The following is a 60,948-nucleotide window of genomic DNA, read 5'->3' as shown; positions in this document are numbered from 1 at the left end:
AGGAGTTTAATGAACAGGTTTTAATACAGTATTTAAAAAATAGAAATCTTTAGTGGTAATCCAAGCAAAAAGAGTTTTAAGTGTTAATGTTGTACACATGAGGTTAATTTTGTAATATGTGTATGCAACACTGTAAAATGATGATGATGAAGATCATGATCATGATGACAATGACAAAACATGCTTTTCTTCCAGGGTGTAGTTTCATTAGATTGTAACTATTCTAAAAAAAAAAAACATTTAGGATCATTCTACTCTTAGCACAACGAGACAAAATATTGACATTACAGACACTGTCAAACTTGCAAAACTAATTTTATTTTGATATTTGAAACATAGTTCAAACAGAATCATTGATTATTGACTGAGATACATTTTAATTTTTTTAGAAAGTAAATACAGATTAAAATTATTTGAGCTGAATTTTCATTTATGACTTGCATTTATTTTTAAATCTGTAAAAGCAATTAAAACCTTTCAATCCTCCATGAGATCTTTTTAACAATCTGATTCACTAACAATCTTTTTGGAGAAACCAAAATTATTCTGATTATATTCAAAGAGACCTTTCCCCCATTTTTCCAATATTATCATAAAATTTGAAGACTGTTACATTTTAAAACTAAATTAGCTGTTGTATTTGTAAAAAGTCTGAAATATTGTAATAATTTTAAAGATAGCAATATGAACAAACATGAACAATTCCTATTTGTAATAAATGTAGTACCTCCACCAGTCTATTAAGAAAACAGTTTAAAAATAGAGGTATCACCTAGATTAATTGACACAGGCATGACATTCTAGTTATGGTGTGATGCCTCAGTCACACACATGACATCTACAGCTAGTGATGTATGTGTAATTATATTTTTTAGAAATATCACCATTACAGGTCAAACTTATTTCTCTATTTTCAGATTTTTCTGCTTGACAGCATCGACACTTCTGCTTCATTGTAAAGATCCCTCCAGATAGTTCCCACCTAAAATAAAAAAACAACATTTTTTTCATTTAACTATAACTTTGATGTCAAAAGAAATATGTATACGATTATATTTTCCATCAATATGTATTACTTATTATCATTAATAAATACCATGCACTTGACAATATTTTGGTCTTCATTATGTCATTCATATTACCTAATGTATGCAAGTGCTGCTTAACTCTTAATTCACTGTTTATTCATGTTTGTAAAGTTTAAGTTACTGAGTTTTTTAAAGGCAAGCATTTGACATTTATTTATACTAATGTATACCAGCAAGATCAAAGTGATTAAAAAATTACTAATGGCTTAAAAACAAATATTTGAACACAGACATTTGTATCTCTCAAGCAGAAAAAAAGATAATAATTTATATATGTTTATGCCAGCAATAGTAAACTTTAGATTGCATTATTTGCTGAAGTTTGTTCCTTCAATAGGAAGCCACCCTAGATCTGTACTCCTGTTGGTCTCCTGATGGTCTACCTAAAATTGATATTTTTTAAATCCTTGTTTAACCGATCAGAAGAATATCAGTATAGCACTGCTGTACAGAAAGGAAGAGAGCTTTGCCCCAAAACAAAGTACTATAGCATATATATTCAGATTCTCCTCTAGGGGGCAATGTTGTCTACGGCTTTCTCCAAGTATGTATTTTTATTGCAAGCCTCTTACAAACCTTTAGCAATTAACGTTTTGGAACAAGTTCTTTAATGTCACAGATAGACTCATTTCCTGGGAGAAATTCTGTTTTCAAAAATACTAAGCACCCAATGATCCACTTAAATGTCCATCAACGTATATAACTAACTCATAGACACTATGTGATCCCTCAAAGGCCTTAGGGAATCTAGTTTCTAGTCTGCATTTAAAGACTAGTTCTAGTCAAAGATGTTTGTAGACCATTTCTGCCACTAAATAAAGCTTTGCGGTTCTTGACTGAACATAAGCCACTCAGCTACTAAAAAGTATGTGCTCTGCAATTTAATAAATGTATTCAGTAAAAATGAAGAAAAAGTTAAAGAGCTTACCGATGCTGAGATTCACACTGGCCTACACATACTGAAGTTTCCATCTTTCCAAAACAGTTACTATCATTTACATTCACAGAGTAATTCTTTGGAGAACATGTTTCCTTGCCTATAACAACAAATGTATAATTATTAATATATAATGTAACATATTTTTATTTGTGGTACAAAGCATTAGGGTGATGACAAAGTGGTTAGCATTGTTACTTCTCAGCACCTGAGCCCTGGATTCAATTCTGAACCTGGGTTGCTACTGTATCTATGTGGAGTTTAAAAGTTTGCCTTGTCGTTGTATGGGTTTCCTCCAGGTGCTCTGGTTTCCTTTCACAGTCCAAAAATATACTGGTACTGTAGGTTAAATAGCTTCTGGTAAAATTAGCCCTGCTGTGAGTGTTTGGGTGTTTATGTCTATGTCTGCCCTGAGAAGGACTGGTGTCCCGTCCAGGATGTGCCCGTTACATGCCGGGATAGACTCCCTCAACCCTGAATTAGATGAAGCAGTTAGATAATAGACAGATGGATGGTATATAAAATTGAACTTACATGTATAGCAACAGTGGTCATTATCCCAGATTCTTTGTTCCTGTAAATAAATAGATGGAAGTGAGAAAATGTCCAGTATTTTAACAATTAAAGATTTTAACTAAAGGATGTCAAAGTGAAATACCTCAGGGCAATTCAGTTCAGGGCACATTTTCTTTTCCAGAATGATGCCAGACTTTTCACAGCTGTAGAAATGGCATGGCTGTGAGGGATCGGTCCAATTATGTCCAACCTATATGTAGGAATTGAAATAACAATTTGTAGCAGTTTTATTTAGAAATACTTGTATTTTTGCAGCTTACAATGACACCTTTATAAAAGTAAGTCTTTGATAGCAGGTATGAAATTAGAAACCCAGTAAGTAGCCACGATGTCTGTAAATCTCATATTGTCATCACCGAGCAATTCCCTTTGATTTAATAAATATGTTATTTCTCATTTTAATCTAGTAAACACACAATTAATTTGGATTGTACAAAATGGTAAAGAATGGAAGATGACACAAGTGTTAATCCTGTGTAATACTGAGTTATACTGTGTAAGAGTTATACTGTGTAAAGTAAATAGCATGCCCCTAAATTTAACTTCATGCTTTTCTGTATCCCGACAACAGGAAGTATGGAGCAGCATTTACCCATGAATAAAACATAATTGTAATATAAAAATGGAATATACCTTATATATTTGTCCTTTGTATTCACAGGTCTTCTCAACTGGGAGAGAATGAAGAAACATTGCAAGGAAATTGGTACTGAGTTTATTGTCAGTATGTTACTGTACATAGTCTTTATTGCAGGGCCAGTATTGTAATAAACTATTATGTAATTTAAGATCACTTTATTAGCCATAAATAAGTTCTGGCATCAGGAATCTGTCTTTTTGCATCCCCCAGCTTTCTCTCTATAAGACACACAGGGAGAGAGAAGCTTGGGGTCAGAGCTCAGGGTCAGCCATTTATACAGCACCCCTAGAGCAGCTGGGGTTAAGGACCTTGCTCAGGGGCCCAACGGAGTAAGACTCCTCTACCGCGGGATTTGAACTGGCAACCTACCAGCCACCGGTGCAGATCCTTAGCCACAGTGCCACCGCTCCACCCTTAATTAATGTCTTATGAGGTTTATTCAAAAAGCAAAGAAAATTCATAAATAAAACTGACTGAATCCCCCCCACACATACTTCCCATGTTTTACAAGATGTGCACAGCAGTGATTAAAGTTTCTTGATGCCATCTTAATAGACTTTTTGGATTAGACTATAGTTAAGCTGTCCTTTGGACCTTGTGATCATGGACATGTTCTCACCCTTAGAGCCATCTTTTAGAGGCTCAGTGAGCTGAGTATGAAATACAGCAAGACCATAGGTAAAATGAAAAGAAGTTCAAAGGGTCAAGGTGCATGAGTTACACAGTGGCCAATGTTTAGACCTGAATGGTATTTAAATTATTTGAGTTGTAGGAGTTGATGGAATGCAAGTGTTAAAAAACAGGAAGACTATGCAGAGAAGTGATGCAATTCATAATCTGGTCACTCGCGACCTGTTCATACATTTAAATACTCAAAGCATTTCTTTAACTTTCCAGGTGAAACTGAATGGTTGGGTGTTTAGTTAAAGCAACACACCTTTGTAAAGACTAGTAAGTGCATGAGGCACAGAAGCCTTATTTGTGCTATGTACAAATAAACTAAAAAATAAAGGACTTTGTAACTCTTTAATCATCAAACAGTATATTTGCACTTGTCCAATCATCAATAAATGTGTGTAACAATATACTGTATATATGAGTATTTACTGAAATAATGTTAATTTAAACAGCTATAAGTGAAGAAACACTGCACAGAAGTAGCAATTAATTCAATTACCCATCATGTTATGAACTACTTACCACAATAATGTGTCTGGCAACAGTCAGTTTTATTAATTGTCACCAAGATTTCATTGTCCTTGCAGGTGGTTGTAGATGTAACATTTTTGGGTTTGCACTCCACTGAATTTGTGATATTGCAGGTACACGTATGGCATTTGGATTCCCAAGTGTCATTAATCTAAAAAGCAAGAATGTGACACAAAATTATTAAAGTACCTAAAATTTCTGAACAGAAAAAAGATTAAATAACTGGTTGGCATGGTGGCATGGCATTTAACTCTGCTGCCTCGCAGCTCTTAGGTTTGATTTTAGCTTGGGGAACCTTCTGGGTGGAGTTTACATGTTTTCACTGTGTATATGTTTATGATCTTATGCATAAATAGTCTTCTTCTTATAACAATAGACCAAGCCTTGTACTCCTGGCAAACTTAAATAGCAGAAAATACATAATGATTTCTGACTTTAGTGAGTCTATAGGTTTTCGTAAGACTTTAAGTTGCGCAATACTTAAGAGTTTTGACTGTAATTTTACAGATATCTCACAGATACCTGTACATATCATTAGCATTATTTATCAAATGTTGTCACTGATTAGATATCCCAGACAATAACCCAAACAGCTAAGATCTCAGTGTAAAGCACTTGGAATACAGCTGAAAGGGGACTCTCTGATAAGGAGCCTATCCTGAGTCTTTAACACAGAGCAGGACATCATAAACGGGGTCTATTCTCAACCTCTTTAATGATAAATTGTTCAACATCAGCATCTTTGAGTCTATACCACCAAGGGAGAACATCTTTAAGAATATAGATTAGAGGTCACAGTCAATCACCCAAACTATGACCAACCAATGAACAGCCTGCAGAGAGGAGAAAGACATTATCAAAAAATCATATAAAATAATCTCACCGCCTTGATCTCTCCCAGAGGTCCCCGGCAAACTACAAAATGGAAATACGATAATATTGTCTCACACAGCACCAAAATGTACAGTTCTCATTTTCTTTAAAATGTATTATCTGTCACTACACATGTTGCACTGTTCCTAGTCCTTTCTTTCATATTTCAGAAAATGAAAACATAAGCTAATCTACATAATACTATCATTTGTAGCTCTGAATACTATTTTTTCTGAAAACACATTAGCCATAATTAAGTACAGACATAATTTTAAACAGTGTTATTTTACTGTGCATTTTTGTAAATATATATTTAAGTTAATGAATGTTTTAAGCATTAAATCTATTTATTTTTACAATCTGGATAAAAAAATCATTATTGTGTTTTGGGGGGCAGAGAAAATAACCACATTTTACATAAGCTAAACCTGACAACACAACAAAGGTTCATTTTAAAATAAAGCTAATATGACCAGGTAGACCTCTGAATTTGAAGACAGTACGGTTATTTAAGAGAGCAAGGCTAGAAAGATAGAATATTTTGTTAAAGGGGAACTTTATCAATTGAGTATTGATATTTTAATATATTCTCAGGAAAACCATTGATTACTTTATTTAGTTTTAGAGTGTGGAATTCTATGTAAAACAATAAAACTAAGAATTGCCCTTTAAATAGTAATAAAAAAAAATTCTTAGGGAAAATTATTTTTCATTGCTTCAAGTCTATGCAACAGTTTTGTAGATCTAATGTTCATATTATTATGAGCTGCAGTAGAATATTTATTTAATAAATGTATAAATTAAATGGAGGAGTATTTCTATCAATGGATTCTATACTAAACAATATTATTAGTCAACCTCAAAACTGAAATAAAAAAGTAGCATGTCATTCCACTGAGCAAAGACTAGGCAGGGAGTAAGCAACTTATATTACCTGGTGGTTCTGGTGTTCTACATATGGTAGTGTGAGTAGCTGTACTTACTAAGAAGAAAAAACATGCATACATTTTAAATATCAATCAAGTATCAATCAAGATAGGCAAAATTATAATAGAGGAAAACAAGTATTATAATAAATGTAAAGTTAACGTTATTTTCAACAACATTATTATGTTGAATTATGATGGTTAGGAGAATCACATACAAGACCATACACACTTATGGTATAGAAATCATTTTTAATTTTTAAGATTTAAAAAATAAATGATTAACTGGTATTATATTGATCATGTTCTCATAACACTGACATTTGTTACATTGTGACACTGACATCATCACTGAAAAACATACTTTCATTTGAGAGAGTGATAGATGCAAAATTATTAAAACCACACACTTTCTACTGTAAAACAATTATTTCCTAATGACTTCATATGTCTTTTCCATACAGCCAAAGATAACAATTCTTTTTCAGAAGCTCCTGATTTTTTTTAACAGTAGGGTGCTGTGAAATAGTTATTGGTTCTGATTCATTTGGTTAGGTTGCTCTGATAAGCAATACAACGATTGGATATTATCTGGAATCATTCAATTAGTTCTCCTCTAAAACTCTACAAACTACAATTTTTCAGGTGAGATTTAATAATCTTTGTGTTCTGTTACTGTTTTAAATCCCACAGAGTGCATGAGATAACATAGGTTTTCCAGTGTTCTAAGTATCTAGATATCCCAGAAGATCATAAAACGCCAGGATTCATGACACCTGAATGAAGAGAACAAATCATCAGAGAGCATGTCTGAAAGACACATACTGTAAGTCTGAAAACTGTCATTGTGAAAATGATTCAAGTGGAGCACCAATTTCAGGCTCCGATAAAGTTTGTCTGGATAACATTCCTACTTAGATCAGTATTAATTCAGAATTACTTGCACACTATGACAACCGCCTAGAATAACAGATGTTGCACTGAGACCTTGAAAAGTCATATTTGAAGATACAATTTCTCCTCTTTATTAACGTTATGAAAAAATCTTTGTAACACTTAATAGCCATCCATTTTCAAAGCACTTTATCCTGTACTCAACACCGAACACCCAAATTCATTTCTTGAATTCCTGTAACTTGTATCATGCTTTACATGCTATCACTGAAGTTTCAGCGCTGTGGCGAATGAGAAGCCAAGGTCCAAGTGCAGGTTTTCAGAGGAGCTTTGGGAGTTTTTGGAATGACACAATGGGAATGAGGTTATTATGAGGGATGGAGCCATTATTGACGCAGGGTGACAAGAAAAGGGAGAGGAGCTGAACTGATAATGAGTAGGGAAAAAAAGCTGCCTTAACTGCAGCGGAGAGCTGTCCAAATTATGCCTGGACAACACTGGCACCACTCCCAGCCTGGGCATCACAACTTGTAGTTAAAAAAGAATATTCTACTTAAGTATTATTTTGAATTTAAATTAGAGAATGACAGGTCTCAGCACAAGTGAAGTTGGACTACTTTACATTAGATAATATAGATTCCTTCAAAAATCAGTCAAGTCAAGGCTAACAGTCTTGTTAAAGTTTTCATGAAATAAAAACAGGGTATCATTCCCCACCACTTACTAAGATATTCCAGAAAATACTATTAATAATTAATGAATCCATCACATAAACAAAAAATATATTTTATATATTCATTTATACAGTATGTTGCTTGACTTATTAGTTTCACCCAGAAAAGACATACAATGTAAAGAAGATAAGATTACCTTGAGATTCAGCAGTGAAGCCTAAATAATAGAAAATAGTATTTCAAATTATTGCACTGTACCTGTATGAAACTCATTTTATCCTTGATTATCTCCTATTATAAGAACAATCGACGTTTGTTAATGAACATTTTAGTTGTGAAGGATGACATTATTAGGTAAATAAAAATTAAAAAATTGGCTTGCTTTAGACTACAGTTTGCAAAGAAGCTAAAGGTGGGATTGTAAGGTAAGATCATATGTATTTTAAGGATATTGTTTAAAAGCAACCATAAAGAAAGAATCATTCATTTTTAATTTATTATTTTTTATGCTTCTGGTTTCAACATGCCTTTCTGGCATGAAGGTTAGTCTCTATATTCCTAACATAATTGGTTCTGATTTGGGCTGTGTCTTGTGAAACACAGTTGATCAAACCCTCCTTGTGGGTAGGGGTGATACACAATCTTTAGCTGGAAACACAGCAGACTTCCCAGGTGCCTGTAGGATGTGCTACAGGACAATTGAGAAGAGCTGCACCACTCCCAGTGATGATAGGGCTCTCTTTTTGAAGACCATTAGTCTTCTTCGGTGCTGTTCAACTATGAGGGCAGCTTTAATTAACACAGTTAATTTAACTTTGCTGACTACACATTGGGATGATAACTCATACTTTTTATTATTTACTTTATCTTGCGTCCATATTAATAATATTTAAGAAGGCTTCTTCAGATATGTAAGACTGAATGATCATGACCCCAGGCTAGTCCCATGCGTATGCAAAATTAGCTAAAATAAAACAAACATATAATATACAAATGTAAATGTATATACAGTAGTAATATAAAAAACGAAAGTCAGTATATAACCAGCAACCTCAATGGTTTCATATGACTAGAAAAATAACTTTAAACCACAGTGTTTTCTGTTCACAATGTGCAACACTAAATTTGATTTTTTTTTGTTTATGCAATGTAACGGCAATTTCAATGTTTAACAGAAATATGCCAATGGAAATCTGAATGGATCTGGAAGACTGATTCATGCTGCATCAAAGTTTTTCATACAGTTGCAAGAATGAGTAAATAAATACTCTTACATACCTGTAGATTTTGTGGTACCTGTCAATAAAAAAATGTATTAAATAAAAATAATAACAACAACATTTTTTCTTGTTTAAGAATGATTTATTTATCATTTAACAACTTTTTGTTGGGAAACTGCCAATTTCTCAAATATCCACCCAGTTTGGAGTTGCAAACCTCCTTTGATAACCATTTTTAACCTTTGATTCCCAAGCACTATTCCAATTGAGAAAGAAAATGTAACACTTACATTTCATTAAAATGGTGCATATAAGCAATGCATTGTTTCCCACTGATAAGAAACTGAATATATACTGTATATATTAAATATACAAGTTTTTAAATTTCTTCAGAATGATCATATTATATGATTTCATTATGTGATTGCATCATGTCATTTTGATATGAAGGATAAAAGATCCAGTTAATCAACTTATTTCTCTTAATTTATTATGAAAAATACAAAAAAAAAAATTCTAACAGGAAGTACAATACTTAAAGTAACCTTTCACATTTGTGAACAATTTAAACTGAATAGAATGATTAAATTAAATAAAGAATGTTAATTTATTCTTATTTGTGGCTGCTAAGAAAATAAATTCTATCTCAAAGTATGCTTTATTTAATATTCCTTACAAGATTTAGCACCTCGAATTTTTTGTCAGAGTATTTAAAAATTATTAATTTAAAATGGTTTAAGGGTAAAATAATATGTATTGAATACAATTACCTGTAATAACTGTAAATGTTGTATGTCCTATAGAAAGAAGGGAAAAAAGTTAAATACAAGTCTAAAGGTTTACAGGTTTACAGCAAATGTAGCATCGAAAGGCAAACATGTATATTTTGATAAATCCTCATAAAATATCATTTAATCCTCATAAAATATCATTTAATCCTCATAAAATATCCTTGAGAAAATCCAATGTCCAAATTGATTATAAGAAGCATTTATTCATTGTATTTATTCATTGTGTAAAGTATAAGAGGAGTACTTCCATCAAAGGATTCTAAACAAAATTCAAATTAAAAAATTGGCTTGCTTTAGACTACAGTTTGCAAAGAAGCTAAAGGTGGGATTGAAAATCCTTGAGAAAACCCAATGTCCAAATTGATTATAAGAAGCATTCGCATATGTATTTATTCATTGTGTAAATATAAGAGGAGTACTTCCATCAAAGGATTCTAAAAGAAACTGATATTAAATATATATATTAAATATACAAGTTTTTAAATTTCTTCAGAATGATCATATTATATGATTTCATTATGTGATTACATCACGTCATTTTGATATGAAAAGATACAAGATCCAGTTAATCAACTTATTTCTCTTAATGTATTATGAAAAATACAAAAAAAATAATTCTTACAGGAAGTACAATACTTAAAGTAACCTTTCACATTTGTGGACCATTTAAAACTGAATAGAATGATTCAATTAAATTAAAACAATGTTAATTGTAAATTGATTATAAGAAGCATTCGCATATGTATTTATTCATTGTGTAAATATAAGAGGAGTACTTCCATCAACGGATTCTAAACAAAATTAAGGTAATAGACTCAGATCAGAAATGATTTTAAAAATAAAATGATATGATATTTTAAAGAGCAATCACTAGGCACGGGACAAAATTTTGAAATTACCTGTAGTATGTGACGTTCCAGTTGTGGTAGTTGTGGTAGTTCCAGTTGTGGTAGTCACAGTAGTCGTTGATGTTGGAGATGTAGAAGTTTTGGGAGGTGACACTGTTGTTGTGGGAGCTGTTGTTGATTTTGGAGTAACAGTTGGTGTCGTTGTTTCTGTTATGATTGTAGTTGTTTGTAAAGAAATAACAAAGAAATGCATTTTAAATCATTCGTTGGATAAAAAGCAAAATATCGATCAAGACTCACCCAACAATAATAGCTGAAAACACGTTTCACAACAAAAAGTAAGTTTTCTCCTTGCACTAAAAACTTAAAACTACTGATGATGAAAAAATATTTTTTGGGGGAGATCAACCGTGAAGATAAAGTACTCTGCTAGAAATACTTACATGCAGCAAAAGACCATACACACGTTTGCCTTGGAACGCATCTAGTTTTCTCATGGTGTATTCAGCTTTCCTTTTGATTCAATTATCACTTTCTCAAAGCATTTCCGTTGGTGACACTCAACAAATAAAGAAATTACCAAAACAAACTTCCACTGCTGTATCAGCACTGAAGGCCATGTTTTCTTTCAACAGTGTAATTTGTACTAAAATATTACATTGTTCATCTTCCTACTACAGAAATACTTTTCTGCTGAATTCACATCTTGTTTTCATAGAAACAGATATTATTTCTTCTTTTTTTTAAACCCACTGAACGTGTAGATTATTGAAGTCCAGGACAGTGTTGTTCTTGAAGAGAGTGGGGTTATTAAACCAGAATATTGGTAATTTGAGGAAATTATAAATTGAGTATTGATTTTGTCATTCGTCGTTAGGAAAACCATTGATTACCTGTAGTTTGTGGCGTTCCAGTAGTGGTAGTCACAGGAGTCGATGGTGTTGGAGGTGTAGAAGTTGTGGGAGGTGACACTGTTGGTGTGGAAGCAATACTTAAAGTAACCTTTCACATTTGTGGACCATTTAAAACTGAATAGAATGATTAAAATAAATTAAAACAATGTTAATTGTAAATTGATTATAAGAAGCATTCGCATATGTATTTATTCATTGTGTAAATATAAGAGGAGTACTTCCATCAACGGATTCTAAACAAAATTAAGGTAATAGACTCAGATCAGAAATGATTTTAAAAATAAAATGATATGATATTTTAAAGAGCAATCACTAGGCACGGGACAAAATTTTGAAATTACCTGTAGTATGTGACGTTCCAGTTGTGGTAGTTGTGGTAGTTCCAGTTGTGGTAGTCACAGTAGTCGTTGATGTTGGAGATGTAGAAGTTTTGGGAGGTGACACTGTTGTTGTGGGAGCTGTTGTTGATTTTGGAGTAACAGTTGGTGTCGTTGTTTCTGTTATGATTGTAGTTGTTTGTAAAGAAATAACAAAGAAATGCATTTTAAATCATTCGTTGGATGAAAAGCAAAATAGCGATCAAGACTCACCCAACAATAATAGCTGAAAACACGTTTCACAACAAAAAGTAAGTTTTCTCCTTAAAGTAAAGACATAAAACCCCCGATGATGAAAAATTATTTTTTGGGGGAGATCAACCGTGAAGATAAAGTACTCTGCTAGAAATAATAACATACAGCAAAAGTCCATAAACACGTTTGCCTTGGAACGCATCTTGTTTTCTCATTGTGTATTCAGCTTTCCTTTTGATTTACAATAGCACTAAATATTGAAGTGGTAATCTGTGCTATTTTCAATGATCACTTTCTCAAAGCATTTCCGTTGATGACACTCAACAAATAAAGAAATTACCAAAACAAACTTCCACTGCTGTATCAGCACTGAGGGCCATGTTTTCTTTCAACAGTGTAATTTGTACTAAAATATTACATTGTTCATCTTCCTACTGTAAAAATACTTTTCTGCTGAATTCACATCTTGTTTTCATAGAAACAGATATTATTTCTTGTTTTTTTTAAAACCCCCTGAACGTGTAGATTATTGAAGTCCAGGACAGTGTTGTTCTTTAAGAGAGTGGGGCTAGTAAATCAGAATATTGGTAATTTGGGGAAATCATAAATTGAGTATTGATTTTGTCATTCGTCGTTAGGAAAACCGTTGATTACCTGTAGTTTCTGGCGTTCCAGTTGTGGTAGTCCCAGGAGTCGATGGTGTTGGAGGTGTGGAAGTTGTGGGAGGTGACACTGTTGTTGTGGAAGCTGTTGTTGATTTTGGAGTAACAGTTGGTGTCGTTGTTTCTGTTATGATTGTAGTTGTTTGTAAAGAAATAACAAAGAAATGCATTTTAAATCATTCGTTGGATGAAAATCAAAATATCGATCACACTCACCCAACAATAATGGTTGAAAACACGTTTCACAACAAAAATACGTTTTCTCCTTGCAGTAAAGACATAAAACCCCCAATGATGAAAAAAATTTTTTTGGGGGAGATCAAACGTGAAGATATAGTACTCTGCTAGAAATAATAACATACAACAAAAGACCATACACACTTTTGCCTTGGAACGCATCTTGTTTTTGCATTGTGTATTCAGCTTTCCTTTTGATTTACAATAGCACTAAATATTTAAGTGGTAATCTGTGCTATTTTCAATGATCACTTTCTCAAAGCATTTACGTTGATGACACTCAACAAATAAAGAAATTACCAAAACAAACTTCCACTGCCGTATCAGCACTGAAGGCCATGTTTTCTTTCAACAGGGTAATTTGTGCTAAAATATTACATTGTTCATCTTCCTACTGTAGAAATGCTTTTCTGCTGAATTCACATCTTGTTTTCATAGAAACAAATATTATTTCTTCTTTTTTTAAAACCCACTGAACATGTAGATTATTGAAGTCCAGGACAGTGTTGTTCTTGAAGAGAGTGGGGTTAGTAAACAAGAATATTGGTAATTTGAGGAAATTATACATTGAGTATTGATTTTGTCATTCGTCGTTAGGAAAACCGTTGATTACCTGTAGTTTGTGGCGTTCCAGTAGTGGTAGTCACAGGAGTCGATGGTGTTGGAGGTGTAGAAGTTGTGGGAGGTGACACTGTTGTTGTGGAAGCTGTTGTTGATTTTGGAGTAACAGTTGGTGTCGTAGTTTCTGTTATGATTGTAGTTGTTTGTAAAGATATAACAAAGAAATGCATTTTAAATCATTCGTTGGATGAAAAGCAAAATATCAATCACACTCACCCAACAATAATGGTTGAAAACACGTTTCACAACAAAAATAAGTTTTCTCCTTGCAGTAAAGACGTAAAACCCCCGATGATGAAAAAATATTTTTTTGGGGTAATCAACCGTGAAGATAAAGTACTCTGCTAGAAATAATAACATACAGCAAAAGACCATACACACTTTTGCCTTGGAACGCATCTTGTTTTTGCATTGAGTATTCAGCTTTCCTTTTGATTTACAATAGCACTAAATATTTAAGTGGTAATCTGTGCTATTTTCAACGATCACTTTCACAAAGCATTTCCGTTGGTGACACTCAAGAAATAAAGAAATTACCAAAATAAACTTCCAATGCCGTATCAGCACTGAAGGCCATGTTTTCTTTCAACAGTGTAATTTGTACTAAAATATTACATTGTTCATCTTCCTACTGTAGAAATGCTTTTCTGCTGAATTCACATCTTGTTTTCATAGAAACAAATATTATTTCTTCTTTTTTTAAAATCCACTGAACATGTAGATTATTGAAGTCCAGGACAGTGTTGTTCTTGAAGAGAGTGGGGTTATTAAACCAGAATATTGGTAATTTGAGGAAATTATAAATTGAGTATTGATTTTGTCATTCGTCGTTAGGAAAACCGTTGATTACCTGTAGTTTGTGGCGTTCCAGTTGTGGTAGTCACAGGAGTCGATGGTGTTGGAGGTGTAGAAGTTGTGGGAGGTGACACTGTTGTTGTGGAAGCTGTTGTTGATTTTGGAGTAACAGTTGGTGTCGTTGTTTCTGTTATGATTGTAGTTGTTTGTAAAGAAATAACAAAGAAATGCATTTTAAATCATTCGTTGGATGAAAAGCAAAATATCGATCAAGACTCACCCAACAATAATGGTTGAAAACACGATTCACAACAAAAAGTAAGTTCTCTCCTTGCAGTAAAGACGTAAAACCCCCGATGATGAAAAAATATTTTTTTGGGGTAATCAACCGTGAAGATAAAGTACTCTGCTAGAAATAATAACATACAGCAAAAGACCATACACACTTTTGCCTTGGAACGCATCTTGTTTTTGCATTGAGTATTCAGCTTTCCTTTTGATTTACAATAGCACTAAATATTTAAGTGGCAATCTGTGCTATTTTCAATGATCACTTTCTCAAAGCATTTCCGTTGGTGACACTCAAGAAATAAAGAAATTACCAAAATAAACTTCCAATGCCGTATCAGCACTGAAGGCCATGTTTTCTTTCAACAGTGTAATTTGTACTAAAATATTACATTGTTCATCTTCCTACTGTAGAAATGCTTTTCTGCTGAATTCACATCTTGTTTTCATAGAAACAAATATTATTTCTTCTTTTTTTAAAATCCACTGAACATGTAGATTATTGAAGTCCAGGACAGTGTTGTTCTTGAAGAGAGTGGGGTTATTAAACCAGAATATTGGTAATTTGAGGAAATTATAAATTGAGTATTGATTTTGTCATTCGTCGTTAGGAAAACCGTTGATTACCTGTAGTTTGTGGCGTTCCAGTTGTGGTAGTCACAGGAGTCGATGGTGTTGGAGGTGTAGAAGTTGTGGGAGGTGACACTGTTGTTGTGGAAGCTGTTGTTGATTTTGGAGTAACAGTTGGTGTCGTTGTTTCTGTTATGATTGTAGTTGTTTGTAAAGAAATAACAAAGAAATGCATTTTAAATCATTCGTTGGATGAAAAGCAAAATATCGATCACACTCACCCAACAATAATGGTTGAAAACACGTTTCACAACAAAAATAAGTTTTCTCCTTGCAGTAAAGACGTAAAACCCCCGATGATGAAAAAATATTTTTTTGGGGTAATCAACCGTGAAGATAAAGTACTCTGCTAGAAATAATAACATACAGCAAAAGACCATACACACTTTTGCCTTGGAACGCATCTTGTTTTTGCATTGAGTATTCAGCTTTCCTTTTGATTTACAATAGCACTAAATATTTAAGTGGTAATCTGTGCTATTTTCAATGATCACTTTCTCAAAGCATTTCCGTTGGTGACACTCAAGAAATAAAGAAATTACCAAAATAAACTTCCACTGCCGTATCAGCACTGAAGGCCATGTTTTCTTTCAACAGGGTAATTTGTGCTAAAATATTACATTGTTCATCTTCCTACTGTAGAAATGCTTTTCTGCTGAATTCACATCTTGTTTTCATAGAAACAAATATTATTTCTTCTTTTTTTAAAACCCACTGAACATGTAGATTATTGAAGTCCAGGACAGTGTTGTTCTTGAAGAGAGTGGGGTTAGTAAACAAGAATATTGGTAATTTGAGGAAATTATACATTGAGTATTGATTTTGTCATTCGTCGTTAGGAAAACCGTTGATTACCTGTAGTTTGTGGCGTTCCAGTAGTGGTAGTCACAGGAGTCGATGGTGTTGGAGGTGTAGAAGTTGTGGGAGGTGACACTGTTGTTGTGGAAGCTGTTGTTGATTTTGGAGTAACAGTTGGTGTCGTAGTTTCTGTTATGATTGTAGTTGTTTGTAAAGATATAACAAAGAAATGCATTTTAAATCATTCGTTGGATGAAAAGCAAAATATCAATCACACTCACCCAACAATAATGGTTGAAAACACGTTTCACAACAAAAATAAGTTTTCTCCTTGCAGTAAAGACGTAAAACCCCCGATGATGAAAAAATATTTTTTTGGGGTAATCAACCGTGAAGATAAAGTACTCTGCTAGAAATAATAACATACAGCAAAAGACCATACACACTTTTGCCTTGGAACGCATCTTGTTTTTGCATTGAGTATTCAGCTTTCCTTTTGATTTACAATAGCACTAAATATTTAAGTGGTAATCTGTGCTATTTTCAACGATCACTTTCACAAAGCATTTCCGTTGGTGACACTCAAGAAATAAAGAAATTACCAAAATAAACTTCCAATGCCGTATCAGCACTGAAGGCCATGTTTTCTTTCAACAGTGTAATTTGTACTAAAATATTACATTGTTCATCTTCCTACTGTAGAAATGCTTTTCTGCTGAATTCACATCTTGTTTTCATAGAAACAAATATTATTTCTTCTTTTTTTAAAATCCACTGAACATGTAGATTATTGAAGTCCAGGACAGTGTTGTTCTTGAAGAGAGTGGGGTTATTAAACCAGAATATTGGTAATTTGAGGAAATTATAAATTGAGTATTGATTTTGTCATTCGTCGTTAGGAAAACCGTTGATTACCTGTAGTTTGTGGCGTTCCAGTTGTGGTAGTCACAGGAGTCGATGGTGTTGGAGGTGTAGAAGTTGTGGGAGGTGACACTGTTGTTGTGGAAGCTGTTGTTGATTTTGGAGTAACAGTTGGTGTCGTTGTTTCTGTTATGATTGTAGTTGTTTGTAAAGAAATAACAAAGAAATGCATTTTAAATCATTCGTTGGATGAAAAGCAAAATATCGATCAAGACTCACCCAACAATAATGGTTGAAAACACGATTCACAACAAAAAGTAAGTTCTCTCCTTGCAGTAAAGACGTAAAACCCCCGATGATGAAAAAATATTTTTTTGGGGTAATCAACCGTGAAGATAAAGTACTCTGCTAGAAATAATAACATACAGCAAAAGACCATACACACTTTTGCCTTGGAACGCATCTTGTTTTTGCATTGAGTATTCAGCTTTCCTTTTGATTTACAATAGCACTAAATATTTAAGTGGCAATCTGTGCTATTTTCAATGATCACTTTCTCAAAGCATTTCCGTTGGTGACACTCAAGAAATAAAGAAATTACCAAAATAAACTTCCAATGCCGTATCAGCACTGAAGGCCATGTTTTCTTTCAACAGTGTAATTTGTACTAAAATATTACATTGTTCATCTTCCTACTGTAGAAATGCTTTTCTGCTGAATTCACATCTTGTTTTCATAGAAACAAATATTATTTCTTCTTTTTTTAAAATCCACTGAACATGTAGATTATTGAAGTCCAGGACAGTGTTGTTCTTGAAGAGAGTGGGGTTATTAAACCAGAATATTGGTAATTTGAGGAAATTATAAATTGAGTATTGATTTTGTCATTCGTCGTTAGGAAAACCGTTGATTACCTGTAGTTTGTGGCGTTCCAGTTGTGGTAGTCACAGGAGTCGATGGTGTTGGAGGTGTAGAAGTTGTGGGAGGTGACACTGTTGTTGTGGAAGCTGTTGTTGATTTTGGAGTAACAGTTGGTGTCGTTGTTTCTGTTATGATTGTAGTTGTTTGTAAAGAAATAACAAAGAAATGCATTTTAAATCATTCGTTGGATGAAAAGCAAAATATCGATCACACTCACCCAACAATAATGGTTGAAAACACGTTTCACAACAAAAATAAGTTTTCTCCTTGCAGTAAAGACGTAAAACCCCCGATGATGAAAAAATATTTTTTTGGGGTAATCAACCGTGAAGATAAAGTACTCTGCTAGAAATAATAACATACAGCAAAAGACCATACACACTTTTGCCTTGGAACGCATCTTGTTTTTGCATTGAGTATTCAGCTTTCCTTTTGATTTACAATAGCACTAAATATTTAAGTGGTAATCTGTGCTATTTTCAATGATCACTTTCTCAAAGCATTTCCGTTGGTGACACTCAAGAAATAAAGAAATTACCAAAATAAACTTCCACTGCCGTATCAGCACTGAAGGCCATGTTTTCTTTCAACAGGGTAATTTGTGCTAAAATATTACATTGTTCATCTTCCTACTGTAGAAATGCTTTTCTGCTGAATTCACATCTTGTTTTCATAGAAACAAATATTATTTCTTCTTTTTTTAAAACCCACTGAACATGTAGATTATTGAAGTCCAGGACAGTGTTGTTCTTGAAGAGAGTGGGGTTAGTAAACAAGAATATTGGTAATTTGAGGAAATTATACATTGAGTATTGATTTTGTCATTCGTCGTTAGGAAAACCGTTGATTACCTGTAGTTTGTGGCGTTCCAGTAGTGGTAGTCACAGGAGTCGATGGTGTTGGAGGTGTAGAAGTTGTGGGAGGTGACACTGTTGTTGTGGAAGCTGTTGTTGATTTTGGAGTAACAGTTGGTGTCGTAGTTTCTGTTATGATTGTAGTTGTTTGTAAAGATATAACAAAGAAATGCATTTTAAATCATTCGTTGGATGAAAATCAAAATATCAATCACACTCACCCAACAATAATGGTTGAAAACACGTTTCACAACAAAAATAAGTTTTCTCCTTGCAGTAAAGACGTAAAACCCCCGATGATGAAAAAATATTTTTTTGGGGTAATCAACCGTGAAGATAAAGTACTCTGCTAGAAATAATAACATACAGCAAAAGACCATACACACTTTTGCCTTGGAACGCATCTTGTTTTTGCATTGAGTATTCAGCTTTCCTTTTGATTTACAATAGCACTAAATATTTAAGTGGTAATCTGTGCTATTTTCAACGATCACTTTCACAAAGCATTTCCGTTGGTGACACTCAAGAAATAAAGAAATTACCAAAATAAACTTCCAATGCCGTATCAGCACTGAAGGCCATGTTTTCTTTCAACAGTGTAATTTGTACTAAAATATTACATTGTTCATCTTCCTACTGTAGAAATGCTTTTCTGCTGAATTCACATCTTGTTTTCATAGAAACAAATATTATTTCTTCTTTTTTTAAAATCCACTGAACATGTAGATTATTGAAGTCCAGGACAGTGTTGTTCTTGAAGAGAGTGGGGTTATTAAACCAGAATATTGGTAATTTGAGGAAATTATAAATTGAGTACTGATTTTGTCATTCGTCGTTAGGAAAACCGTTGATTACCTGTAGTTTGTGGCGTTCCAGTTGTGGTAGTCACAGGAGTCGATGGTGTTGGAGGTGTAGAAGTTGTGGGAGGTGACACTGTTGTTGTGGAAGCTGTTGTTGATTTTGGAGTAACAGTTGGTGTCGTTGTTTCTGTTATGATTGTAGTTGTTTGTAAAGAAATAACAAAGAAATGCATTTTAAATCATTCGTTGGATGAAAAGCAAAATATCGATCAAGACTCACCCAACAATAATGGTTGAAAACACGATTCACAACAAAAAGTAAGTTCTCTCCTTGCAGTAAAGACGTAAAACCCCCGATGATGAAAAAATATTTTTTTGGGGAGATCAACCGTGAAGATAAAGTACTCTGCTAGAAATAATAACATACAACAAAAGACGATACACACTTTTGCCTTGGAACGCATCTTGTTTTCTCATTGTGTATTCAGCTTTCCTTTTGATTTAAAATAGCACTAAATATTTAAGTGGAAATCTGTTCTATTTTCAATGATCACTTTCTCAAAGCATTTCCGTTGGTGACACTCAACAAATAAAGAAATTACCAAAACAAACTTCCACTGCCATATCAGCACTGAAGGCCATGTTTTCTTTCAACAGTGTAATTTGTACTAAAATATTACATTGATCATCTTCCTACTGTAGAAATACTTTTCTGCTGAATTCACATCTTGTTTTCATAGAAACAGATATTATTTCTTCTTTTTTTAAAACCCACTGAATGTGTAGATTATTGAAGTCCAGGACAGTGTTGTTCTTGAAGAGAGTGGGGTTAGTAAACCAGAATATTGGTAATTTGAGGAAATTATACATTGAGTATTGATTTTGTTATTCGTCGTTAGGAAAACCGTTGATTACCTGTAGTTTGTGGCGTTCCAGTTGTGGTAGTCACAGGAGTCGATGGTGTTGGAGGTGTAGAAGTTGTGGGAGGTGACACTGTTGTTGTTGAAGCTGTTGTTGATTTTGGAGTAACAGTTGGTGTCGTTGTTTCTGTTATGATTGTAGTTGTTTGTAAAGAAATAACAAAGAAATGCATTTTAAATCATTCGTTGGATGAAAAGCAAAATATCGATCACACTCACCCAACAATAATGGTTGAAAACACGTTTCACAACAAAAATAAGTTTTCTCCTTGCAGTAAAGACGTAAAACCCCCGATGATGAAAAAATATTTTTTTGGGGTAATCAACCGTGAAGATAAAGTACTCTGCTAGAAATAATAACATACAGCAAAAGACCATACACACTTTTGCCTTGGAACGCATCTTGTTTTTGCATTGAGTATTCAGCTTTCCTTTTGATTTACAATAGCACTAAATATTTAAGTGGCAATCTGTGCTATTTTCAATGATCACTTTCTCAAAGCATTTCCGTTGGTGACACTCAAGAAATAAAGAAATTACCAAAATAAACTTCCAATGCCGTATCAGCACTGAAGGCCATGTTTTCTTTCAACAGTGTAATTTGTACTAAAATATTACATTGTTCATCTTCCTACTGTAGAAATGCTTTTCTGCTGAATTCACATCTTGTTTTCATAGAAACAAATATTATTTCTTCTTTTTTTAAAATCCACTGAACATGTAGATTATTGAAGTCCAGGACAGTGTTGTTCTTGAAGAGAGTGGGGTTATTAAACCAGAATATTGGTAATTTGAGGAAATTATAAATTGAGTATTGATTTTGTCATTCGTCGTTAGGAAAACCGTTGATTACCTGTAGTTTGTGGCGTTCCAGTTGTGGTAGTCACAGGAGTCGATGGTGTTGGAGGTGTAGAAGTTGTGGGAGGTGACACTGTTGTTGTGGAAGCTGTTGTTGATTTTGGAGTAACAGTTGGTGTCGTTGTTTCTGTTATGATTGTAGTTGTTTGTAAAGAAATAACAAAGAAATGCATTTTAAATCATTCGTTGGATGAAAAGCAAAATATCGATCACACTCACCCAACAATAATGGTTGAAAACACGTTTCACAACAAAAATAAGTTTTCTCCTTGCAGTAAAGACGTAAAACCCCCGATGATGAAAAAATATTTTTTTGGGGTAATCAACCGTGAAGATAAAGTACTCTGCTAGAAATAATAACATACAGCAAAAGACCATACACACTTTTGCCTTGGAACGCATCTTGTTTTTGCATTGAGTATTCAGCTTTCCTTTTGATTTACAATAGCACTAAATATTTAAGTGGTAATCTGTGCTATTTTCAATGATCACTTTCTCAAAGCATTTCCGTTGGTGACACTCAAGAAATAAAGAAATTACCAAAATAAACTTCCACTGCCGTATCAGCACTGAAGGCCATGTTTTCTTTCAACAGGGTAATTTGTGCTAAAATATTACATTGTTCATCTTCCTACTGTAGAAATGCTTTTCTGCTGAATTCACATCTTGTTTTCATAGAAACAAATATTATTTCTTCTTTTTTTAAAACCCACTGAACATGTAGATTATTGAAGTCCAGGACAGTGTTGTTCTTGAAGAGAGTGGGGTTATTAAACCAGAATATTGGTAATTTGAGGAAATTATACATTGAGTATTGATTTTGTCATTCGTCGTTAGGAAAACCGTTGATTACCTGTAGTTTGTGGCGTTCCAGTAGTGGTAGTCACAGGAGTCGATGGTGTTGGAGGTGTAGAAGTTGTGGGAGGTGACACTGTTGTTGTGGAAGCTGTTGTTGATTTTGGAGTAACAGTTGGTGTCGTTGTTTCTGTTATGATTGTAGTTGTTTGTAAAGAAATAACAAAGAAATGCATTTTAAATCATTCGTTGGATGAAAAGCAAAATATCGATCAAGACTCACCCAACAATAATGGTTGAAAACACGATTCACAACAAAAAGTAAGTTCTCTCCTTGCAGTAAAGACGTAAAACCCCCGATGATGAAAAAATATTTTTTTGGGGAGATCAACCGTGAAGATAAAGTACTCTGCTAGAAATAATAACATACAACAAAAGACGATACACACTTTTGCCTTGGAACGCATCTTGTTTTCTCATTGTGTATTCAGCTTTCCTTTTGATTTAAAATAGCACTAAATATTTAAGTGGAAATCTGTTCTATTTTCAATGATCACTTTCTCAAAGCATTTCCGTTGGTGACACTCAACAAATAAAGAAATTACCAAAACAAACTTCCACTGCCATATCAGCACTGAAGGCCATGTTTTCTTTCAACAGTGTAATTTGTACTAAAATATTACATTGTTCATCTTCCTACTGTAGAAATACTTTTCTGCTGAATTCACATCTTGTTTTCATAGAAACAGATATTATTTCTTCTTTTTTTAAAACCCACTGAATGTGTAGATTATTGAAGTCCAGGACAGTGTTGTTCTTGAAGAGAGTGGGGTTAGTAAACCAGAATATTGGTAATTTGAGGAAATTATACATTGAGTATTGATTTTGTTATTCGTCGTTAGGAAAACCGTTGATTACCTGTAGTTTGTGGCGTTCCAGTTGTGGTAGTCACAGGAGTCGATGGTGTTGGAGGTGTAGAAGTTGTGGGAGGTGACACTGTTGTTGTTGAAGCTGTTGTTGATTTTGGAGTAACAGTTGGTGTCGTTGTTTCTGTTATGATTGTAGTTGTTTGTAAAGAAATAACAAAGAAATGCATTTTAAATCATTCGTTGGATGAAAAGCAAAATATCGATCACACTCACCCAACAATAATGGTTGAAAACACGTTTCACAACAAAAATAAGTTTTCTCCTTGCAGTAAAGACGTAAAACCCCCGATGATGAAAAAATATTTTTTTGGGGTAATCAACCGTGAAGATAAAGTACTCTGCTAGAAATAATAACATACAGCAAAAGACCATACACACTTTTGCCTTGGAACGCATCTTGTTTTTGCATTGAGTATTCAGCTTTCCTTTTGATTTACAATAGCACTAAATATTTAAGTGGTAATCTGTGCTATTTTCAATGATCACTTTCTCAAAGCATTTCCGTTGGTGACACTCAAGAAATAAAGAAATTACCAAAATAAACTTCCACTGCCGTATCAGCACTGAAGGCCATGTTTTCTTTCAACAGGGTAATTTGTGCTAAAATATTACATTGTTCATCTTCCTACTGTAGAAATGCTTTTCTGCTGAATTCACATCTTGTTTTCATAGAAACAAATATTATTTCTTCTTTTTTTAAAACCCACTGAACATGTAGATTATTGAAGTCCAGGACAGTGTTGTTCTTGAAGAGAGTGGGGTTAGTAAACAAGAATATTGGTAATTTGAGGAAATTATACATTGAGTATTGATTTTGTCATTCGTCGTTAGGAAAACCGCTGATTACCTGTAGTTTCTGGCGTTCCAGTTGTGGTAGTCCCAGGAGTCGATGGTGTTGGAGGTGTGGAAGTTGTGGGAGGTGACACTGTTGTTGTGGAAGCTGTTGTTGATTTTGGAGTAACAGTTGGTGTCGTTGTTTCTGTTATGATTGTAGTTGTTTGTAAAGAAATAACAAAGAAATGCATTTTAAATCATTCGTTGGATGAAAAGCAAAATATCGATCACACTCACCCAACAATAATGGTTGAAAACACGTTTCACAACAAAAATAAGTTTTCTCCTTGCAGTAAAGACGTAAAACCCCCGATGATGAAAAAATATTTTTTTGGGGTAATCAACCGTGAAGATAAAGTACTCTGCTAGAAATAATAACATACAGCAAAAGACCATACACACTTTTGCCTTGGAACGCATCTTGTTTTTGCATTGAGTATTCAGCTTTCCTTTTGATTTACAATAGCACTAAATATTTAAGTGGCAATCTGTGCTATTTTCAATGATCACTTTCTCAAAGCATTTCCGTTGGTGACACTCAAGAAATAAAGAAATTACCAAAATAAACTTCCAATGCCGTATCAGCACTGAAGGCCATGTTTTCTTTCAACAGTGTAATTTGTACTAAAATATTACATTGTTCATCTTCCTACTGTAGAAATGCTTTTCTGCTGAATTCACATCTTGTTTTCATAGAAACAAATATTATTTCTTCTTTTTTTAAAATGCACTGAACATGTAGATTATTGAAGTCCAGGACAGTGTTGTTCTTGAAGAGAGTGGGGTTATTAAACCAGAATATTGGTAATTTGAGGAAATTATAAATTGAGTATTGATTTTGTCATTCGTCGTTAGGAAAACCGTTGATTACCTGTAGTTTGTGGCGTTCCAGTTGTGGTAGTCACAGGAGTCGATGGTGTTGGAGGTGTAGAAGTTGTGGGAGGTGACACTGTTGTTGTGGAAGCTGTTGTTGATTTTGGAGTAACAGTTGGTGTCGTTGTTTCTGTTATGATTGTAGTTGTTTGTAAAGAAATAACAAAGAAATGCATTTTAAATCATTCGTTGGATGAAAAGCAAAATATCGATCAAGACTCACCCAACAATAATGGTTGAAAACACGATTCACAACAAAAAGTAAGTTCTCTCCTTGCAGTAAAGACGTAAAACCCCCGATGATGAAAAAATATTTTTTTGGGGAGATCAACCGTGAAGATAAAGTACTCTGCTAGAAATAATAACATACAACAAAAGACGATACACACTTTTGCCTTGGAACGCATCTTGTTTTCTCATTGTGTATTCAGCTTTCCTTTTGATTTAAAATAGCACTAAATATTTAAGTGGAAATCTGTTCTATTTTCAATGATCACTTTCTCAAAGCATTTCCGTTGGTGACACTCAACAAATAAAGAAATTACCAAAACAAACTTCCACTGCCATATCAGCACTGAAGGCCATGTTTTCTTTCAACAGTGTAATTTGTACTAAAATATTACATTGTTCATCTTCCTACTGTAGAAATACTTTTCTGCTGAATTCACATCTTGTTTTCATAGAAACAGATATTATTTCTTCTTTTTTTAAAACCCACTGAATGTGTAGATTATTGAAGTCCAGGACAGTGTTGTTCTTGAAGAGAGTGGGGTTAGTAAACCAGAATATTGGTAATTTGAGGAAATTATACATTGAGTATTGATTTTGTTATTCGTCGTTAGGAAAACCGTTGATTACCTGTAGTTTGTGGCGTTCCAGTTGTGGTAGTCACAGGAGTCGATGGTGTTGGAGGTGTAGAAGTTGTGGGAGGTGACACTGTTGTTGTTGAAGCTGTTGTTGATTTTGGAGTAACAGTTGGTGTCGTTGTTTCTGTTATGATTGTAGTTGTTTGTAAAGAAATAACAAAGAAATGCATTTTAAATCATTCGTTGGATGAAAAGCAAAATATCGATCACACTCACCCAACAATAATGGTTGAAAACACGTTTCACAACAAAAATAAGTTTTCTCCTTGCAGTAAAGACGTAAAACCCCCGATGATGAAAAAATATTTTTTTGGGGTAATCAACCGTGAAGATAAAGTACTCTGCTAGAAATAATAACATACAGCAAAAGACCATACACACTTTTGCCTTGGAACGCATCTTGTTTTTGCATTGAGTATTCAGCTTTCCTTTTGATTTACAATAGCACTAAATATTTAAGTGGTAATCTGTGCTATTTTCAATGATCACTTTCTCAAAGCATTTCCGTTGGTGACACTCAAGAAATAAAGAAATTACCAAAATAAACTTCCACTGCCGTATCAGCACTGAAGGCCATGTTTTCTTTCAACAGGGTAATTTGTGCTAAAATATTACATTGTTCATCTTCCTACTGTAGAAATGCTTTTCTGCTGAATTCACATCTTGTTTTCATAGAAACAAATATTATTTCTTCTTTTTTTAAAACCCACTGAACATGTAGATTATTGAAGTCCAGGACAGTGTTGTTCTTGAAGAGAGTGGGGTTAGTAAACAAGAATATTGGTAATTTGAGGAAATTATACATTGAGTATTGATTTTGTCATTCGTCGTTAGGAAAACCGTTGATTACCTGTAGTTTGTGGCGTTCCAGTAGTGGTAGTCACAGGAGTCGATGGTGTTGGAGGTGTAGAAGTTGTGGGAGGTGACACTGTTGTTGTGGAAGCTGTTGTTGATTTTGGAGTAACAGTTGGTGTCGTAGTTTCTGTTATGATTGTAGTTGTTTGTAAAGATATAACAAAGAAATGCATTTTAAATCATTCGTTGGATGAAAATCAAAATATCAATCACACTCACCCAACAATAATGGTTGAAAACACGTTTCACAACAAAAATAAGTTTTCTCCTTGCAGTAAAGACGTAAAACCCCCGATGATGAAAAAATATTTTTTTGGGGTAATCAACCGTGAAGATAAAGTACTCTGCTAGAAATAATAACATACAGCAAAAGACCATACACACTTTTGCCTTGGAACGCATCTTGTTTTTGCATTGAGTATTCAGCTTTCCTTTTGATTTACAATAGCACTAAATATTTAAGTGGTAATCTGTGCTATTTTCAACGATCACTTTCACAAAGCATTTCCGTTGGTGACACTCAAGAAATAAAGAAATTACCAAAATAAACTTCCAATGCCGTATCAGCACTGAAGGCCATGTTTTCTTTCAACAGTGTAATTTGTACTAAAATATTACATTGTTCATCTTCCTACTGTAGAAATGCTTTTCTGCTGAATTCACATCTTGTTTTCATAGAAACAAATATTATTTCTTCTTTTTTTAAAATCCACTGAACATGTAGATTATTGAAGTCCAGGACAGTGTTGTTCTTGAAGAGAGTGGGGTTATTAAACCAGAATATTGGTAATTTGAGGAAATTATAAATTGAGTACTGATTTTGTCATTCGTCGTTAGGAAAACCGTTGATTACCTGTAGTTTGTGGCGTTCCAGTTGTGGTAGTCACAGGAGTCGATGGTGTTGGAGGTGTAGAAGTTGTGGGAGGTGACACTGTTGTTGTGGAAGCTGTTGTTGATTTTGGAGTAACAGTTGGTGTCGTTGTTTCTGTTATGATTGTAGTTGTTTGTAAAGAAATAACAAAGAAATGCATTTTAAATCATTCGTTGGATGAAAAGCAAAATATCGATCAAGACTCACCCAACAATAATGGTTGAAAACACGATTCACAACAAAAAGTAAGTTCTCTCCTTGCAGTAAAGACGTAAAACCCCCGATGATGAAAAAATATTTTTTTGGGGAGATCAACCGTGAAGATAAAGTACTCTGCTAGAAATAATAACATACAACAAAAGACGATACACACTTTTGCCTTGGAACGCATCTTGTTTTCTCATTGTGTATTCAGCTTTCCTTTTGATTTAAAATAGCACTAAATATTTAAGTGGAAATCTGTTCTATTTTCAATGATCACTTTCTCAAAGCATTTCCGTTGGTGACACTCAACAAATAAAGAAATTACCAAAACAAACTTCCACTGCCATATCAGCACTGAAGGCCATGTTTTCTTTCAACAGTGTAATTTGTACTAAAATATTACATTGATCATCTTCCTACTGTAGAAATACTTTTCTGCTGAATTCACATCTTGTTTTCATAGAAACAGATATTATTTCTTCTTTTTTTAAAACCCACTGAATGTGTAGATTATTGAAGTCCAGGACAGTGTTGTTCTTGAAGAGAGTGGGGTTAGTAAACCAGAATATTGGTAATTTGAGGAAATTATACATTGAGTATTGATTTTGTTATTCGTCGTTAGGAAAACCGTTGATTACCTGTAGTTTGTGGCGTTCCAGTTGTGGTAGTCACAGGAGTCGATGGTGTTGGAGGTGTAGAAGTTGTGGGAGGTGACACTGTTGTTGTTGAAGCTGTTGTTGATTTTGGAGTAACAGTTGGTGTCGTTGTTTCTGTTATGATTGTAGTTGTTTGTAAAGAAATAACAAAGAAATGCATTTTAAATCATTCGTTGGATGAAAAGCAAAATATCGATCACACTCACCCAACAATAATGGTTGAAAACACGTTTCACAACAAAAATAAGTTTTCTCCTTGCAGTAAAGACGTAAAACCCCCGATGATGAAAAAATATTTTTTTGGGGTAATCAACCGTGAAGATAAAGTACTCTGCTAGAAATAATAACATACAGCAAAAGACCATACACACTTTTGCCTTGGAACGCATCTTGTTTTTGCATTGAGTATTCAGCTTTCCTTTTGATTTACAATAGCACTAAATATTTAAGTGGCAATCTGTGCTATTTTCAATGATCACTTTCTCAAAGCATTTCCGTTGGTGACACTCAAGAAATAAAGAAATTACCAAAATAAACTTCCAATGCCGTATCAGCACTGAAGGCCATGTTTTCTTTCAACAGTGTAATTTGTACTAAAATATTACATTGTTCATCTTCCTACTGTAGAAATGCTTTTCTGCTGAATTCACATCTTGTTTTCATAGAAACAAATATTATTTCTTCTTTTTTTAAAATCCACTGAACATGTAGATTATTGAAGTCCAGGACAGTGTTGTTCTTGAAGAGAGTGGGGTTATTAAACCAGAATATTGGTAATTTGAGGAAATTATAAATTGAGTATTGATTTTGTCATTCGTCGTTAGGAAAACCGTTGATTACCTGTAGTTTGTGGCGTTCCAGTTGTGGTAGTCACAGGAGTCGATGGTGTTGGAGGTGTAGAAGTTGTGGGAGGTGACACTGTTGTTGTGGAAGCTGTTGTTGATTTTGGAGTAACAGTTGGTGTCGTTGTTTCTGTTATGATTGTAGTTGTTTGTAAAGAAATAACAAAGAAATGCATTTTAAATCATTCGTTGGATGAAAAGCAAAATATCGATCACACTCACCCAACAATAATGGTTGAAAACACGTTTCACAACAAAAATAAGTTTTCTCCTTGCAGTAAAGACGTAAAACCCCCGATGATGAAAAAATATTTTTTTGGGGTAATCAACCGTGAAGATAAAGTACTCTGCTAGAAATAATAACATACAGCAAAAGACCATACACACTTTTGCCTTGGAACGCATCTTGTTTTTGCATTGAGTATTCAGCTTTCCTTTTGATTTACAATAGCACTAAATATTTAAGTGGTAATCTGTGCTATTTTCAATGATCACTTTCTCAAAGCATTTCCGTTGGTGACACTCAAGAAATAAAGAAATTACCAAAATAAACTTCCACTGCCGTATCAGCACTGAAGGCCATGTTTTCTTTCAACAGGGTAATTTGTGCTAAAATATTACATTGTTCATCTTCCTACTGTAGAAATGCTTTTCTGCTGAATTCACATCTTGTTTTCATAGAAACAAATATTATTTCTTCTTTTTTTAAAACCCACTGAACATGTAGATTATTGAAGTCCAGGACAGTGTTGTTCTTGAAGAGAGTGGGGTTATTAAACCAGAATATTGGTAATTTGAGGAAATTATACATTGAGTATTGATTTTGTCATTCGTCGTTAGGAAAACCGTTGATTACCTGTAGTTTGTGGCGTTCCAGTAGTGGTAGTCACAGGAGTCGATGGTGTTGGAGGTGTAGAAGTTGTGGGAGGTGACACTGTTGTTGTGGAAGCTGTTGTTGATTTTGGAGTAACAGTTGGTGTCGTTGTTTCTGTTATGATTGTAGTTGTTTGTAAAGAAATAACAAAGAAATGCATTTTAAATCATTCGTTGGATGAAAAGCAAAATATCGATCAAGACTCACCCAACAATAATGGTTGAAAACACGATTCACAACAAAAAGTAAGTTCTCTCCTTGCAGTAAAGACGTAAAACCCCCGATGATGAAAAAATATTTTTTTGGGGAGATCAACCGTGAAGATAAAGTACTCTGCTAGAAATAATAACATACAACAAAAGACGATACACACTTTTGCCTTGGAACGCATCTTGTTTTCTCATTGTGTATTCAGCTTTCCTTTTGATTTAAAATAGCACTAAATATTTAAGTGGAAATCTGTTCTATTTTCAATGATCACTTTCTCAAAGCATTTCCGTTGGTGACACTCAACAAATAAAGAAATTACCAAAACAAACTTCCACTGCCATATCAGCACTGAAGGCCATGTTTTCTTTCAACAGTGTAATTTGTACTAAAATATTACATTGTTCATCTTCCTACTGTAGAAATACTTTTCTGCTGAATTCACATCTTGTTTTCATAGAAACAGATATTATTTCTTCTTTTTTTAAAACCCACTGAATGTGTAGATTATTGAAGTCCAGGACAGTGTTGTTCTTGAAGAGAGTGGGGTTAGTAAACCAGAATATTGGTAATTTGAGGAAATTATACATTGAGTATTGATTTTGTTATTCGTCGTTAGGAAAACCGTTGATTACCTGTAGTTTGTGGCGTTCCAGTTGTGGTAGTCACAGGAGTCGATGGTGTTGGAGGTGTAGAAGTTGTGGGAGGTGACACTGTTGTTGTTGAAGCTGTTGTTGATTTTGGAGTAACAGTTGGTGTCGTTGTTTCTGTTATGATTGTAGTTGTTTGTAAAGAAATAACAAAGAAATGCATTTTAAATCATTCGTTGGATGAAAAGCAAAATATCGATCACACTCACCCAACAATAATGGTTGAAAACACGTTTCACAACAAAAATAAGTTTTCTCCTTGCAGTAAAGACGTAAAACCCCCGATGATGAAAAAATATTTTTTTGGGGTAATCAACCGTGAAGATAAAGTACTCTGCTAGAAATAATAACATACAGCAAAAGACCATACACACTTTTGCCTTGGAACGCATCTTGTTTTTGCATTGAGTATTCAGCTTTCCTTTTGATTTACAATAGCACTAAATATTTAAGTGGTAATCTGTGCTATTTTCAATGATCACTTTCTCAAAGCATTTCCGTTGGTGACACTCAAGAAATAAAGAAATTACCAAAATAAACTTCCACTGCCGTATCAGCACTGAAGGCCATGTTTTCTTTCAACAGGGTAATTTGTGCTAAAATATTACATTGTTCATCTTCCTACTGTAGAAATGCTTTTCTGCTGAATTCACATCTTGTTTTCATAGAAACAAATATTATTTCTTCTTTTTTTAAAACCCACTGAACATGTAGATTATTGAAGTCCAGGACAGTGTTGTTCTTGAAGAGAGTGGGGTTAGTAAACAAGAATATTGGTAATTTGAGGAAATTATACATTGAGTATTGATTTTGTCATTCGTCGTTAGGAAAACCGCTGATTACCTGTAGTTTCTGGCGTTCCAGTTGTGGTAGTCCCAGGAGTCGATGGTGTTGGAGGTGTGGAAGTTGTGGGAGGTGACACTGTTGTTGTGGAAGCTGTTGTTGATTTTGGAGTAACAGTTGGTGTCGTTGTTTCTGTTATGATTGTAGTTGTTTGTAAAGAAATAACAAAGAAATGCATTTTAAATCATTCGTTGGATGAAAAGCAAAATATCGATCACACTCACCCAACAATAATGGTTGAAAACACGTTTCACAACAAAAATAAGTTTTCTCCTTGCAGTAAAGACGTAAAACCCCCGATGATGAAAAAATATTTTTTTGGGGTAATCAACCGTGAAGATAAAGTACTCTGCTAGAAATAATAACATACAGCAAAAGACCATACACACTTTTGCCTTGGAACGCATCTTGTTTTTGCATTGAGTATTCAGCTTTCCTTTTGATTTACAATAGCACTAAATATTTAAGTGGCAATCTGTGCTATTTTCAATGATCACTTTCTCAAAGCATTTCCGTTGGTGACACTCAAGAAATAAAGAAATTACCAAAATAAACTTCCAATGCCGTATCAGCACTGAAGGCCATGTTTTCTTTCAACAGTGTAATTTGTACTAAAATATTACATTGTTCATCTTCCTACTGTAGAAATGCTTTTCTGCTGAATTCACATCTTGTTTTCATAGAAACAAATATTATTTCTTCTTTTTTTAAAATGCACTGAACATGTAGATTATTGAAGTCCAGGACAGTGTTGTTCTTGAAGAGAGTGGGGTTATTAAACCAGAATATTGGTAATTTGAGGAAATTATAAATTGAGTATTGATTTTGTCATTCGTCGTTAGGAAAACCGTTGATTACCTGTAGTTTGTGGCGTTCCAGTTGTGGTAGTCACAGGAGTCGATGGTGTTGGAGGTGTAGAAGTTGTGGGAGGTGACACTGTTGTTGTGGAAGCTGTTGTTGATTTTGGAGTAACAGTTGGTGTCGTTGTTTCTGTTATGATTGTAGTTGTTTGTAAAGAAATAACAAAGAAATGCATTTTAAATCATTCGTTGGATGAAAAGCAAAATATCGATCAAGACTCACCCAACAATAATGGTTGAAAACACGATTCACAACAAAAAGTAAGTTCTCTCCTTGCAGTAAAGACGTAAAACCCCCGATGATGAAAAAATATTTTTTTGGGGAGATCAACCGTGAAGATAAAGTACTCTGCTAGAAATAATAACATACAACAAAAGACGATACACACTTTTGCCTTGGAACGCATCTTGTTTTCTCATTGTGTATTCAGCTTTCCTTTTGATTTAAAATAGCACTAAATATTTAAGTGGAAATCTGTTCTATTTTCAATGATCACTTTCTCAAAGCATTTCCGTTGGTGACACTCAACAAATAAAGAAATTACCAAAACAAACTTCCACTGCCATATCAGCACTGAAGGCCATGTTTTCTTTCAACAGTGTAATTTGTACTAAAATATTACATTGTTCATCTTCCTACTGTAGAAATACTTTTCTGCTGAATTCACATCTTGTTTTCATAGAAACAGATATTATTTCTTCTTTTTTTAAAACCCACTGAATGTGTAGATTATTGAAGTCCAGGACAGTGTTGTTCTTGAAGAGAGTGGGGTTAGTAAACCAGAATATTGGTAATTTGAGGAAATTATACATTGAGTATTGATTTTGTTATTCGTCGTTAGGAAAACCGTTGATTACCTGTAGTTTGTGGCGTTCCAGTTGTGGTAGTCACAGGAGTCGATGGTGTTGGAGGTGTAGAAGTTGTGGGAGGTGACACTGTTGTTGTTGAAGCTGTTGTTGATTTTGGAGTAACAGTTGGTGTCGTTGTTTCTGTTATGATTGTAGTTGTTTGTAAAGAAATAACAAAGAAATGCATTTTAAATCATTCGTTGGATGAAAAGCAAAATATCGATCACACTCACCCAACAATAATGGTTGAAAACACGTTTCACAACAAAAATAAGTTTTCTCCTTGCAGTAAAGACGTAAAACCCCCGATGATGAAAAAATATTTTTTTGGGGTAATCAACCGTGAAGATAAAGTACTCTGCTAGAAATAATAACATACAGCAAAAGACCATACACACTTTTGCCTTGGAACGCATCTTGTTTTTGCATTGAGTATTCAGCTTTCCTTTTGATTTACAATAGCACTAAATATTTAAGTGGTAATCTGTGCTATTTTCAATGATCACTTTCTCAAAGCATTTCCGTTGGTGACACTCAAGAAATAAAGAAATTACCAAAATAAACTTCCACTGCCGTATCAGCACTGAAGGCCATGTTTTCTTTCAACAGGGTAATTTGTGCTAAAATATTACATTGTTCATCTTCCTACTGTAGAAATGCTTTTCTGCTGAATTCACATCTTGTTTTCATAGAAACAAATATTATTTCTTCTTTTTTTAAAACCCACTGAACATGTAGATTATTGAAGTCCAGGACAGTGTTGTTCTTGAAGAGAGTGGGGTTAGTAAACAAGAATATTGGTAATTTGAGGAAATTATACATTGAGTATTGATTTTGTCATTCGTCGTTAGGAAAACCGTTGATTACCTGTAGTTTCTGGCGTTCCAGTTGTGGTAGTCCCAGGAGTCGATGGTGTTGGAGGTGTGGAAGTTGTGGGAGGTGACACTGTTGTTGTGGAAGCTGTTGTTGATTTTGGAGTAACAGTTGGTGTCGTTGTTTCTGTTATGATTGTAGTTGTTTGTAAAGAAATAACAAAGAAATGCATTTTAAATCATTCGTTGGATGAAAAGCAAAATATCGATCACACTCACCCAACAATAATGGTTGAAAACACGTTTCACAACAAAAATAAGTTTTCTCCTTGCAGTAAAGACGTAAAACCCCCGATGATGAAAAAATATTTTTTTGGGGTAATCAACCGTGAAGATAAAGTACTCTGCTAGAAATAATAACATACAGCAAAAGACCATACACACTTTTGCCTTGGAACGCATCTTGTTTTTGCATTGAGTATTCAGCTTTCCTTTTGATTTACAATAGCACTAAATATTTAAGTGGCAATCTGTGCTATTTTCAATGATCACTTTCTCAAAGCATTTCCGTTGGTGACACTCAAGAAATAAAGAAATTACCAAAATAAACTTCCAATGCCGTATCAGCACTGAAGGCCATGTTTTCTTTCAACAGTGTAATTTGTACTAAAATATTACATTGTTCATCTTCCTACTGTAGAAATGCTTTTCTGCTGAATTCACATCTTGTTTTCATAGAAACAAATATTATTTCTTCTTTTTTTAAAATCCACTGAACATGTAGATTATTGAAGTCCAGGACAGTGTTGTTCTTGAAGAGAGTGGGGTTATTAAACCAGAATATTGGTAATTTGAGGAAATTATAAATTGAGTATTGATTTTGTCATTCGTCGTTAGGAAAACCGTTGATTACCTGTAGTTTGTGGCGTTCCAGTTGTGGTAGTCACAGGAGTCGATGGTGTTGGAGGTGTAGAAGTTGTGGGAGGTGACACTGTTGTTGTGGAAGCTGTTGTTGATTTTGGAGTAACAGTTGGTGTCGTTGTTTCTGTTATGATTGTAGTTGTTTGTAAAGAAATAACAAAGAAATGCATTTTAAATCATTCGTTGGATGAAAAGCAAAATATCGATCACACTCACCCAACAATAATGGTTGAAAACACGTTTCACAACAAAAATAAGTTTTCTCCTTGCAGTAAAGACGTAAAACCCCCGATGATGAAAAAATATTTTTTTGGGGTAATCAACCGTGAAGATAAAGTACTCTGCTAGAAATAATAACATACAGCAAAAGACCATACACACTTTTGCCTTGGAACGCATCTTGTTTTTGCATTGAGTATTCAGCTTTCCTTTTGATTTACAATAGCACTAAATATTTAAGTGGTAATCTGTGCTATTTTCAATGATCACTTTCTCAAAGCATTTCCGTTGGTGACACTCAAGAAATAAAGAAATTACCAAAATAAACTTCCACTGCCGTATCAGCACTGAAGGCCATGTTTTCTTTCAACAGGGTAATTTGTGCTAAAATATTACATTGTTCATCTTCCTACTGTAGAAATGCTTTTCTGCTGAATTCACATCTTGTTTTCATAGAAACAAATATTATTTCTTCTTTTTTTAAAACCCACTGAACATGTAGATTATTGAAGTCCAGGACAGTGTTGTTCTTGAAGAGAGTGGGGTTAGTAAACAAGAATATTGGTAATTTGAGGAAATTATACATTGAGTATTGATTTTGTCATTCGTCGTTAGGAAAACCGTTGATTACCTGTAGTTTGTGGCGTTCCAGTAGTGGTAGTCACAGGAGTCGATGGTGTTGGAGGTGTAGAAGTTGTGGGAGGTGACACTGTTGTTGTGGAAGCTGTTGTTGATTTTGGAGTAACAGTTGGTGTCGTAGTTTCTGTTATGATTGTAGTTGTTTGTAAAGATATAACAAAGAAATGCATTTTAAATCATTCGTTGGATGAAAATCAAAATATCAATCACACTCACCCAACAATAATGGTTGAAAACACGTTTCACAACAAAAATAAGTTTTCTCCTTGCAGTAAAGACGTAAAACCCCCGATGATGAAAAAATATTTTTTTGGGGTAATCAACCGTGAAGATAAAGTACTCTGCTAGAAATAATAACATACAGCAAAAGACCATACACACTTTTGCCTTGGAACGCATCTTGTTTTTGCATTGAGTATTCAGCTTTCCTTTTGATTTACAATAGCACTAAATATTTAAGTGGCAATCTGTGCTATTTTCAATGATCACTTTCTCAAAGCATTTCCGTTGGTGACACTCAAGAAATAAAGAAATTACCAAAATAAACTTCCAATGCCGTATCAGCACTGAAGGCCATGTTTTCTTTCAACAGTGTAATTTGTACTAAAATATTACATTGTTCATCTTCCTACTGTAGAAATGCTTTTCTGCTGAATTCACATCTTGTTTTCATAGAAACAAATATTATTTCTTCTTTTTTTAAAATGCACTGAACATGTAGATTATTGAAGTCCAGGACAGTGTTGTTCTTGAAGAGAGTGGGGTTATTAAACCAGAATATTGGTAATTTGAGGAAATTATAAATTGAGTATTGATTTTGTCATTCGTCGTTAGGAAAACCGTTGATTACCTGTAGTTTGTGGCGTTCCAGTTGTGGTAGTCACAGGAGTCGATGGTGTTGGAGGTGTAGAAGTTGTGGGAGGTGACACTGTTGTTGTGGAAGCTGTTGTTGATTTTGGAGTAACAGTTGGTGTCGTTGTTTCTGTTATGATTGTAGTTGTTTGTAAAGAAATAACAAAGAAATGCATTTTAAATCATTCGTTGGATGAAAAGCAAAATATCGATCAAGACTCACCCAACAATAATGGTTGAAAACACGATTCACAACAAAAAGTAAGTTCTCTCCTTGCAGTAAAGACGTAAAACCCCCGATGATGAAAAAATATTTTTTTGGGGAGATCAACCGTGAAGATAAAGTACTCTGCTAGAAATAATAACATACAACAAAAGACGATACACACTTTTGCCTTGGAACGCATCTTGTTTTCTCATTGTGTATTCAGCTTTCCTTTTGATTTAAAATAGCACTAAATATTTAAGTGGAAATCTGTTCTATTTTCAATGATCACTTTCTCAAAGCATTTCCGTTGGTGACACTCAACAAATAAAGAAATTACCAAAACAAACTTCCACTGCCATATCAGCACTGAAGGCCATGTTTTCTTTCAACAGTGTAATTTGTACTAAAATATTACATTGTTCATCTTCCTACTGTAGAAATACTTTTCTGCTGAATTCACATCTTGTTTTCATAGAAACAGATATTATTTCTTCTTTTTTTAAAACCCACTGAATGTGTAGATTATTGAAGTCCAGGACAGTGTTGTTCTTGAAGAGAGTGGGGTTAGTAAACCAGAATATTGGTAATTTGAGGAAATTATACATTGAGTATTGATTTTGTTATTCGTCGTTAGGAAAACCGTTGATTACCTGTAGTTTGTGGCGTTCCAGTTGTGGTAGTCACAGGAGTCGATGGTGTTGGAGGTGTAGAAGTTGTGGGAGGTGACACTGTTGTTGTTGAAGCTGTTGTTGATTTTGGAGTAACAGTTGGTGTCGTTGTTTCTGTTATGATTGTAGTTGTTTGTAAAGAAATAACAAAGAAATGCATTTTAAATCATTCGTTGGATGAAAAGCAAAATATCGATCACACTCACCCAACAATAATGGTTGAAAACACGTTTCACAACAAAAATAAGTTTTCTCCTTGCAGTAAAGACGTAAAACCCCCGATGATGAAAAAATATTTTTTTGGGGTAATCAACCGTGAAGATAAAGTACTCTGCTAGAAATAATAACATACAGCAAAAGACCATACACACTTTTGCCTTGGAACGCATCTTGTTTTTGCATTGAGTATTCAGCTTTCCTTTTGATTTACAATAGCACTAAATATTTAAGTGGTAATCTGTGCTATTTTCAATGATCACTTTCTCAAAGCATTTCCGTTGGTGACACTCAAGAAATAAAGAAATTACCAAAATAAACTTCCACTGCCGTATCAGCACTGAAGGCCATGTTTTCTTTCAACAGGGTAATTTGTGCTAAAATATTACATTGTTCATCTTCCTACTGTAGAAATGCTTTTCTGCTGAATTCACATCTTGTTTTCATAGAAACAAATATTATTTCTTCTTTTTTTAAAACCCACTGAACATGTAGATTATTGAAGTCCAGGACAGTGTTGTTCTTGAAGAGAGTGGGGTTAGTAAACAAGAATATTGGTAATTTGAGGAAATTATACATTGAGTATTGATTTTGTCATTCGTCGTTAGGAAAACCGTTGATTACCTGTAGTTTCTGGCGTTCCAGTTGTGGTAGTCCCAGGAGTCGATGGTGTTGGAGGTGTGGAAGTTGTGGGAGGTGACACTGTTGTTGTGGAAGCTGTTGTTGATTTTGGAGTAACAGTTGGTGTCGTTGTTTCTGTTATGATTGTAGTTGTTTGTAAAGAAATAACAAAGAAATGCATTTTAAATCATTCGTTGGATGAAAAGCAAAATATCGATCACACTCACCCAACAATAATGGTTGAAAACACGTTTCACAACAAAAATAAGTTTTCTCCTTGCAGTAAAGACGTAAAACCCCCGATGATGAAAAAATATTTTTTTGGGGTAATCAACCGTGAAGATAAAGTACTCTGCTAGAAATAATAACATACAGCAAAAGACCATACACACTTTTGCCTTGGAACGCATCTTGTTTTTGCATTGAGTATTCAGCTTTCCTTTTGATTTACAATAGCACTAAATATTTAAGTGGCAATCTGTGCTATTTTCAATGATCACTTTCTCAAAGCATTTCCGTTGGTGACACTCAAGAAATAAAGAAATTACCAAAATAAACTTCCAATGCCGTATCAGCACTGAAGGCCATGTTTTCTTTCAACAGTGTAATTTGTACTAAAATATTACATTGTTCATCTTCCTACTGTAGAAATGCTTTTCTGCTGAATTCACATCTTGTTTTCATAGAAACAAATATTATTTCTTCTTTTTTTAAAATCCACTGAACATGTAGATTATTGAAGTCCAGGACAGTGTTGTTCTTGAAGAGAGTGGGGTTATTAAACCAGAATATTGGTAATTTGAGGAAATTATAAATTGAGTATTGATTTTGTCATTCGTCGTTAGGAAAACCGTTGATTACCTGTAGTTTGTGGCGTTCCAGTTGTGGTAGTCACAGGAGTCGATGGTGTTGGAGGTGTAGAAGTTGTGGGAGGTGACACTGTTGTTGTGGAAGCTGTTGTTGATTTTGGAGTAACAGTTGGTGTCGTTGTTTCTGTTATGATTGTAGTTGTTTGTAAAGAAATAACAAAGAAATGCATTTTAAATCATTCGTTGGATGAAAAGCAAAATATCGATCACACTCACCCAACAATAATGGTTGAAAACACGTTTCACAACAAAAATAAGTTTTCTCCTTGCAGTAAAGACGTAAAACCCCCGATGATGAAAAAATATTTTTTTGGGGTAATCAACCGTGAAGATAAAGTACTCTGCTAGAAATAATAACATACAGCAAAAGACCATACACACTTTTGCCTTGGAACGCATCTTGTTTTTGCATTGAGTATTCAGCTTTCCTTTTGATTTACAATAGCACTAAATATTTAAGTGGTAATCTGTGCTATTTTCAATGATCACTTTCTCAAAGCATTTCCGTTGGTGACACTCAAGAAATAAAGAAATTACCAAAATAAACTTCCACTGCCGTATCAGCACTGAAGGCCATGTTTTCTTTCAACAGGGTAATTTGTGCTAAAATATTACATTGTTCATCTTCCTACTGTAGAAATGCTTTTCTGCTGAATTCACATCTTGTTTTCATAGAAACAAATATTATTTCTTCTTTTTTTAAAACCCACTGAACATGTAGATTATTGAAGTCCAGGACAGTGTTGTTCTTGAAGAGAGTGGGGTTAGTAAACAAGAATATTGGTAATTTGAGGAAATTATACATTGAGTATTGATTTTGTCATTCGTCGTTAGGAAAACCGTTGATTACCTGTAGTTTGTGGCGTTCCAGTAGTGGTAGTCACAGGAGTCGATGGTGTTGGAGGTGTAGAAGTTGTGGGAGGTGACACTGTTGTTGTGGAAGCTGTTGTTGATTTTGGAGTAACAGTTGGTGTCGTAGTTTCTGTTATGATTGTAGTTGTTTGTAAAGATATAACAAAGAAATGCATTTTAAATCATTCGTTGGATGAAAATCAAAATATCAATCACACTCACCCAACAATAATGGTTGAAAACACGTTTCACAACAAAAATAAGTTTTCTCCTTGCAGTAAAGACGTAAAACCCCCGATGATGAAAAAATATTTTTTTGGGGTAATCAACCGTGAAGATAAAGTACTCTGCTAGAAATAATAACATACAGCAAAAGACCATACACACTTTTGCCTTGGAACGCATCTTGTTTTTGCATTGAGTATTCAGCTTTCCTTTTGATTTACAATAGCACTAAATATTTAAGTGGCAATCTGTGCTATTTTCAATGATCACTTTCTCAAAGCATTTCCGTTGGTGACACTCAAGAAATAAAGAAATTACCAAAATAAACTTCCAATGCCGTATCAGCACTGAAGGCCATGTTTTCTTTCAACAGTGTAATTTGTACTAAAATATTACATTGTTCATCTTCCTACTGTAGAAATGCTTTTCTGCTGAATTCACATCTTGTTTTCATAGAAACAAATATTATTTCTTCTTTTTTTAAAATCCACTGAACATGTAGATTATTGAAGTCCAGGACAGTGTTGTTCTTGAAGAGAGTGGGGTTATTAAACCAGAATATTGGTAATTTGAGGAAATTATAAATTGAGTATTGATTTTGTCATTCGTCGTTAGGAAAACCGTTGATTACCTGTAGTTTGTGGCGTTCCAGTTGTGGTAGTCACAGGAGTCGATGGTGTTGGAGGTGTAGAAGTTGTGGGAGGTGACACTGTTGTTGTGGAAGCTGTTGTTGATTTTGGAGTAACAGTTGGTGTCGTTGTTTCTGTTATGATTGTAGTTGTTTGTAAAGAAATAACAAAGAAATGCATTTTAAATCATTCGTTGGATGAAAAGCAAAATATCGATCAAGACTCACCCAACAATAATGGTTGAAAACACGATTCACAACAAAAAGTAAGTTCTCTCCTTGCAGTAAAGACGTAAAACCCCCGATGATGAAAAAATATTTTTTTGGGGAGATCAACCGTGAAGATAAAGTACTCTGCTAGAAATAATAACATACAACAAAAGACGATACACACTTTTGCCTTGGAACGCATCTTGTTTTCTCATTGTGTATTCAGCTTTCCTTTTGATTTAAAATAGCACTAAATATTTAAGTGGAAATCTGTTCTATTTTCAATGATCACTTTCTCAAAGCATTTCCGTTGGTGACACTCAACAAATAAAGAAATTACCAAAACAAACTTCCACTGCCATATCAGCACTGAAGGCCATGTTTTCTTTCAACAGTGTAATTTGTACTAAAATATTACATTGTTCATCTTCCTACTGTAGAAATACTTTTCTGCTGAATTCACATCTTGTTTTCATAGAAACAGATATTATTTCTTCTTTTTTTAAAACCCACTGAATGTGTAGATTATTGAAGTCCAGGACAGTGTTGTTCTTGAAGAGAGTGGGGTTAGTAAACCAGAATATTGGTAATTTGAGGAAATTATACATTGAGTATTGATTTTGTTATTCGTCGTTAGGAAAACCGTTGATTACCTGTAGTTTGTGGCGTTCCAGTTGTGGTAGTCACAGGAGTCGATGGTGTTGGAGGTGTAGAAGTTGTGGGAGGTGACACTGTTGTTGTTGAAGCTGTTGTTGATTTTGGAGTAACAGTTGGTGTCGTTGTTTCTGTTATGATTGTAGTTGTTTGTAAAGAAATAACAAAGAAATGCATTTTAAATCATTCGTTGGATGAAAAGCAAAATATCGATCACACTCACCCAACAATAATGGTTGAAAACACGTTTCACAACAAAAATAAGTTTTCTCCTTGCAGTAAAGACGTAAAACCCCCGATGATGAAAAAATATTTTTTTGGGGTAATCAACCGTGAAGATAAAGTACTCTGCTAGAAATAATAACATACAGCAAAAGACCATACACACTTTTGCCTTGGAACGCATCTTGTTTTTGCATTGAGTATTCAGCTTTCCTTTTGATTTACAATAGCACTAAATATTTAAGTGGTAATCTGTGCTATTTTCAATGATCACTTTCTCAAAGCATTTCCGTTGGTGACACTCAAGAAATAAAGAAATTACCAAAATAAACTTCCACTGCCGTATCAGCACTGAAGGCCATGTTTTCTTTCAACAGGGTAATTTGTGCTAAAATATTACATTGTTCATCTTCCTACTGTAGAAATGCTTTTCTGCTGAATTCACATCTTGTTTTCATAGAAACAAATATTATTTCTTCTTTTTTTAAAACCCACTGAACATGTAGATTATTGAAGTCCAGGACAGTGTTGTTCTTGAAGAGAGTGGGGTTAGTAAACAAGAATATTGGTAATTTGAGGAAATTATACATTGAGTATTGATTTTGTCATTCGTCGTTAGGAAAACCGTTGATTACCTGTAGTTTGTAGCGTTCCAGTAGTGGTAGTCACAGGAGTCGATGGTGTTGGAGGTGTAGAAGTTGTGGGAGGTGACACTGTTGTTGTGGAAGCTGTTGTTGATTTTGGAGTAACAGTTGGTGTCGTAGTTTCTGTTATGATTGTAGTTGTTTGTAAAGATATAACAAAGAAATGCATTTTAAATCATTCGTTGGATGAAAAGCAAAATATCGATCACACTCATCCAACAATAATGGTTGAAAACACGTTTCACAACAAAAATAAGTTTTCTCCTTGCAGTAAAGACGTAAAACCCCCGATGATGAAAAAATATTTTTTGGGGGTAATCAACCGTGAAGATAAAGTACTCTGCTAGAAATAATAACATACAGCAAAAGACCATACACACTTTTGCCTTGGAACGCATCTTGTTTTTGCATTGAGTATTCAGCTTTCCTTTTGATTTACAATAGCACTAAATATTTAAGTGGTAATCTGTGCTATTTTCAACGATCACTTTCTCAAAGCATTTCCGTTGGTGACACTCAAGAAATAAAGAAATTACCAAAATAAACTTCCACTGCCGTATCAGCACTGAAGGCCATGTTTTCTTTCAACAGTGTAATTTGTACTAAAATATTACATTGTTCATCTTCCTACTGTAGAAATGCTTTTCTGCTGAATTCACATCTTGTTTTCATAGAAACAAATATTATTTCTTCTTTTTTTTAAATCCACTGAACATGTAGATTATTGAAGTCCAGGACAGTGTTGTTCTTGAAGAGAGTGGGGTTATTAAACCAGAATATTGGTAATTTGAGGAAATTATAAATTGAGTATTGATTTTGTCATTCGTCGTTAGGAAAACCGTTGATTACCTGTAGTTTGTGGCGTTCCAGTTGTGGTAGTCACAGGAGTCGATGGTGTTGGAGGTGTAGAAGTTGTGGGAGGTGACACTGTTGTTGTGGAAGCTGTTGTTGATTTTGGAGTAACAGTTGGTGTCGTTGTTTCTGTTATGATTGTAGTTGTTTGTAAAGAAATAACAAAGAAATGCATTTTAAATCATTCGTTGGATGAAAAGCAAAATATCGATCAAGACTCACCCAACAATAATGGTTGAAAACACGATTCACAACAAAAAGTAAGTTCTCTCCTTGCAGTAAAGACGTAAAACCCCCGATGATGAAAAAATATTTTTTTGGGGAGATCAACCGTGAAGATAAAGTACTCTGCTAGAAATAATAACATACAACAAAAGACGATACACACTTTTGCCTTGGAACGCATCTTGTTTTCTCATTGTGTATTCAGCTTTCCTTTTGATTTAAAATAGCACTAAATATTTAAGTGGAAATCTGTTCTATTTTCAATGATCACTTTCTCAAAGCATTTCCGTTGGTGACATTCAACAAATAAAGAAATTACCAAAACAAACTTCCACTGCCATATCAGCACTGAAGGCCATGTTTTCTTTCAACAGTGTAATTTGTACTAAAATATTACATTGTTCATCTTCCTACTGTAGAAATACTTTTCTGCTGAATTCACATCTTGTTTTCATAGAAACAGATATTATTTCTTCTTTTTTTAAAACCCACTGAATGTGTAGATTATTGAAGTCCAGGACAGTGTTGTTCTTTAAGAGAGTGGGGTTAGTAAACCAGAATATTGGTAATTTGAGGAAATTATACATTGAGTATTGATTTTGTTATTCGTCGTTAGGAAAACCGTTGATTACCTGTAGTTTGTGGCGTTCCAGTTGTGGTAGTCACAGGAGTCGATGGTGTTGGAGGTGTAGAAGTTGTGGGAGGTGACACTGTTGTTGTTGAAGCTGTTGTTGATTTTGGAGTAACAGTTGGTGTCGTTGTTTCTGTTATGATTGTAGTTGTTTGTAAAGATATAACAAAGAAATGCATTTTAAATCATTCGTTGGATGAAAAGCAAAATATCGATCACACTCACCCAACAATAATGGTTGAAAACACGTTTCACAACAAAAATACGTTTTCTCCTTGCAGTAAAGACGTAAAACCCCCGATGTTGAAAAAATATTTTTTTGGGGAGATCAACCGTGAAGATATAGTACTCTGCTAGAAATAATAACATACAGCAAAAGACCATACACACTTTTGCCTTGGAACGCATCTTGTTTTCGCATTGTGTATTCAGCATTCCTTTGGATTTACAATAGCACTAAATATTTAAGTGGTAATCTGTGCTATTTTCAATGATCACTTTCTCAAAGCATTTCCGTTGGTGACACTCAACAAATAAAGAATTTACCAAAACAAACTTCCACTACTGTATCAGCACTGAGGGCCATGTTTTCTTTCAACAGTGTAATTTGTACTAAAATATTACATTGTTCATCTTCCTACTGTAGAAATACTTTTCTGCTGAATTCACATCTTGTTTTCATAGAAACAGATATTATTTCTTGTTTTTTTTAAAACCCCCTGAACGTGTAGATTATTGAAGTCCAGGATAGTGTTGTTCTTTAAGAGAGTGGGGCTAGTAAATCAGAATATTGGTAATTTGGGGAAATCATAAATTGAGTATTGATTTTGTCATTCGTCGTTAGGAAAACCGTTGATTACCTGTAGTTTCTGGCGTTCCAGTTGTGGTAGTCCCAGGAGTCGATGGTGTTGGAGGTGTGGAAGTTGTGGGAGGTGACACTGTTGTTGTGGAAGCTGTTGTTGATTTTGGAGTAACAGTTGGTGTCGTTGTTTCTGTTATGATTGTAGTTGTTTGTAAAGATATAACAAAGAAATGCATTTTAAATCATTCGTTGGATGAAAAGCAAAATATCGATCACACTCACCCAACAATAATGGTTGAAAACACGTTTCACAACAAAAATACGTTTTCTCCTTGCAGTAAAGACGTAAAACCCCCGATGTTGAAAAAATATTTTTTTGGGGAGATCAACCGTGAAGATATAGTACTCTGCTAGAAATAATAACATACAGCAAAAGACCATACACACTTTTGCCTTGGAACGCATCTTGTTTTCGCATTGTGTATTCAGCATTCCTTTGGATTTACAATAGCACTAAATATTTAAGTGGTAATCTGTGCTATTTTCAATGATCACTTTCTCAAAGCATTTCCGTTGGTGACACTCAACAAATAAAGAATTTACCAAAACAAACTTCCACTACTGTATCAGCACTGAGGGCCATGTTTTCTTTCAACAGTGTAATTTGTACTAAAATATTACATTGTTCATCTTCCTACTGTAGAAATACTTTTCTGCTGAATTCACATCTTGTTTTCATAGAAACAGATATTATTTCTTGTTTTTTTTAAAACCCCCTGAACGTGTAGATTATTGAAGTCCAGGATAGTGTTGTTCTTTAAGAGAGTGGGGCTAGTAAATCAGAATATTGGTAATTTGGGGAAATCATAAATTGAGTATTGATTTTGTCATTCGTCGTTAGGAAAACCGTTGATTACCTGTAGTTTCTGGCGTTCCAGTTGTGGTAGTCCCAGGAGTCGATGGTGTTGGAGGTGTGGAAGTTGTGGGAGGTGACACTGTTGTTGTGGAAGCTGTTGTTGATTTTGGAGTAACAGTTGGTGTCGTTGTTTCTGTTATGATTGTAGTTGTTTGTAAAGATATAACAAAGAAATGCATTTTAAATCATTCGTTGGATGAAAAGCAAAATATCGATCACACTCACCCAACAATAATGGTTGAAAACATGTTTCACAACAAAAATACGTTTTCTCCTTGCAGTAAAGACGTAAAACCCCCGATGTTGAAAAAATATTTTTTTGGGGAGATCAACCGTGAAGATATAGTACTCTGCTAGAAATAATAACATACAGCAAAAGACCATACACACTTTTGCCTTGGAACGCATCTTGTTTTCGCATTGTGTATTCAGCATTCCTTTGGATTTACAATAGCACTAAATATTTAAGTGGTAATCTGTGCTATTTTCAATGATCACTTTCTCAAAGCATTTCCGTTGGTGATACTCAACAACTAAAGAATTTACCAAAATAAACTTCCACTGCCGTATCAGCACTAAAGGCCATGTTTTCTTTCAACAGTGTAATTTGTACTAAAATATTACATTGTTCATCTTCATACTGTAGAAATGCTTTTCTGCTGAATTCACATCTTGTTTTCATAGAAACAAATATTATTTCTTCTTTTTTTAAAACCCACTGAACATGTAGATTATTGAAGTCCAGGAAAGTGTTGTTCTTGAAGAGAGTGGGGTTAGTAAACCAGAATATTGGTAATTTGAGGAAATTATACATTGAGTATTGATTTTGTCATTCGTCGTTAGGAAAACCGTTGATTACCTGTAGTTTGTTGCGTTCCAGTAGTGGTAGTCACAGGAGTCGATGGTGTTGGAGGTGTCGAAGTTGTGGGAGGTGACACTGTTGTTGTGGAAGCTGTTGTTGATTTTGGAGTAACAGTTGGTGTCGTTGTTTCTGTTATGATTGTAGTTGTTTGTAAAGATATAACAAAGAAATGCATTTTAAATCATGCGTTGGATGAAAAGCAAAATATCGATCACACTCACCCAACAATAATGGTTGAAAACACGATTCACAACAAAAAGAAAGTCTTCTCCTTGCAGTAAAGACATAAAACCCCCGATGTTGAAAAAATATTTTTTTGGGGAGATCAACCGTGAAGATATAGTACTCTGCTAGAAATAATAACATACAGCAAAAGACCATACACACTTTTGCCTTGGAACGCATCTTGTTTTGCATTGTGTATTCAGCTTTCCTTTTGATTTACAATAGCACTAAATATTTAAGTGGTAATCTGTGCTATTTTCAATGATCACTTTCTCAAAGCATTTCCGTTGGTGACACTCAACAAATAAAGAAATTACCAAAATAAACTTCCACAGCCGTATCAGCACTGAAGGCCATGTTTTCTTTCAACAGGGTAATTTGTACTAAAATATTACATTGTTCATCTTCCTACTGTAGAAATGCTTTTCTGCTGAATTCACATCTTGTTTTCATAGAAACAGATATTATTTCTTCTTTTTTTAAAACTCACTGAACATGTAGATTATTGAAGTCCAGGACAGTGTTGTTCTTGAAGAGAGTGGGGTTATTAAACCAGAATATTGGTAATTTGAGGAAATTATAAATTGAGTATTGATTTTGTCATTCGTCGTTAGGAAAACCGTTGATTACCTGTAGTTTGTGGCGTTCCAGTTGTGGTAGTCACAGGAGTCGATGGTGTTGGAGGTGTAGAAGTTGTGGGAGGTGACACTGTTGTTGTGGAAGCTGTTGTTGATTTTGGAGTAACAGTTGGTGTCGTTGTTTCTGTTATGATTGTAGTTGTTTGTAAAGAAATAACAAAGAAATGCATTTTAAATCATTTGTTGGATGAAAAGCAAAATATCGATCAAAACTCACCCAACAATAATGTCTGAAAACACGTTTCACAACAAAAAGTACGTTTTCTCCTTATAGTAAAGACATAAAACCCCCGATGATGAAAAAATATTTTTTGGGAGAGATCAACCGTGAAGATAAATTACTCTGATAGAAATAATAACATACAGCAAAAGACCATAAACACGTTTGCCTTGGAACGCATCTTGTTTTCTCATTGTGTATTCAGCTTTCCTTTTGATTTAAAATAGCACTAAATATTTAAGTGGAAATCTGTTCTATTTTCAATGATCACTTTCTCAAAGCATTTCCGTTGGTGACACTCAACAAATAAAGAAATTACCAAAACAAACTTCCACTGCAATATCAGCACTGAAGGCCATGTTTTCTTTCAACAGTGTAATTTGTACTAAAATATTACATTGTTCATCTTCCTACTGTAGAAATACTTTTCTGCTGATTTCACATCTTGTTTTCATAGAAACAGCTATTATTTCTTCTTTTTTTTAAAAACCCACTGAACGTGTAGATTATTGAAGTCCAGGACAGTGTTGTTCTTGAAGAGAGTGGGGTTAGTAAACCAGAATATTGGTAATTTGAGGAAATTATACATTGAGTATTGATTTTGTCATTCGTCGTTAGGAAAACCGTTGATTACCTGTAGTTTGTGGCGTTCCAGTAGTGGTAGTCACAGGAGTCGATGGTGTTGGAGGTGTCGAAGTTGTGGGAGGTGACACTGTTGTTGTGGAAGCTGTTGTTGATTTTGGAGTAACAGTTGGTGTCGTTGTTTCTGTTATGATTGTAGTTGTTTGTAAAGATATAACAAAGAAATGCATTTTAAATCATTCGTTGGATGAAAATCAAAATATCGATCACACTCACCCAACAATAATGGTTAAAAACACGTTTCACAACAAAAATACGTTTTCTCCTTGCAGTAAAGACATAAAACCCCCAATGATGAAAAACATTTTTTTTGGGGAGATCAACCGTGAAGATATAGTACTCTGCTAGAAATAATAACATACAGCAAAAGACCATACACACTTTTGCCTTGGAACGCATCTTGTTTTTGCATTGTGTATTCAGCTTTCCTTTTGATTTACAATAGCACTAAATATTTAAGTGGTAATCTGTTCTATTTTCAATGATCACTTTCTCAAAGCATTTCCGTTGGTGACATTCAACAAATAAAGAATTTACCAAAATAAACTTCCACTGCCGTATCAGCACTGAAGGCCATGTTTTCTTTCAACAGTTTAATTTGTACTAAAATATTACATTGTTCATCTTCCTACTGTAGAAATGCTTTTCTGCTGAATTCATATCTTGTTTTCATAGAAACAAATATTATTTCTTCTTTTTTTAATACCCACTGAACATGTAGATTATTGAAGTCCAGGACAGTGTTGTTCTTGAAGAGAGTGGGGTTATTAAATCAGAATATTGGTAATTTGAGGAAATTATACATTGAGTATTGATTTTGTCATTCGTCGTTAGGAAAACCATTGATTACCTGTAGTTTCTGGCGTTCCAGTAGTGGTAGTCCCAGGAGTCGATGGTGTTGGAGGTGTGGAAGTTGTGGGAGGTGACACTGTTGTTGTGGAAGCTGTTGTTGATTTTGGAGTAACAGTTGGTGTCGTTGTTTCTGTTATGATTGTAGTTGTTTGTAAAGAAATAACAAAGAAATGCATTTTAAATCATTTGTTGGATGAAAAGCAAAATATCGATCACACTCACCCAACAATAATGGTTGAAAACACGTTTCACAACAAAAAGTACGTTTTCTCCTTATAGTAAAGACATAAAACCCCCGATGATGAAAAAATATTTTTTGGGAGAGATCAACCGTGAAGATAAAGTACTCTGCTAGAAATAATAACATACAGCAAAAGACGATACACACTTTTGCCTTGGAACGCATCTTGTTTTCTCATTGTGTATTCAGCTTTCCTTTTGACTTACAATAGCACTAAATATTTAAGTGGTAATCTGTGCTATTTTCAATGATCACTTTCTCAAAGCATTTCCGTTGGTGACACTCAACAAATAAAGACATTACCAAAACAAACTTCCACTGCCATATCAGCACTGAAGGCCATGTTTTCTTTCAACAGTGTAATTTGTACTAAAATATTACATTGTTCATCTTCCTACTGTAGAAATACTTTTCTGCTGAATTCACATCTTGTTTTCATAGAAACAGATATTATTTCTTCTTTTTTTAAAACCCACTGAATGTGTAGATTATTGAAGTCCAGGACAGTGTTGTTCTTTAAGAGAGTGGGGCTAGTAAATCAGAATATTGGTAATTTGGGGAAATCATAAATTGAGTATTGATTTTGTCATTCGTCGTTAGGAAAACCGTTGATTACCTGTAGTTTGTGGCGTTCCAGTAGTGGTAGTCACAGGAGTCGATGGTGTTGGAGGTGTAGAAGTTGTGGGAGGTGACACTGTTGTTGTGGAAGCTGTTGTTGATTTTGGAGTAACAGTTGGTGTCGTTGTTTCTGTTATGATTGTAGTTGTTTGTAAAGATATAACAAAGAAATGCATTTTAAATCATTCGTTGGATGAAGAGCAAAATATCGATCACACACACCCAACAATAATGGTTGATAACACGTTTCACAACAAAAAGTAAGTTCTCTCCTTGCAGTAAAGACGTAAAACCCCCGATGATGAAAAAATATTTTTTTGGGGAGATCAACCGTGAAGATATAGTACTCTGCTAGAAATAATAACATACAGCAAAAGACCATACACACTTTTGCCTTGGAACGCATCTTGTTATCGCATTGTGTATTCAGCATTCCTTTGGATTTACAATAGCACTAAATATTTAAGTGGTAATCTGTGCTATTTTCAATGATCAATTTCTCAAAGCATTTCCGTTGATGACACTCAACAAATAAAGAAATTACCAAAACAAACTTCCACTGCTGTATCAGCACTGAGGGCCATGTTTTCTTTCAACAGTGTAATTTGTGCTAAAATATTACATTGTTCATCTTCCTACTGTAGAAATATTTTTCTGCTGAATTCACATCTTGGTTTCATAGAAACAGATATTATTTCTTCTTTTTTTTAAAAACCCACTGAACGTGTAGATTATTGAAGTCCAGGACAGTGTTGTTCTTTAAGAGAGTGGGGCTAGTAAATCAGAATATTGGTAATTTGGGGAAATCATAAATTGAGTATTGATTTTGTCATTCGTTGTTAGGAAAACCGTTGATTACCTGTAGTTTGTGGCGTTCCAGTTGTGGTAGTCCCAGGAGTCGATGGTGTTGGAGGTGTGGAAGTTGTGGGAGGTGACACTGTTGTTGTGGAAGCTGTTGTTGATTTTGGAGTAACAGTTGGTGTCGTTGTTTCTGTTATGATTGTAGTTGTTTGTAAAGAAATAACAAAGAAATGCATTTTAAATCATTCGTTGGATGAAAAGCAAAATATCGATCAAGACTCACCCAACAATAACGGTTGAAAACACGATTCACAACAAAAAGTAAGTTCTCTCCTTGCAGTAAAGACGTAAAACCCCCGATGATGAAAAAATATTTTTTTGGGGAGATCAACCGTGAAGATAAAGTACTCTGCTAGAAATAATAACATACAACAAAAGACGATACACACTTTTGCCTTGGAACGCATCTTGTTTTCTCATTGTGTATTCAGCTTTCCTTTTGATTTACAATAGCACTAAATATTTAAGTGGTAATCTGTGCTATTTTCAATGATCACTTTCTCAAAGCATTTCCGTTGATGACACTCAACAAATAAAGAAATTACCAAAACAAACTTCCACTGCTGTATCAGCACTGAGGGCCATGTTTTCTTTCAATAGTGTAATTTGTACTAAAATATTACATTGTTCATCTTCCTACTGTAGAAATACTTTTCTGCTGAATTCACATCTTGTTTTCATAGAAACAGATATTATTTCTTCTTTTTTTAAAACCCACTGAATGTGTAGATTATTGAAGTCCAGGACAGTGTTGTTCTTTAAGAGAGTGGGGCTAGTAAATCAGAATATTGGTAATTTGGGGAAATCATAAATTGAGTATTGATTTTGTCATTCGTCGTTAGGAAAACCGTTGATTACCTGTAGTTTGTGGCGTTCCAGTAGTGGTAGTCCCAGGAGTCGATGGTGTTGGAGGTGTGGAAGTTGTGGGAGGTGACACTGTTGTTGTGGAAGCTGTTGTTGATTTTGGAGTAACAGTTGGTGTCGTTGTTTCTGTTATGATTGTAGTTGTTTGTAAAGAAATAACAAAGAAATGCATTTTAAATCATTCGTTGGATGAAAATCAAAATATCGATCACACTCACCCAACAATAATGGTTGAAAACACGTTTCACAACAAAAATACGTTTTCTCCTTGCAGTAAAGACATAAAACCCCCAATGTTGAAAAAAAATTTTTTGGGGGAGATCAACCGTGAAGATATAGTACTCTGCTAGAAATAATAACATACAGCAAAAGATGATACACACTTTTGCCTTGGAACGCATCTTGTTTTCTCATTGTGTATTCAGCTTTCCTTTTGATTTACAAAAGCACAAAATATTTAAGTGGTAATCTGTGCTATTTTCAATGATCACTTTCTCAAAGCATTTCCATTGATGACACTCAACAAATAAAGAAATTACCAAAACAAACTTCCACTGCCATATCAGCACTGAAGGCCATGTTTTCTTTCAACAGGGTAATTTGTACTAAAATATTACATTGTTCATCTTCCTACTGTAGAAATACTTTTCTGCTGAATTCACATCTTGTTTTCATAGAAACAGATATTATTTCTTCTTTTTTTAAAACCCACTGAATGTGTAGATTATTGAAGTCCAGGACAGTGTTGTTCTTTAAGAGAGTGGGGCTAGTAAATCAGAATATTGGTAATTTGGGGAAATCATAAATTGAGTATTGATTTTGTCATTCGTCGTTAGGAAAACCGTTGATTACCTGTAGTTTGTGGCGTTCCAGTAGTGGTAGTCCCAGGAGTCGATGGTGTTGGAGGTGTGGAAGTTGTGGGAGGTGACACTGTTGTTGTGGAAGCTGTTGTTGATTTTGGAGTAACAGTTGGTGTCGTTGTTTCTGTTATGATTGTAGTTGTTTGTAAAGAAATAACAAAGAAATGCATTTTAAATCATTCGTTGGATGAAAATCAAAATATCGATCACACTCACCCAACAATAATGGTTGAAAACACGTTTCACAACAAAAATACGTTTTCTCCTTGCAGTAAAGACATAAAACCCCCAATGTTGAAAAAAAATTTTTTGGGGGAGATCAACCGTGAAGATATAGTACTCTGCTAGAAATAATAACATACAGCAAAAGATGATACACACTTTTGCCTTGGAACGCATCTTGTTTTCTCATTGTGTATTCAGCTTTCCTTTTGATTTACAATAGCACAAAATATTTAAGTGGTAATCTGTGCTATTTTCAATGATCACTTTCTCAAAGCATTTCCGTTGGTGACACTCAACAACTAAAGAATTTACCAAAATAAACTTCCACTGCCGTATCAGCACTGAAGGCCATGTTTTCTTTCAACAGTGTAATTTGTACTAAAATATTACATTGTTCATCTTCATACTGTAGAAATGCTTTTCTGCTGAATTCACATCTTGTTTTCATAGAAACAAATATTATTTCTTCTTTTTTTAAAACCCACTGAACATGTAGATTATTGAAGTCCAGGACAGTGTTGTTCTTGAAGAGAGTGGGGTTAGTAAACCAGAATATTGGTAATTTGAGGAAATTATACATTGAGTATTGATTTTGTCATTCGTCGTTAGGAAAACCGTTGATTACCTGTAGTTTGTGGCGTTCCAGTAGTGGTAGTCACAGGAGTCGATGGTGTTGGAGGTGTGGAAGTTGTGGGAGGTGACACTGTTGTTGTGGAAGCTGTTGTTGATTTTGGAGTAACAGTTGGTGTCGTTGTTTCTGTTATGATTGTAGTTGTTTGTAAAGAAATAACAAAGAAATGCATTTTAAATCATTCGTTGGATGAAAAGCAAAATATCGATCAAGACTCACCCAACAATAACGGTTGAAAACACGATTCACAACAAAAAGTAAGTTCTCTCCTTGCAGTAAAGACGTAAAACCCCCGATGATGAAAAAATATTTTTTTGGGGAGATCAACCGTGAAGATAAAGTACTCTGCTAGAAATAATAACATACAACAAAAGACGATACACACTTTTGCCTTGGAACGCATCTTGTTTTCTCATTGTGTATTCAGCTTTCCTTTTGATTTACAATAGCACTAAATATTTAAGTGGTAATCTGTGCTATTTTCAATGATCACTTTCTCAAAGCATTTCCGTTGATGACACTCAACAAATAAAGAAATTACCAAAACAAACTTCCACTGCCATATCAGCACTGAAGGCCATGTTTTCTTTCAACAGGGTAATTTGTACTAAAATATTACATTGTTCATCTTCCTACTGTAGAAATACTTTTCTGCTGAATTCACATCTTGTTTTCATAGAAACAGATATTATTTCTTCTTTTTTTAAAACCCACTGAATGTGTAGATTATTGAAGTCCAGGACAGTGTTGTTCTTTAAGAGAGTGGGGCTAGTAAATCAGAATATTGGTAATTTGGGGAAATCATAAATTGAGTATTGATTTTGTCATTCGTCGTTAGGAAAACCGTTGATTACCTGTAGTTTGTGGCGTTCCAGTAGTGGTAGTCCCAGGAGTCGATGGTGTTGGAGGTGTGGAAGTTGTGGGAGGTGACACTGTTGTTGTGGAAGCTGTTGTTGATTTTGGAGTAACAGTTGGTGTCGTTGTTTCTGTTATGATTGTAGTTGTTTGTAAAGAAATAACAAAGAAATGCATTTTAAATCATTCGTTGGATGAAAATCAAAATATCGATCACACTCACCCAACAATAATGGTTGAAAACACGTTTCACAACAAAAATACGTTTTCTCCTTGCAGTAAAGACATAAAACCCCCAATGTTGAAAAAAAATTTTTTGGGGGAGATCAACCGTGAAGATATAGTACTCTGCTAGAAATAATAACATACAGCAAAAGATGATACACACTTTTGCCTTGGAACGCATCTTGTTTTCTCATTGTGTATTCAGCTTTCCTTTTGATTTACAATAGCACAAAATATTTAAGTGGTAATCTGTGCTATTTTCAATGATCACTTTCTCAAAGCATTTCCATTGATGACACTCAACAAATAAAGAAATTACCAAAACAAACTTCCACTGCTGTATCAGCACTGAGGGCCATGTTTTCTTTCAACAGTGTAATTTGTACTAAAATATTACATTGTTCATCTTCCTACTGTAAAAATACTTTTCTGCTGAATTCACATCTTGTTTTCATAGAAACAGATATTATTTCTTGTTTTTTTTAAAACCCCCTGAACGTGTAGATTATTGAAGTCCAGGACAGTGTTGTTCTTTAAGAGAGTGGGGCTAGTAAATCAGAATATTGGTAATTTGGGGAAATCATAAATTGAGTATTGATTTTGTCATTCGTCGTTAGGAAAACCGTTGATTACCTGTAGTTTCTGGCGTTCCAGTAGTGGTAGTCCCAGGAGTCGATGGTGTTGGAGGTGTGGAAGTTGTGGGAGGTGACACTGTTGTTGTGGAAGCTGTTGTTGATTTTGGAGTAACAGTTGGTGTCGTTGTTTCTGTTATGATTGTAGTTGTTTGTAAAGAAATAACAAAGAAATGCATTTTAAATCATTCGTTGGATGAAAAGCAAAATATTGATCAAGACTCACCCAACAATAACGGTTGAAAACACGATTCACAAGAAAAAGTAAGTTCTCTCCTTGCAGTAAAGACGTAAAACCCCCGATGATGAAAAAATATTTTTTTGGGGAGATCAACCGTGAAGATAAAGTACTCTGCTAGAAATAATAACATACAGCAAAAGACGATACACACTTTTGCCTTGGAACGCATCTTGTTTTCTCATTGTGTATTCAGCTTTCCTTTTGACTTACAATAGCACTAAATATTTAAGTGGTAATCTGTGCTATTTTCAATGATCACTTTCTCAAAGCATTTCCGTTGGTGACACTCAACAAATAAAGACATTACCAAAACAAACTTCCACTGCCATATCAGCACTGAAGGCCATGTTTTCTTTCAACAGTGTAATTTGTACTAAAATATTACATTGTTCATCTTCCTACTGTAGAAATACTTTTCTGCTGAATTCACATCTTGTTTTCATAGAAACAGATATTATTTCTTCTTTTTTTAAAACCCACTGAATGTGTAGATTATTGAAGTCCAGGACAGTGTTGTTCTTTAAGAGAGTGGGGCTAGTAAATCAGAATATTGGTAATTTGGGGAAATCATAAATTGAGTATTGATTTTGTCATTCGTCGTTAGGAAAACCGTTGATTACCTGTAGTTTGTGGCGTTCCAGTTGTGGTAGTCCCAGGAGTCGATGGTGTTGGAGGTGTGGAAGTTGTGGGAGGTGACACTGTTGTTGTGGAAGCTGTTGTTGATTTTGGAGTAACAGTTGGTGTCGTTGTTTCTGTTATGATTGTAGTTGTTTGTAAAGATATAACAAAGAAATGCATTTTAAATCATTCGTTGGATGAAAAGCAAAATATCGATCACACTCACCCAACAATAATGGTTGAAAACATGTTTCACAACAAAAATACGTTTTCTCCTTGCAGTAAAGACGTAAAACCCCCGATGTTGAAAAAATATTTTTTTGGGGAGATCAACCGTGAAGATATAGTACTCTGCTAGAAATAATAACATACAGCAAAAGACCATACACACTTTTGCCTTGGAACGCATCTTGTTTTCGCATTGTGTATTCAGCATTCCTTTGGATTTACAAGAGCACTAAATATTTAAGTGGTAATCTGTGCTATTTTCAATGATCACTTTCTCAAAGCATTTCCGTTGGTGACACTCAACAACTAAAGAATTTACCAAAATAAACTTCCACTGCCGTATCAGCACTGAAGGCCATGTTTTCTTTCAACAGTGTAATTTGTACTAAAATATTACATTGTTCATCTTCATACTGTAGAAATGCTTTTCTGCTGAATTCACATCTTGTTTTCATAGAAACAAATATTATTTCTTCTTTTTTTAAAACCCACTGAACATGTAGATTATTGAAGTCCAGGACAGTGTTGTTCTTGAAGAGAGTGGGGTTAGTAAACCAGAATATTGGTAATTTGAGGAAATTATACATTGAGTATTGATTTTGTCATTCGTCGTTAGGAAAACCGTTGATTACCTGTAGTTTGTGGCGTTCCAGTAGTGGTAGTCACAGGAGTCGATGGTGTTGGAGGTGTCGAAGTTGTGGGAGGTGACACTGTTGTTGTGGAAGCTGTTGTTGATTTTGGAGTAACAGTTGGTGTCGTTGTTTCTGTTATGATTGTAGTTGTTTTTAAAGATATAACAAAGAAATGCATTTTAAATCATTCGTTGGATGAAAATCAAAATATCGATCACACTCACCCAACAATAATGGTTGAAAACACGTTTCACAACAAAAATACGTTTTCTCCTTGCAGTAAAGACATAAAACCCCCAATGATGAAAAACATTTTTTTTGGGGAGATCAAACGTGAAGATATAGTACTCTGCTAGAAATAATAACATACAGCAAAAGACCATACACACTTTTGCCTTGGAACGCATCTTGTTTTTGCATTGTGTATTCAGCTTTCCTTTTGATTTACAATAGCGCTAAATATTTAAGTGGTAATCTGTTCTATTTTCAATGATCACTTTCTCAAAGCATTTCCGTTGGTGACACTCAACAAATAAAGAAATTACCAAAACAAACTTCCACTGCTGTATCAGCACTGAGGGCCATGTTTTCTTTCAACAGTGTAATTTGTACTAAAATATTACATTGTTCATCTTCCTACTGTAGAAATACTTTTCTGCTGAATTCACATCTTGTTTTCATAGAAACAGATATTATTTTGTTGTTTTTTTTAAAACCCCCTGAACGTGTAGATTATTGAAGTCCAGGATAGTGTTGTTCTTTAAGAGAGTGGGGCTAGTAAATCAGAATATTGGTAATTTGGGGAAATCATAAATTGAGTATTGATTTTGTCATTCGTCGTTAGGAAAACCGTTGATTACCTGTAGTTTCTGGCGTTCCAGTTGTGGTAGTCCCAGGAGTCGATGGTGTTGGAGGTGTGGAAGTTGTGGGAGGTGACACTGTTGTTGTGGAAGCTGTTGTTGATTTTGGAGTAACAGTTGGTGTCGTTGTTTCTGTTATGATTGTAGTTGTTTGTAAAGATATAACAAAGAAATGCATTTTAAATCATTCGTTGGATGAAAAGCAAAATATCGATCACACTCACCCAACAATAATGGTTGAAAACATGTTTCACAACAAAAATACGTTTTCTCCTTGCAGTAAAGACGTAAAACCCCCGATGTTGAAAAAATATTTTTTTGGGGAGATCAACCGTGAAGATATAGTACTCTGCTAGAAATAATAACATACAGCAAAAGACCATACACACTTTTGCCTTGGAACGCATCTTGTTTTCGCATTGTGTATTCAGCATTCCTTTGGATTTACAATAGCACTAAATATTTAAGTGGTAATCTGTGCTATTTTCAATGATCACTTTCTCAAAGCATTTCCGTTGGTGATACTCAACAACTAAAGAATTTACCAAAACAAACTTCCACTGCCGTATCAGCACTGAAGGCCATGTTTTCTTTCAACAGTGTAATTTGTACTAAAATATTACATTGTTCATCTTCATACTGTAGAAATGCTTTTCTGCTGAATTCACATCTTGTTTTCATAGAAACAAATATTATTTCTTCTTTTTTTAAAACCCACTGAACATGTAGATTATTGAAGTCCAGGACAGTGTTGTTCTTGAAGAGAGTGGGGTTAGTAAACCAGAATATTGGTAATTTGAGGAAATTATACATTGAGTATTGATTTTGTCATTCGTCGTTAGGAAAACCGTTGATTACCTGTAGTTTGTTGCGTTCCAGTAGTGGTAGTCACAGGAGTCGATGGTGTTGGAGGTGTCGAAGTTGTGGGAGGTGACACTGTTGTTGTGGAAGCTGTTGTTGATTTTGGAGTAACAGTTGGTGTCGTTGTTTCTGTTATGATTGTAGTTGTTTGTAAAGATATAACAAAGAAATGCATTTTAAATCATGCGTTGGATGAAAAGCAAAATATCGATCACACTCACCCAACAATAATGGTTGAAAACACGATTCACAACAAAAAGAAAGTCTTCTCCTTGCAGTAAAGACATAAAACCCCCGATGTTGAAAAAATATTTTTTTGGGGAGATCAACCGTGAAGATATAGTACTCTGCTAGAAATAATAACATACAGCAAAAGACCATACACACTTTTGCCTTGGAACGCATCTTGTTTTGCATTGTGTATTCAGCTTTCCTTTTGATTTACAATAGCACTAAATATTTAAGTGGTAATCTGTGCTATTTTCAATGATCACTTTCTCAAAGCATTTCCGTTGGTGACACTCAACAAATAAAGAAATTACCAAAATAAACTTCCACTGCCGTATCAGCACTGAAGGCCATGTTTTCTTTCAACAGGGTAATTTGTACTAAAATATTACATTGTTCATCTTCCTACTGTAGAAATGCTTTTCTGCTGAATTCATATCTTGTTTTCATAGAAACAGATATTATTTCTTCTTTTTTTAAAACTCACTGAACATGTAGATTATTGAAGTCCAGGACAGTGTTGTTCTTGAAGAGAGTGGGGTTATTAAACCAGAATATTGGTAATTTGAGGAAATTATAAATTGAGTATTGATTTTGTCATTCGTCGTTAGGAAAACCATTGATTACCTGTAGTTTGTGGCGTTCCAGTTGTGGTAGTCACAGGAGTCGATGGTGTTGGAGGTGTAGAAGTTGTGGGAGGTGACACTGTTGTTGTGGAAGCTGTTGTTGATTTTGGAGTAACAGTTGGTGTCGTTGTTTCTGTTATGATTGTAGTTGTTTGTAAAGAAATAACAAAGAAATGCATTTTAAATCATTTGTTGGATGAAAAGCAAAATATCGATCAAAACTCACCCAACAATAATGGCTGAAAACACGTTTCACAACAAAAAGTACGTTTTCTCCTTATAGTAAAGACATAAAACACCCGATGATGAAAAAATATTTTTTGGGAGAGATCAACCGTGAAGATAAAGTACTCTGCTAGAAATAATAACATACAGCAAAAGACCATAAACACGTTTGCCTTGGAACGCATCTTGTTTTCTCATTGTGTATTCAGCTTTCCTTTTGATTTAAAATAGCACTAAATATTTAAGTGGAAATCTGTTCTATTTTCAATGATCACTTTCTCAAAGCATTTCCGTTGGTGACACTCAACAAATAAAGAAATTACCAAAACAAACTTCCACTGCCATATCAGCACTGAAGGCCATCTTTTCTTTCAACAGTGTAATTTGTACTAAAATATTACATTGTTCATCTTCCTACTGTAGAAATACTTTTCTGCTGAATTCACATCTTGTTTTCATAGAAACAGATATTATTTCTTCTTTTTTTTAAAAACCCACTGAACGTGTATATTATTGAAGTCCAGGACAGTGTTGTTCTTGAAGAGAGTGGGGTTAGTAAACCAGAATATTGGTAATTTGAGGAAATTATACATTGAGTATTGATTTTGTCATTCGTCGTTAGGAAAACCGTTGATTACCTGTAGTTTCTGGCGTTCCAGTTGTGGTAGTCCCAGGAG

General features: G+C 34.3%; 1 protein-coding gene across 1 annotated transcript; it reads right to left on the bottom strand.

Moving 5' to 3' along the window:
• Window positions 1-296: 296 nt before the first annotated feature.
• Window positions 297-12,133, bottom strand: LOC138240850 (apomucin-like). The gene is made up of 14 exons (XM_069192918.1): window positions 11,932-12,133; window positions 11,570-11,647; window positions 10,728-10,883; window positions 9,808-9,834; window positions 9,096-9,113; window positions 8,014-8,034; window positions 6,258-6,305; window positions 5,334-5,365; window positions 4,442-4,601; window positions 3,235-3,272; window positions 2,684-2,791; window positions 2,560-2,599; window positions 2,017-2,125; window positions 297-982 (listed from the first exon to the last, which is right to left on the bottom strand). Exons 1-14 carry the CDS (start codon window positions 12,131-12,133, stop codon window positions 820-822), a joined length of 1,200 nt encoding a protein of 399 aa, XP_069049019.1. The 3' UTR covers window positions 297-819.
• Window positions 12,134-60,948: the final 48,815 nt, after the last annotated feature.

Source organism: Lepisosteus oculatus, chromosome 7 (genome assembly GCF_040954835.1).
Source record: "Lepisosteus oculatus isolate fLepOcu1 chromosome 7, fLepOcu1.hap2, whole genome shotgun sequence".
Classification (NCBI taxonomy): domain Eukaryota; kingdom Metazoa; phylum Chordata; class Actinopteri; order Semionotiformes; family Lepisosteidae; genus Lepisosteus; species Lepisosteus oculatus.
The sequence above is the reverse complement of the archived record's forward strand: the minus strand, read 5'-3'. Positions and strand labels throughout refer to the sequence as shown.

Coding starts and splice junctions, on each gene's coding strand:
- LOC138240850 (XM_069192918.1), bottom strand. CDS start 12,133: ATGCATTTCTTTGTTATTTCTTTACAAACAACTACAATCATAACAGAA. Junction 11,648..11,931: donor TGGAACGTCACATACTACAG/GTAATTTCAAAA, acceptor CCACACCAACAG/TGTCACCTCCCACAACTTCT. Junction 6,306..8,013: donor CTTCACTGCTGAATCTCAAG/GTAATCTTATCT, acceptor TTTTCTTCTTAG/TAAGTACAGCTACTCACACT.